Genomic DNA, 72,089 nt, shown 5'->3' on the forward strand with positions numbered 1-72,089 from the left:
GAACAAGCCCATGCTTTAAACAATTTCCAAAGGGCCAACCACAACCCATACTCCCAAACATACAACCCTGGTTGGAGAAATCACCCAAATTTCAGTTGGAAAGTGAGAACAACAATGCACAAACTTCACAACCACCGTTTCAAGCACACCACAATTTCCAAAATTCTCATGGATATGCACCTTCTTATGCTCCACCTTCTAGAAGAAATCTTGAGGAAACATTGCATGCATTCATTGAAAAGCAAGAGACAATCAATACTCAACTTGCTCAAAACATGATAGATTTTAAAGATACTCTTGCAAAATTAACATCTGCTCTCAGTTTCTAAGAGAAAGGTAAGTTTCCATCTCAACCACAACAAAATCCCAAGGGGCAATACAATGCAAATGCAAGTAGTTCCGGAAGCCAACACATGGATCAAGTCAAATCAGTCACTACTCTACGCAGTGGTAAGGTTATTGAAAAACCCTCTCTTGAACCTTATGAGAAAGATGATGAGTCAATCTTTGAGAATAAGGAAGGGGTTGAATCTGAAAATTGCAAAGAAATGATTGATTCACCGCCAACACTTCCATTTCCTCAAGCCTTGACTAAACAAAGGAAAGTCAATCACAACTCTGAAATTTTTGAAATTTTCAAACAGGTAAGGATCAATATACCTTTGCTGGATGCTATTAAACAGGTTCCTTCCTATGCTAAATTTTTGAAAGATCTATGCACTGTGAAGAGGAAACTGAATGTGAAAAAGAAAGCCTTTCTAGCGGAACAAGTAAGTGTCATTCTTCAAAATAATAATGCTTTGAAATATAAAGACCCTGGTTATCCTACAATTTCCTGCTTTATTGGAGAGCATAAAATTGAAAGAGCCTTACTTGATCTTGGAGCTAGTGTGAATTTACTTCCATATTCAGTTTTTCAAAGTCTCAATCTCGGTGAGTTAAAACCAACTTCTATATCTCTTTTACTTGCCGATAGATCTATAAAAGTGCCTAGAGGAATAATTGAAGATGTGTTAGTACAAGTCGATAAATTCATTTATCCTGTGGATTTTATTGTCTTGGACACAGAACCTGTTGAAGCATGTAATTCATTTCCTGTTATTTTAGGACGTCCGTTTCTTGCAACCTCTAACGCATTGATTAATTGTAGGAATGGACTGATGAAGCTATCATTTGGAAACATGACATTGGAGATGAATATTTTCAACATTTGCAAGCAACCTGGAGATGATAATGATTTACAAGAAGTAGATCATATTGACGAATTAGTTTATGATCAACTTGAATCTACTTTAAGTAAAAATGAGTTAGATGAATCTGAAGATTTGCAAATGATTTATTCTAAGGAGGAAATCATGGATGAAACAAGCACCAAAAATGTTGATGCGAATCTTTTGTCAACAGTGACAACAGATTCAACATCTGGCATCACATCAATCGATGATTACTTTCCTAACGAATCCTTACTTTCTCTTAGTCCAATGCCTTGGTATGATAAAAATATCAATTTTCTTGCTTTAGGAGATTTGCCAATTGATTGGAGTACTCAAGACAAAGAAAAGTTTTTGAACGAAGTGAAGAGCTTTTATTGTGATGACCCTAACTTATTCAAATATTGTCCTGATCAAATATTTCAAAGATTCATTCCCAACAATGAGGTAAGTTGTGTCATTAAACTTTGTCATTCTCAAGCATGTGGAAGTTATTTCTCGTCAAAAAAGACAGCTGCAAAAATCTTTCAAAATGGATTTTATTGGCCCACCATGTTCAAGGACACACATGCATTCTGCAAAACATGTGAAAATTGTCCAAAAATTGACACTGGTCAAAAAGTTTTGTTTTATGATTCTCAACTCTATGCATTCCCTAAAGAGCTAAGATTAAGATGGACCAATCCTTATGGGGCCTGTGATATTGAGAATTCAATGAATGACAACGATTTTAATGAAAATGGCCATCGTTTGAAAGCTTACTTTGATAATTTTCCTAGTGAAAATGAATCAGCTGGTTTGAATGATCTTGTAGATAAAGGTTGATTATTTTGTTTTTCTCACATTTTCTTTTTTGTGTTTCTTTTTGAGTGATTTTTGCTAGTTTCTCTCATCCCGGTCAAATGGCGGACAACGGTACTCCATGACTTAAGTCGGTTCTTTCAGTTTCCCACAATAACTGATATTTATGTATATATTTGTGCAATTCTTTGAATCTCTCTTCTAATTCTCATTTGAAAATGGACACTAATCTTGAAAAATTGAAAAAGTATTTTCCCGCTCTGCCTCAGAATGCGATTACAAAAATTTACCATGCTAGATGTGCAAGATTGAGATTGTTAATGAATCATGGAATTCCTGAAGATATTCACTGGTTGATTGAAGCAAAGGTCTGATTATCAGGTGAGTCCTCTAACTCCTTCATTTCACATATGACTGGAACAGGTAAAAGCACTTTTGCAAAGAAACGTCGTGCAAAATGACTAGAAGTCTGTCATCGATGTGCTAGATGGACTTGTAATACACAATGTCGTTCTTTAGGAATGGTATCTATAAACCGTGAAGATAAAATACAATTTATTAAGGATGGCCTGAGTAAGGAGTCTTTAGATAATCTTCTATTGATTCTTGAGACGCATCCTAGTGGAGATGTGCATCGTGCAATTCATGATTTATGGCCACTATTTCATAAAGAACATGATCGACTTACTCTTGGGAATCTGACTAAAAAAGACCCTGTTTGCCAGTTTTTAAGAAAACTGGATGGGAAGCCTATCCCCGACCCATAGAGGGCGTTTAAGCCGTTCTTGGACGTAAAACCGTTCTTGAACGTAAAACCAAGGGAAGATGTGAGCCACAATCACAACTACCTGTACATATACATGCTTTTTCAAAAAGTAAATAAATAAAGAGAGAGAGAGTGTGTGAGACTCCAGCTGGCCTACATATAGGTGTTATGATTGCCTTTCTAATTTCTCATTTATAAAACCCTCTTTTCCTTCCTTTCATTTCTACTCAACCCATACATTCAACAAATACAGAAGTGTGTAGAAATGGCAAGTTCCTCAAGTCATCAAATAAGAAATATTTGTGTTTTCGGTGGATCTAGTCCTGGGAAAGAAAAGGAGTTTTTAGAATCAGCAAATCATCTTGGTCAGGTGTTAGCTGAGAGAAAGATTCATTTAGTGTATGGGGGAGGCAGTCTTGGGTTAATGGGAGGTGTGTCAATAGCTGTATTTTTAGGAGGTAGTCAAGTTTTGGGGGTCGTCCCTGAAGCTTTGGCACAAGGGGACATCATTGGAAAAACAATTGGAGAGGAACTTCAGGTCTCCATAATGTCAGCTTGAATGAATGCAATGTTTAACCATGCTGATGCCTTCATTGCTTTACCAGGTGGTCTAGGCACATTGGAAGAGATCTTTCATATTTCCTCTTGGGCTCAATTGCACATTCACCATAAACCCATAAGTTTGTTAAATGTTAATGGTTATTATGATAAATTGTTGTCTTTTCTTGATCATACTGTGAAACAGGAATTGTTACATATGGGTACATATGCATATAAGAGAATGCCTTTTGGTCTTTGTAATGCTCCTGCAACTTTTCAAAGATGCATGATGAGTATTTTTTCTGACTATGTTGAAAGAATAATCGAGGTTTTTATGGATGATTTCACGGTGTATGGTGATTCTTTTGATAAATGTCTAGAAAATTTATCTTTGATCCTAAAAAGCTGCATTGAAACAAACCTTGTCTTGAACTATGAAAAGTGTTATTTTATGGTAGAACAAGGAATAGTTCTTGGGCATGTTGTGTCTTTATGTGGATTACAAGTTGATAAAGCTAAGATAGATGTTATTTCATCATTGCCTTACCCCTCATGCGTGAGGGAAGTTCATTCTTTTCTAGGTCATGCAGGTTTCTATCGACGCTTTATCAAAGATTTCTCGAAGATTACAGCACCTTTGTGCAGACTATTAGCCAAAGAAGTGGATTTTGTGTTTGATCAAGCCTGTAAAGATGCCCATGATGAGCTTAAGAGACGTGTCACATCTGCCCCTATCATCCAACCACCAAATTGGGATGAACCTTTTGAGATAATGTGTGATGCGAGTGACTATGCGGTAGGAGTTGTGCTTGGGCAAAGAATTGGGAAGAATTTGCATGTTATTGCCTACGCTTCTCGTATGTTGGATGGAGCACAATGCAATTACCATACGATTGAAAAGGAACTTTTTGCAGTAGTGTTTGCTCTTGAAAAATTCAGGTTATATCTACTTGGTACAAAAGTCATTGTTTTTACTGACCATGCAGCTCTCAGGTATCTTTTGAAGAAGAAGGAGTCTAAACCAAGACTGATTAGGTGGATCTTGCTTTTACAAGAATTCGATCTTGAGATCAAAGACAAAAAAGGTGCCGAAAACCATGTGGCTGATCATTTGAGTCAACTGAGGACCGATGATATTCCAACTGAAACAATAAGAGAAACATTTCTTGATGAACAGTTGTATATGTTGCACTCCTCTACAAGACCATGGTATGCTGATTTGGTGAACTATTTAGTCACCAAAGAATTCCCTCCAGGTTTGTCTACATCCCAAAAGGACAAGTTACGAGCTGATGCTAAATATTATTTTTGGGATACTCCTTACTTGTGGAAATTTTGTGTGGATCAAGTAGTAAGGAGATGTGTACCACAGGATGAATTTCATTCCATTCTCACTTTTTGTCATTCTCATTCTTGTGGTGGGCATTTTGGAGCAAAAAGAACAGCCCACAAGGTACTTGAAAGTGGTTTCTATTGGCCTTCTATTGTTAAAGATGCATATCACTTCTACAAATCATGTGAAAAATGCCAAAGAATAGGTAATATCACTCATAAAAATCAAATGCCTTTAATAAATATTCTTGTAAGTGAAATTTTTGATGTTTGGGGTATTGACTTTATGGGTCCATTTCCTTCTTCTTTTGGAAATCTTTATATTCTTCTTGCTGTTGATTATGTGTCCAAATGGATTGAGGCGAAAGCCACACGAACTAACGATGCTAAGGTTGTTTTAGATTTTGTTAGGACTCACATATTTGATAGGTTTGGCATCCCTAAAGCTATCATCAGTGATCGTGGCACTCATTTCTGCAATCGTTCCATGGAAGCATTGCTACGCAAATATCATGTGACTCATCGAACATCCACAGCATATCATCCGCAAACGAATGGCCAAGCTGAAATTTCTAATCGAGAAATCAAGTCCATTTTAGAGAAAACAGTGCAACCTAACCGACGAGATTGGAGTCTACGCCTTGGAGATGCACTTTGGGCTTATAGGACTGCTTATAAATCACCTATAGGAATGTCACCTTATAGAATGATTTATGGGAAAGCATGTCATCTACTGGTGGAGCTTGAACACAAAGCTTTTTGGGCCATTAAACAATGCAACATGGATTATGATGCTGCTGAGATTGCAAGAAAATTGCAACTGCAAGAGTTGGAAGAAATTCGAAATGATGCTTACGAGAATGCAAGAATTTATAAAGAAAAGACTAAGAATCTTCATGACCGAATGCTTACAAGAAAGGAATTTCATGTTGGAGACAAAGTCCTTCTTTATCATTCGCGTTTAAAACTTTTTCCTGGAAAATTGCGCTCTCGTTGGATTGGACCCTTTATTGTTTCTAATATTTTTCCTTATGGTGCAGTTGAAATTACAAGTTTAGAAACCAGTAAAGTACTCAAGGTCAATGGACATCGTTTGAAACCTTTCTATGAAGGTTGGACGGCAGAACTCACCGCTCCTGTAGAGTTAGCTGAACCAATCTATGAAGAATGAGCATGCCACATGTCAAGCCAATGACATAAACCAAAAGCGCTTACTGGGAGGCAACCCAGCACACAAAAAGAAAAATCAGATTTGCTCTCTTTTTCCTTATCTTTTATTTTTTTTGTATTTTAATTTATTTTCTATCATTCTCTTATGTTCCTTTGCTTTTATTTCAACATTGAGGACAATGTTGTGTTTTAAGTGTGGGGGTATTGGGAGAATTTTTATTTTCTTATTTTAGTTTTCTTTGTTGTTCTTAAAAAAAAATAAAAATTTATGTTTGATCTTTTTAACTCCCATTGGTTTTTGAGAATATGAGTATTATGTATAAGAATTAATTGAGATAGATGAAGATATAAATCAAATGAAAGAATATGCATGCAAATTTTAAGGTTTAATTGGTTTAGGGATTGACTTTGAGAATATGCCATGTTGATTTTATAGTGTTATACCACTGCAAGTTTTTGAGCCTTCAACATTGTATTCTTTGAGGTGCATTCTTTCAATGATATGTATCTCTAGAACTTGTTTCATATCTTATTGAGATTATATTACATTACAAATATACATGAAGATGATAAAAGCAATAGGAATTTTAAAGCACTTGAACCAAAAAGCCAACCTAAAGCATATTATCCTTAGTGAGCCCCTTTTGAGCTTATTTATCTTTTCTTTGCTTTATCCATGTTTGCTTTATCCATGTATAAGCCTTAACTTTATATATATTTTCCTTTTCCCCTGGCCAAGGATTAGTAGAGCATGTACTTGTGATACTTCATGGAATTATGGTTGGAAATTATATGAAAAGATAGAAGAAGTGATGCTTGATGAAAAGATGGGCAAAATTACAAAAAAAAAAAGAAAAAAAAAAAAAGAAGAAAAAAAAATGTTCCTTTATGTTCTTAAGATTTTATGTTAAAAGAGCTTACAATCAAAAGGAGTTAAGCATTGGTGATTAAAGATGAAAAATTTATGAGCTTTGATGGAATATCTTGTTTGAAATATCATTTTTCGGAATGCTCTACTTTCTTTGATTTGAACCTTTTCTTTTACTCTCTTTTACCTCACCTTAACCTTAGCCCCATTACAACCGGAAAATAAGACCTTTTGATTCATGCATTGTTTGTAATATGTTAGTAATGAAGATGAGATTGAAAAGCAAGCTTATGGTAGAACATACTCTTTGATTGAATTTGAGAGATTTAAACACATAAACCCTAAACACATGAGTGTTGGAGTGTATATCAATGAGAAGACCTATCACTTTGGCATGGCATAGATTTTATTTAAATCCCGACGATTGATTGAATTTTGAAGTTTGCATGTAAACAAATTCATAAAAATTTATTTATTTTATCCTTTTTTATTATATTCTTATTTATAATTCTTGTACTCTTAGATATTGATGGGAGATTAAGAGATTAATCATGGTTATTTTCAATTCAATTTAATTTTATTTATCCTTTCTCGAGGACGAGAAACAGCTAAGTGTGGGGGTATTTGATGTAACCATATTATTCGATAGTTTCACCCATATTTACCTAATGTTTTGTCCATGTTTTATATGTAAAATGCCTTGATATTCTTTGTTTTATGTTTTGAAGGCACTTTTGGATGAAAAATGCAAAAAGGAGTAAATTGGAGATAATTGGCAGATTTGACATTCAATCAATGTTTTGTGCAGAGCGTGAGTTCTAGAGATCGAAATGAAGTGATTCTAGTGGCAATAAAAAGCTAACATCCATACCTTTCTGGAAATGCAATGCAAGAAAAATAAAAAGAGGAAGATCATGGAAATCACATCCTTCAAAGTCAAATCTCGCATTCTGCCACTGTTGACCTTTGTCTATTCAAAATTCAATATCTGGAGCTATAGAAGTCCACTTTATGCAAACTCAATTTTTTTGGATTCTCGACTCAGAGGACTATAAACGCTCCAAATTTCATCCACAAACGATGTCATATGAGGGAGAAATGATTTTTCAAAGATGACAAATGAATTCTGCCAGCAATCAGGTTTCGTGAAGAAATGAGTCCAAATTATGTTTCGAAGCTTCTAAACCGTCATCCAAGTTTTTATATCAGCAATTTAGCTCCTCTAAGTCAGAGTTTGAAGATTTCATGCAAGGCTATTTCTTTTTTTTAGGAAAAATAGTTATAGAAGTACTTAAATGTCAATTGTCAACTTAAGGGAGGACTACTTTGTAAATTAGGAACTAGGGTTTCTTAGCATATAAAAAGAAAGAGAGAGAGGAGAGAAGGGGGGCAGCAGCCAGAAGTGAAGAAACACAAATTCTCTCCTCTACAAACCCAAAAAATCATGCTCTCTTCATTCTTTAAGAGTAGTTGTTCAATGGTTATGCAAGGCTAAGCTCTTTTCTTGGTTGCAAGGACACAACAAACCTTCGGATTTCAAGAACCGTGAGATTTATTCTTCCTTTTATTTTCAGTTTATATTATGAATAAGTATGGTTGTTTTCCTATGCATATTTTCTATGATTGTTGTTGATAATTGCTAGAGCGGAACTCTAAGTTATTATTGTGAACAATTTATTGCTAAGTTTGATATCAAAACCGGAGTTGTGATGTATGAACTTGTGAAGCAACTAAGCTTGATAATTGTGGCGGAACTACATTATTAAACTTAGGGAAAACACTCAAATATCTAGTTCTTAGGGTTGCCATTGAACTAAATCATTAATGCGAACATTGTGATTATTTGTTGGTTAGGGTTAATTATACGGCGGATCCGTTAATTAACCAACATTAAGAAAAGATAAAAATTCAGAATATAAATTGTAGTTTTGTTTCAAGGATCGGTTCTAATTTCCATTGGTGGATGTGTGCTTGCAACCAAGGTTTATTTTCTTGATAAATTTCGATTTCAATTGATTTTGTTTACTAGTTTAATTTCTTCCATAGTTTAGATCATCACAAATCAAAACCCCCCAATTGCATAACGTATAGCATAAAAATCTAAACTAAATCTTCCTTGTGGGATCGACCCCTTGCTTGCTCTATACTATCTTGTGTGTTGTGTTTTAAGCTAGGGTAATTAATTTGTGCGACCATGACATCGCAACAATCCTTCCATGAGTCGCATAAATTGGTCATTTAAGGAAAGCCGTAAAAAGCTTAGATTGGATTTGAGCCTTCATTTGTGAATTTTTATGTCTTTTGGTTTTATTATTGTGTTTTGTTATTTCTTATTTTTGTTTTAGTGTGTTTCAGGTTTGTCGGTGTTCGTTATTTCAGGTGATATCTTCTATACTCTATCTTTCTACCTTAAAACATTGAGGACAATGTCTCGTTTTGGTTGGGGGGAGAGGGTAGTAGTTGATAAAAAAAAATTATTTTTCATTTCATAAAGCATGTGTATAATTGTTGTTACTAGGATGACAGAGTAAAGGAGCTCTTTTGTTAAAGTGACTCTTGAGACGCATCTTAGTAACCATTCTTAACAAGGTCTATTACAATACTTCTTGAAATATTCAGGTTTACAAACTCTCGCATTGTTATCACTTAATTCTGCTCATATACTTAATTAACATGTATTCTTAAACCTTAATTTACATACACACACTTTAACATATGATTGTGGGTTGCATATTTGATTATTACATTATTTATGTTCTTTTGTTAAAGGTAACAACTAAGGGAAAGGGATTGTATATAATTAAGAAAAAAAAACATGAAAAAAAAAGAAAAAAAAAGAAAAAATGATGATAATAAAAATGTAGATAAGTTTGGTTTCGTAGCCTCCCTAACCTAAGTAATTAAGCCCGAAGGGGTGTTTTAACACCTAATACCCTAAAGTCAACTGACTTGGGAGCTATTGGCCCAACGCTTGTTACATGGGTTGAGGAAAAAAGCTTAAGGAAATCAAACATTGCACTATCTACATATCAGTATCTACGACCCGAGTTACTAAGCTCGTAGGGGTGTCTTAACACCTAATGCCCTAAGACCAACTGGTCTGGGAGTCATTAGCTGAAAGCTCGTTACATGGATTAAAGATGCATGATGTTTTTAAATTATATGTATATATATTTAAAAAAAAAAGAAAAAAAAAGACAAAAATAATAATCCCAGCCCAAGGAAGCTAACCTTAAACATTAGAAAAAAAATTTTGTTTTCTTCCAAGAAAAGCCCCATAATTATGTGTTGATACATTGAGCACAAAAGAAAGGTTTATTAATATCTTGTTAAGAGGTATTGAGCAAGTATATAAATTTAATGAGAGTTTGTTTATCTGGATAGATTAATGGAAGTTAAATGATGAATACCTTGCTTTGTGGAATTTGCAAATTGTTTTTCTATTTTACGCTTTGATTACTAGGGACTAGTAATAAGCTGGTTGGGGGGTGTGATTAGTACTTAAAAGTGCATTTTTATCATGGTTTTATATCATCATTTTGCACTTCAAGTATCAATAACTCCTTAATCAAAGTATGTTTTATAATAATATATCTAATAATATAAGATACCTTTAATTTGTGGTAAATGTTCATTTTAAATGCAGGCCTATCACATAAATGAAAGGATTGATTGATGACTTTAAGAACTTAAATTGCAAGGATAAAGAGATGGCCAAACTTAGAAAAGAGATGTCGTTGCAATCCAAACCGGAACACTATTCGGTAATTGGGTCATATATGGGGCTATATATCTCAGATTTAGTTCTCATTTATATGGATGGAAAGGTAAAACATAGGCCTACAACTTTCATATGGAGCCCAAGATCTAAAAAGGCCATTTTCAAGTCCCAATTATAGCAACAACAAAGAAGCCCGAATCTATCTTCCAGCCCGAGCACTGTTCAGTATTTTAGCCATATCTGGAGTTCTAGAAGTCCAAATGAGCTGCATTGTTTACATAAGAAAGCTGAGACAATTGCCTATAACTTTTATGTTTGCAACTGGCTCCAATTTTAACTTTATCAATGACGTTTTGGGCAGACAAGAGAAGATAAGGATTGCCACCAAGTTAAAAGTTGGCCACCCACTTATCAATTAGTCATCAAATCAATAGTTCCCAATTTTGGCCTATAAAAAGAGGCATTTGCCATGCATTTAGGCATCTTGGTTTCCAGATCATGATCATGCTCTTCCTTTCTCTCTTTGTATTTTTTGTAATGTTTATGCTTTGCTTTCGTTAATATTAAGTTTATACTTTTCATTTCCTTTCCTTTACTTAGTTAGCTTTTATGTTCTTATTTTGTTTATCTATTTTGCTTTCTTTCATTATGTTTAGCTAAGTTAATTATGTCAAGGTGAAAAGGTTACACTAATGGTGTAAGAATAAGTATAATGTAAACTTAATATGAACTTTAATGTTTGATACTAACATGTTTTATATTTGTTATCTTGTTCACTCTTTAATACTTTGCTTGTTAAATGACTAATCTTGATTTATGTTGTATAACACTTGGTACAACAAATGCTTGGCACTTTCATAGCCCATATTGTATGGTATAACCGACATCTGAGCTATGAAAGGAACTTGATTTGTTGTTAACATAAGTTATAATCATGAATGCTTGACGAGATTTACAAGTATTAGCATTAATCGAATAAGATGACTAATGTAATCATGTTAACAATATATAATCTGATTAGAACCTCGTTTGTGTGTGGTTTCCAATTCAATCATAAGAGTTTATACTATACTTGTTTGATATACCATTAGTGGAACCTCTAACCTTGACATTTGTTATTATTATTGTTTAATCCTTACATTAATTTTCCATCTCCAAGTTATCATCATCTTCTTCTTCTTCTCTTTCTTTATTATTATTATTATTATTACTACTACTATTATTATTATTACTACTACTACTACTACTACTACTACTACTATTATTATTATTATTATTATTATTATTATTATTATTATAGTTGTTGTTGTTATTATTGCTATTATTGTTGCTTATAATTGTTGTCTATAATTTGTACAATTAACCTCCCTGTGGTTCGACCCCGGTCTTGCCGGGTTATTTATTACTTCGACACTCCTGCACTTGGGAGAAGACATCAATCTTTTAGTCGTGTCAGGGATGAGGGAGAATCAAATCCAAGACCCACCAAAAAGCGATAGGAATATTAAGATGCGTGAAAAACAAAACAGCAAACTTGCATGAATCCAAAGAAAAACATAATCGCTCATGACCACTGATTTAATAACCCCAATCAACAAAGAGATAATGACTAAAACTACCCATTTAGGTCAAACAAGCTACCAAATTGATGAATTAAGTGTAGGTGTTATAATTTATCCCCCCTTGATTAAACAAATTCATCTTCTAACTATTGAGACAAGAAAAAAAAACAGAGAGAAGAAAACTAATACATTGCGTTATGCTCCCACCATCAAATTTCACCCAAAGTTTACAAGTCACCAGAATATCAAACTTCAAAATCCATGAAAAGAAATACCAAGAATCTAATATACTTGATTAATGCTTTTTTAAACTCCAATGGTTGAAAGCTCTAAAAACTTGGATCGTAAAATCATAAGATTGTACCAATAATATAAGACCCAAATGAAAAATATTGTAGGTATAATGCAACAGATCCTTAATAAATCATACATATGAAAAAAAATTCAAAGTTCACATATATAGTTCACAAAACATAAAAGAAAAGAAAACATAAAATGATATGTTATTGCCAAGCCACCTACCATGTATTGTAACACCACTTTGCTATTTTTGTAGCAAGCAATGTCCTTTTTGTAACTATAGTTTAACCAAAACGCCGCTCCTTAATGAACATATACTACCACATGTATGTACTCCAAAAAGACATGGCTATACAAAAATAACAATAGGCCATGCTAGAATGTTCATGAATTTGTTTTTTCCAAGGACAAGCTAGCTACACCACCATCTTTTTTTTTTTTCCCCTTTAGGACTTATAAGCAAGTAAAAGGGGAAAAAATTGAAAACCAGTATTAAAATTTGAAATTTATGAATAAAATTCTATCAATTCATTTTTGATTGGGTGATTCAATCTCCTTTAAGTATCAACTCTTAAGAACCCCAAATGGGAAGCTTAGAGTTTTCTATCTCCTAGTTATAACTCTTATAAACCCTATTACTATGACTTTAATAGAATTCCCAACAGAATTCCACTTCATTATAACTTTAAATAGCCTCCAAAGCATATTCAGAACAACTCCTAAATTGTCTTGCATCATTTATTTGTTAGCCATTTTAAACTTTAAGTTTATAAAAATTATAAAAGTGTTATGCTCCTATATACCGTTTTTTTTTTTCCATTGATGTTGCACTATGTGAATAATATAAATATTTACTGTCCTGAACTTTATGTATCAGTAGACTAAGAAAGTCAGAATGGAGTTAGTGTACAGCTCAACTTGATATCCTACCCGATGTGTGTTTTCAAGGCCATTTTGGTAAGGCTTTTTCTTTATATGCTCCTTCAATCCTATATTTAACTTGTCATTGTCCATTTTTGAATGAAGTGATTGTGATATGAGTTTTCTAAATTTACCTTGAACTATTTTGATTAATATATTATATTACAATTTGATGTGTTACAGATAAATTAATGAATTATATCTACTCAAATGGCTTGAAATGTCATTCAATAGGACATGCATGAAAAGATATAATCTTGACTCATACACCACTATTTTTAGCCTGCAATGATCATTCCTCTTCAAAAACTATCCTTTTCAAATTATTTCTGACTAATTTTTTTATTGATAGTTATCCAAAGTCTAATTTTCACCAACTCTCTTGACTTGGCTATCTCTTTTTACAATGACTTACTATCAAGCACCAATTTATTCTCTTAATGGCAAATATAGCATAACAATCAATAACAACTTTCTAGAAAATCAGACATTTCTCATCATTTCTCCATCTCCAACAGGTAAGCTTATGTAACCTGAGATATTTATAAATATCACAGGCCATAAAGTAAAAATAGAAACAAGATCACTTAACTCCGTTACTCTCTTGTTTCACATACAAAGTTGTTCTCCCTACCACACATTCTATCTTCACACACATGCTTCATCCCTCGTGCATCTTCTAATTCAAGTATCAAGGGATTCCCTGTTATGTGTTGCGATGTCGCGGTCGCACAAATTAATTACCCTTACACTTAAATCACACAAGATAGTATAGAGCAAGCAAGGGATCGATCCCACGAGGAAGATTTAGTTTAGATTTTTATGCTATACGTTATGCAATTGGGGGGTTTTGATTTGTGATAATCTAAACTATGGAAGAAATTAAACTAGTGAACACAATCAATTAAAACTGAAATTTATCAAGAAAACAAACCTTGGTCACAAGCACACATCCACCTACAGAAATCAGAACCGATCCTTGAAACGAAACTCCAGTTTATATTCTGAATTTTTATCTTTTCTTAACTTTGGTTAATTAACGGATCCGCCGTATAACTAGCCCTAACCAACAAATAATCACAGTGTCCGCACTAATGATTTAATCTAATGGCAGCCTTAAGATCTAGATAAATTCATTAATCTTAACAACCAAGTTGTCTGCTTGTGTTGCTTTGATCGAATGTTTTCCCTAAGTTTAATAACGTAGTTCCGCCACAATTATCAAGCTTAGTTGCTTCACAAGTTTATATACCCTAACTCCGGTTTTGATACCAAACTTAGCAATAGATTGTTCACAATAATAACTTAGAGTCCGCTCTAGCAATTATCAACAACAATCATAGAAAACATGCATAGGAAAACAATCATTCTCATTCATAATACAAACTGAAAATAAATGAAGAATAAATCTCACAGTTCTTGAAATCTGAAAGTTTCTGCGTCCTTGCAACCAAGAAAAGAGCTTAGCCTTGCATATCTATTGAACAACTACTCCTAAAGATAAAGGAAAGCATTATTTCTAGTATGTAGAGAGGAGAGTTTGTGTTTCTTCACTTCTAGTTGCTACCACCTTTCTTTGATTCTATTGCACTCCCTCCTCTTCTTTCTTGGCTCTCTTGATGTCTATATATAGGCTTCAATGGCAGCTCCTCTTGCTTCTTTATCAACAATGGTGGCTGCCAAACTTGCCAAACTTTGACATTAGTAGTCACCACAAACAACCCACCATTGTAGCCTCCTTCTTTGACAATGGCAGCATTCCAACTTGCAGCTGGTTTGTGGTTGGTGATTTGAGGTTGGTGGATTGAGGTTGGTGGCTACTTTTCTTGACCTTCTAGATTGATTTACTAGAGGGGCTAAATTGCTGAAATTATAACTTGGATGATAGTTTAGAAGCTTCGAAACATAATTTGGACTCATTTCTTCACGAAACCTGATTGCTGGCAGAATTCAGTTGTCATCTTTGAAAAATCATATCGCCCACATCTGACATCGTTTTTGGCTGAAAATTGGAGCGTTTCTAGACCTTTGAGTCAGGAATCCAACAAAATTGAGTTTGCATCAATTGGACTTCTATAGCTCCAGATATGGAATTTTGAATGGACAAAGGTCAACAGTGGCAGAATACGAGATTTGACTTTGAAGGATGTGATTTCCATGATCTTCCTCTTTGTATTTTTCTTGCATTACATTTCCAAAAAGGTATGGATGTTAGCTTTTTAGAGCCACTGGAATCACTTCATTTTGATCTCTAGAACTCACACTCTGCACAAAACATCGACTGAACGTCAAATCTGCCAATTATCTCCAATTTACTCCTTTTTGCATTTTTCATCCAAAAGTGCCTTCAAAACATAAAACAAAGAATATCAAGGCATTTTACATATAAAACATGGACAAAACATTAGGTAAAAGTGGGTGAAACTATCGAATAATATGGTTACATCATTATGGTATGGAACTTGTTTTGCATGTCAATAACCAACCTAATATAGCCATGGAAAGCCAAATTTAGTCTAAAGTTTTTACGAATTAATCAATATAAGCTCTAGAATGACTAAAGAAAAAAGAATGCTAGAAAACCAAAATGAATGCAGAACTAATTATAACAATTACCGTAACTAGATAAAAAAAATCAAGCAATTGTTTTCCTTAAAAACTAGACATAATTCCTTTAAAAATAAATTGTCCAAGAAAATGTAGTAAATTAACCCAAGCCCAAGATCAGGCTCAAGTCGAGTAAGTACATACATATGGCTTAAATCCAAAAGTCACTTGGCATATGGTCTATCTCTTCTAAAAACTTTTATGCTCTATAAATTCAATTTTAACTCTTTAAGTTTCTAATATATCAACTAAAAAAAATCATGTAGTGTTTAAATATAAGATTGAAAACTTTTTGATTTATAAAATATATGAATTAAACATTTTTTATTTAATTTTTTATTTATTCATAATTTATTTTAAAGATGTAAATATATTTTTGATCGAGAAACCAACACATCATTACACAAATATCAAGATTTGAGAAAAGATAGGAATTAGAGCTTTTAAAGATAGCAAATTACATGTAGTTTTTTAATGGAGATTCCAGCTTTGATTAGCTAGTATGATTTTAAAAATTAAGCACACGAAGTGTATTATTTTCAATGAGTAGAAAGAAAGTTGCATTCCTTTCCCGAATCAAAATCAATGGTGATGCATAAAGAGTATCAGCTTCCTTGGAATTAATTTTTTTAACATGCCAAACCAAACACATGTTTATGTTGATGAATGGTTAGTATGTATGTGTGGAAAGTTATTAGAACTCTTTAAGTTTTTTTATTCAAGATAAAGGATAGGTAGTATAATTATTACTCATTTATCCAATGTCATCTTCTAAATGATTTTTTTAAATTAATATACTAGATTATTATAAAAAATAGAATAAATAGTGACATTGGATATTATTTAAAATCAAATTTAAATTGAGGCTAGATAAAAATATTATTCAATTGAGGTTATACTATATTTTAAATATTATTATTAGTTAATTAATTAAGTTTATACTTATAACAATATATATATTTGTTTTGATTCATATGGATGAGGTACATTTAATAGTTTTCTTTGCATGCAAACATACATAACAATTGAGCAAAGTGATTAAAAAAAAATAGCATAGCTTAGTACTTTGAATTTGAATGTTAGAAATCAAACAAAGTTTGTTTACATATTTAATATATTTTTGGCATATGGTCATATGATTGGTTGGCCATGATCTTCACTCTCAACTCAATTTTTATATATACTTTGAAAAATTAGAAAACAAAAAATACAATTTTAAGCAATTTTAGTTAACTTGTAAAGGTCACCTCTATGAATGAGACCACTTAATAGATCACCCATAAAAATAAGATTATTAGAACAAGACCATTTAGATAGGTCACCTATTATAATAAGATTATTTTTTTATTTTTTTCACAACTTGGGCAGGTCACCCATAAAATTAAAAAGATCTAGAATAAGTCATTCATTATAAAAGACTTCGTGTCGTAAGCATTGTAAATACAGGGCAACTGTCATAACCTAATTTTAACTATGACCTGTAAATTGGATCTTTCTCCAACCTAAAAACTAAAAAAAAACAAAAAGAAATCTCTCCTCTAAGAACATTCTCGACTACCATTGACCCCGCTATATTCATTACCATAACCTTCACCACTATCAACCCCACATTTCCTCCACAAACTCCCATCACAACACCATTACCAAACCTTCTGAAATATATATATATAAGAAAAGAGTTGCTAAAGAAAAAAAGTGACACTTATTTGCACACCAAATCAGCTACTAACTAATATGCTCATCATTTGTTCCACACAAAGCCTATGAAAGAAGAGAAGAAAATTAAGTTTTTGTCTTTATTTTTATATGATTATAGTTGTAATATACTACTTCGACGGGTGAGGATATGAGGGAGAATCTTATATGAGTATGCTCACCTTGACTAGTAATATGTGTTTTGGGGTCACGTGTGGTTGCCAAGAACAAATCCGTGAGACTAGTTGGCCAAAGCAGATAATATCTTGCTAGCGGGATGGAGTGTTATAATAACTAACTCGTGAAAGACACGCACGTATAATTCTAAGTCAATGAACTAAAAAGCATGTGATATGCATGCATGTTATATGATCTTATTGTATTTTCTACCAATTCTTGTGGTCAATTTCAAATCTGAAATAAATATTTATGTCATTTGTATATTCAAATTTTGTGCATATTGATATTTTAGTGCCTTTTTTATATTATGAAAAATCCAATTTTTTTTATTTAGTATTAGCATTCTCATGAAAAAAATAAAAATAAAATAATTTATTTATCATTATATAATATTTCTCAAGCGTCGATAAAGCCCATTGAATAATAATGGCGACCTTAGAGTCCTTTTTCAAAACTCACTAAAATAAATGAGTCAAAACCTAATTTTATTTTTATCATCTTTATGTATCCGATGCCTATTTTAGAAATAGTTTAGATGACAAATCTCTTTTTAAAAGGGATTATGGTCAAGATTTTTTAGAATAACCAAATTAATGAGTATGTCAACCTTTTTTAAAATAAAAAAAAAGTTTAAATAATTAATTATAATTAAAAAGATAAATTTAAAAGAAAATACATAATAAAAATAAACTTTCCTAAGAAAAGATATTATAAAGATAATATTATTTTTTTAAAGATAATTAACTTCTTATTTAAATCTCTAAAACTAATATATATTTTAGAATATTTAGTTTTATTTAATTACTAATAATGAATCTCAATATTCCAAGATAAAATAACTTGTTCAATACCTGTCGCGACAACCACTCATATGCCATAGCTACAAACACAAGTGAGAGAGATATAGAACTAGCAGTAATTGATTACTTTGTCATGGTTTTGGCTTTGGCTTCGGCTTCGCAGCATGATCTCTTAACCAGGTCAAGATAGTCCCGAACACAAGATCGACATTTTCCTTAGGCTCACCAACCAACATATGCCACATACCAGGAAAGATCTTCAATGTTTTGTCCTTACTTGAAGCTGATTCATACGCAAAACAAGCCGACCTAAAGTCGCACGCAAAATCATCCTCCCCATGCACCATTAGAAATGGAACGCCGAGGTCATAGCAATGCATCCTTATGTACTCACAAACCCTCAAAAACTCTAGTGCAGTCGCTGCCGGAGGCTTCCCTGACTTCGGGCGATTCGGGTTGTTGGCTACCAACCTTCTCTTCCATTCTTCTTTGTATGATCTGCTAGAGACTGACTTTGAGGCCACAACTTTCCATGTGGGCGCAAATAGTGCTGCCAAAGGAAGTAGCTTCTCTAATGGCCACATTGGTTTAAATTTTGCTGAAATACCACACATAGCACCACTTAAAATGAAGCCATCCCATGTATAGCCTTGCTTCAAACATATAAGGATTGAAATTGCTCCTCCTAGTGATTCACCATATAGAAAGGCTGGCAAGTTGGGGCTGTTAGCCTTGACCGAGTCAAAAAACATAATGCAATCACTAACAACATATCGGATATTAGGGATGTGACCACGAAGTCCATCTGAATAGCCATGGCCTTGTAGGTCAAGTGCACAAACCAAGAATCCAGCTTTGGCTATGGCTATAGCAGTTAGTTCATTGAGCCAACTGCTTTCTGAGGAGTAGCCATGGACCATGGCTACAATCCCTTCTAGCTGAGAAGAGGGATCATCAGGACGCCAAGATTGAGTGAAGATTCTCATGTTCTTCTTGTTGAACATGAAGCGTTCTTGGTGAAGAATTTGGTGCTTCTTGTAGAATTCTTCTCTTGTGAGGTCTCCATAGGGACTTTTTTCATTTGCTTGGTGAATTGGGTGTGACAACATTTTCTTGTCTTGGAAGCTTATTAAAGATTGGCAGGAAAAATTATTGGTTGAAGATGGAAATGCAGAGGATGGAAATGCACTACATATAGCCATTTTTAAGAATTATTGATCGCACCCATTTATTGAAAAAAAGACAAAGAACTAGCTAGCAAGCTCGCTGCTGGCCAGCTAGATACGTGACAATACGTATGGGGATTCTTGGTGGGGCATTGGTATTTATTACACGAGAAATTTCTTTATTTTTATATTCAGCTGTCTAATTATCACACCTAACAATTGATATATGCGTTGCTTGGATCATGACATAGCCCGGCAAACACAATTACAATAAGTTATTATATAATACATTTCTTAAGAGTACTCAAATCCGATTAGAAATGGGTATTGTTCTGTATCTTGGTAGTTTTTCTTATTTTAATTTAAAAAATATTGGTTTTAAAAAATATAAATTATAGTTTTTTTTAATGGTTAAGGAAGAGTTTTTAGTAAATCTTACGTAAAACCATATAAGTTTTTTTATTAACTAAATGGGATTAAATCTGTGATCAGACGAAACATAATCTCAAGCACAACTTGTGATTCGAATTTTGAAATATGATATTATTCAGGGTTTTAATTTTTTTTTTTCTACTTCTTTCCATGCGAGGACCCTATCATAGGTTCATAGAGATTCTGCTTGTCAGAGGGATTTGATGTCTTGCGAGCCAAGATATGACCTTACTTGCACCCAACGATAGTATTGGAAGTTAATAATATATAAGGGTGTATATTTAAAATTAATTTTACACTTTTATGTTGATTGAAATACTTTTTATATTATTTTTTTACTTACTATTGAAAGAAAAGGAAACCAAAGCTAAATATGGCCAAGCTCCATCATCCATGAACTCGAGGACCCCTCCATAGCCAGCCAGCCAGCTACTTGCCCTCTTAGCTACCGACCAACTAATTTATTAGCGAACTATTAATTAGCAAAAATATAATAGCATTTTTTTTTGGAAATATGTGATCTATGTCCGCCGAGCTCCTTAGAATTTGCCACGAAGCCTTAGTGATTTGACACTACTTTTCCTTTAGTTTGTCTTCACATTGACAAAACCATATTTTGTTTGTTTGGATTATTTTTAAATAAAATGAAAAGTTAGCAGTGTAAAATCAATGGATGAATTCAAGTTAATTATTTTTATTATTGAATTGGTATTATTTTAAATAAAATTTTTAGAGTTAATTCATTTAAGTTTAGATAAAGATTAGCTAATCAACGAGGTTATTAAAACTCAATTTAATCCATTAAATTTTATTAAATCAATGTATTTTTTATTTAATTTAAAACTTCATCTAAGTCATGTCATTATCACTATAATATAAACGATTAAAATCCCAAATAAGTTTAAAAATAGAAAATAAAAGAATGCAATTTTGCAATTAGTGTGCTTGCAATGATCTGAACATGGGATGAGGGATCAATTGATTCAGTGGTTATCAATCAATTTGCGAGTTATTGCTTCAATAATTAAATTAACGTGCACGGCTCTCGGCTAGATCCATAAGATCGAAGACATTGAAAGCTTGGATTCGCAAATTAGGTGTAGAAAATTAATGAGTAATAAGAAGTGGCTGTACTTGTTTTGATCAATTATTAAATCTTTTCTATGCAAGCACCAATCATCGTCGCTTTCTTTTTAGTGTGATTTTCAAAATGCGTGCTTTCATAAGCTTCAAGCTTTTCTTCTCGAGCTTGAGTCAATAGGCAACTAGGAAACATTAATTAATAGATATTTAATAGATATATTAATCGCTCAGTAATATAGCGACAAATGAGATATATTTTCTCATATTTTTTATTTTAAAATCATAGAAATTCAATTTAAGATCATTTCAAAATTATATTTATTTTTATTTTCTTAATCAAATACGAACCTAAGAACTACAATTTTAAAACTTAATTAAAATCACTGAAGGGCTTCTTGCATGCATAAATTCTATGTCGACAGTTAACTTATGCAACTCGACACCCTTATTCTGAAAATATTTTAGAGCACTCTATTACTTGAAAAAAGAGAGTCAATACATATAATGTAATAGATGAAAACCCAAAAAAAGGTTTAAAAATGGAAAATAGAAGGATGTAATCATGCTTTCATTGATCCTAACATGGGATGATGAATCTATTGATGAGATGTTATGATCAAACTCTTCTTTCAAATTATGAGAAGGAATTTCTCATATTGGGTTCTACCCCCAACTAATTCTAATAGCATACAATTCAACAGCCTGCAAACCTTAAACGCCCATCTTCATGTGCACAAGAACCTATGCCATGGAATGAACACGATCATGACTTTGGAAGGAGCCTAAAGCTTACGTGAATAATGGGTAGGACAGTACTAGCTTTATGTTTTTAATAGCATTTTTTTTATTTAAATTAATATATTTTAGGTTGTTTTTATGATTTTGATATGTTAGTATAAAAAATAATTTTAAAATATTTTTAAGTGAAAAATTCTTATGTAGTATAATACCAAACATACTAAAAAGCTTTAAAAACCTATATTTAATCCCAATAGGTTTAATTATGAGCTTGACTCATGTTTTCTTGAAAATTTTAAAGTTAATTTTTACCTTTTTTAAAATAGAAAGAACATGAGATTTTTTAGTTAATTTTTTATCCTAGCTATCTTCTTCTATTATAGTTCGAGAGTTTAACCTATTGCTGATTTAATTTGGAGGTTTTTTTATTGAAAAGAAAATCTTAACATTCACAAGATGCTTTTGCTTTCTCTTTATAAAAGCATAGGATTCTCCATTAAAATCTTTCATGGCCATTAAGCTTTTCTCAAAAACTTTAGTAAATTCTATGTCGAGAACTCATTGGGTTGAAGAGAGAACGGGGCCAAGGCCCCCATGCCCAGACTCGATTTCATGATTAAAAAAGGAGGAGCTCGTGGGACCTAACAAGAAGAACCAGCTATATTTGAGACTCATTTATGCCTTTATCTTCAGCCAATCCATGTAAATTAGAGCATAGATAAGCTTCCGTAGTACAAATCTTTTTCTTTAACCCAATTATCGAACCAGCTTTATTTGACCCTCGTGGATTCCACGAAAAATTACGCGCAAGTGTCACTCTCCGATTTGAAGGATTTAACACACTGTCTTTTACTTTCGCAATGGAAGTTTTTCATTGGATCGAGGAAAGGGCCTAGATTTTCCACGATTTTTGCTTTGATTAGGTCTATTAAATGACAAAATCTTGACGAAAAAGAAGAGAAAGAAACTGCACTAGTGGCCGCGTCATCAACGTGCTGGCACCATTGTTGACCCTCTCTCTGTGGAGGTCAAGTAGATGGAAAACATAAAGAACCAGCTAAATTGTTCTCATTTCTCTACAAATATTCAATATATGACGAAGTTATAAACACTTTGGATATTTTTGAAAGCTCTTTGTATTCCAACACATTTACATAAAAAATAAAGCTTGAGAAAATCTCTGCAAATAAAGTAGATAAGATATGATTATATTATTGTTGGGAAAATTGAGAATAAATAATTGGATTTCAATCTACCTGGATTAATTCACAATTCACGAGTTCCAATTATTTTTTTATTTTGTGCAATCAAAATCAGGATCAAACAATCAACAAATATAAAGCAATAATCACACAAATCAACACCAAGATTTTTACATGAAAAACCTGATGTGGGAAAAACCACGGGATCATAGTCCACTTAAAAACTTCCACTATCAACAAATAATGGGTTCACAACTGTTCTTCCTTAGATTCAACTAAGGGCTACAACATAAATAACATCAAGAACAACTTATTCTTGGAATACAATAAAATTAAAGAAGTATTTAAGAAAAACTCACAATACTGACAGCCTCGTTTTCTATCAAAACAACCAGCTTCTACACTACCAACCTTCGATCCACGTTCACAATGAAGAGTAACGTGTCTAGAAGCAGCTGTCAAAATCTTAGCTCGATCCAACGGTGAACGAGTTGGAAATCGAAGAATAAAGACAGAGAGTACAGCTACCTCTTCTTCCTTTCCTTTTCTCTTCTTTCTTTTATTTCCTCTCTTTCAAGTTTATTATAAATAGTCAGCATTACGTTTTTAATTTCAAGAGACAGCTATGTTGCTGTCTCTTGACAATTAATATAGTGGTCCCACCATTACATAGTGCAGGACTACTCACAATAAATCTCCCCCTCACACACATGTAAGGAATTCACCATATTGACGATTAACATATAAGATTCAATTTAAGAGGCTTTACCAAGCCTGCTTTCCTTCTATAAAATTCAAACTTCTCTCTCAGTAGAGGTTTGGTCATGATGTCTGACACGTTGTTATCAGTATGGATCTTCTTAACAACAAATGACTTCATCTCCATAGCATCTCGAATCCATTGATATCTAACCTCAATGTGGTTTGATCAAGAGTGAAAAGTAAGATGTTTACTCAGATGGATTGCACTTTGACTATTATAATGCAACACAAAGTTCTCTTGAACTAGGCGAAGTTCATGCAAAAACTTCTTCATCCATAACAACTCTTTGCCCCCTTTAGTAAGAGCAATATATTCAGCTTCTATAGTAGATAATGCAACATATTTTTGCAACTTTGATTGCCATGAAACTACTCCCCCTGCAAACTTCATCAAATATCCTGAAGTGGACTTTCTAGAATTAACATCACCAGCCATATTTGCATCTGTATATCCATCCAATATAGGTTTATTATTACCAAAGCATAAGCTGAAACTAGAAGTACATTTGAGATACATGAGTATCTATTTCACTGCTGACCAATGTTCTTTACCAGGATTGGAGAGGAATCGACTAACCACACCAACTGCATGAGCTATATCCGGCCTTGTGCAAACCATGACATATATCAAGCTACCAACCGCGGATGTATAAGGAACCATTTTCATCTCATCTCTTTCTTCAAAATTTTAAGGACACTGCTCAAAACTTAGTTTAAAGTGGCCTGTAAGTGGAGAACACACAGGTTTAAAGTTGCTCATGTTGAATCTCTCAAGTACCTTTTGAACATATCTATTTGGAGATAGCCAAAGTTTCTCCTTCTTCCTGTTACATGTGATCTTTATGCCAAGAATTTATTTTACCGATCCTAAGTCTTTCATCGTAAAAGACTTGCTCAACTCTTCCTTTAAAATCTAAATCCTTTTAGCATCATGGCCAACAATCAACATGTCATCCACATATAACAAGAAAATAATAAAGTTTCCATCTGGAAACCTTTTCATAAATACAAAATAATCAGAAGTGATCTTGTCATAACCATGATCCACCATGAAAGAATCAAACTTCTTATACCATTGTCTTGAAGCTTGCTTTTACCTATATATGCTCTTTTTCAACTTGCAAACTAACTGATCTTTACCTTTTGCTTCAAACCCTTCAGACTGCTCCATATAAATCTCCTCATCTAAATCACCATGGAGAAAGGTAGTTTTCACATCAAGTTGTTCAACTTCAAGATTCAAACTAGCAGCTAAGTCAAGCACAACTCAGATTGAAAACATCTTGACCAGTGGTGAAAAAATTTCTTCAAAATCAATACCTTTTTTCTTATCAAAACCTTTCATAACCAATCATGCCTTACACCTTAGCTATGAGCAATGTTCATCAATTTTCAACATGAACACCCATTGTTCTTGAGTGCTCTCTTACCTTTAGGAAGCTTCACTAACTCAAAAGTATGGTTTTCATGCAATAATTTCATCTATTCTTGTATTGCTTTCAACCACTCACTTTTCTTCTTATATGACATAGCTTCATTAAAGCATTCTAACTCTCACCCATCAGTAACCAGCACATACTCATGAGGAGAATATTTGGTGGAAGGTTGGCGAGATCTAGTTAACCTTCTCAATTGTGGCTTATCTGGAGCTTCTTGTATAACCTGTTCAGGAATAACATCAATATTATCATTAGTTGATTCAGGATCACCAACTAATGGCTTAACAAGAAAGTCATCATTATCATCATTTTGAAAATCTCCCTCATAATTAGCAGGTATCAAAGGTAACTGTGGAGCAGGTCTTAGATTTGAATTAAAAGGAATAAAAACAGCAAACTCTATTTTCTCTATTTTCTTCTCCTTTGGATCCTACAACCTATAGCCAAACTCATCATCTTCAGAGCCCAAGAAAATACATTACTTTATCTTGCTGTTAAGCTTAGACCTTTCATCTCGAGGAATATGTACGAATGTTTTGCATCCAAACACTCTCAAGTTTGTATAAAAGACATCCTTTCCTTTCCAAACTCTATCTAGAACATCAAAATCAAGAGGCACTAATGGAGAAAGGTTAATTATGGAAACTGCAGTCTTTATTGCCTCCCCCTAAAAGGACTTAGGCAACTTTGCATGAGAGAGCATGCATCTAATTCTTTCAACAATGGTTTTGTTCATTCTCTCAGCCACTCCATTCTACTGTGGAGTCTTAGGAACTGTCTTCTCCAACTTGATACCATGTTCTCTATAGTACTTCTCAAAAGGACCCTTGTATTCACCACCATTGTTAGCTCGAATACATTTCAGCTTTCTACCAGTTTCTCTTTCAACTCTAGCATGAAAATCCTTAAAGATATTAAGCACATGATCTTTGGATTTCAAACAAGTGGCTCAAATTTTCCTGAAGTGATCATCAATGAAACTAACAAAGTACAATGCACCCCTAAGAGACTTATCAATCATAGAGCAAACATTAGTATAAACTAAATCAAGAACATGTGATCTTCCATGTGAAGATGATCTTTGAAACGCAACTATATGTTTTTTACCAACTAAACAATGAGTATATGTGTTCAAGTGCATATCTTTTAATGGAAGGTAGTTCTTCTTGGCAAGGATGCCAAGACCTTTCTCACTTAAATGTCTAAGTTGTTTATACCATAAATCAATAGAGCAATCTTCAATTGCATTTACCTGCTCTTTGATTACCTTGGCTTGTGACATATAGAGACCCATCTTCTTCCCTTTAGCAACAATTAAAGAATTTTTAGAGAGCTTTCATTTACCATCTTTAAAGTAATTGTGATAGCCTTCTTCATCAAGAGTACTTGTAGAGATTAAATGTAAGCGCATATTAGGCATATACTTAACATCTTTAAGTAGCAACTTGCACCTAGTATTGGTTTCTAACCAAATATCTTCAATGCCCACAACATTAGCCATTCCTTGATTTCTCATCCTAACTTGACTAAAGTCCCCAGCAGTGTAGGATTTGTAAAAATCACGTCGGGGTGTAACATGGTAAGAAGCTGTTGAATCTGCAACCTAGGTGGTATCTTGACTTGTAAGATTCACACAACTATCATCACAAACAATGACAACATCACCATCAAATAAAATTGCAATTATACCATTCTCTTCATTCTTATCTTCGTCTTTACCCTTTTTATCTCTTTTATACTTTCTATAGTCTTTTTGAATATGGACGCTTATCACAATAATAACATTTAATTGCCTTTCTTGACTGAGATCTTCCTTTTGGCTTCCACTTGCCTTTTCTATTGTTAGATTTTCTATTTTGCTTGCTGTGAGAGAACCTACTTTGACTTCTCCCTTAACTTTCTGTAACAAGTACATGAGACTCGAAAGTGCTTGTCTCTTTCCTTCTGTTCTCTTCATTGAGGATACTATCTTTTACTATTTTCAAAGTGATATTTTTATTTGGAGTAGAATTGTTAAATGACACCACCAAAGTCTCCCAATTATCCGGCAATGAACTCAATAGGATTAGTGCTCACATCTCATTGGCTAACTCAAGATTCATCAATGATAGCTGATTCAAGAACCCTTGGAATTCATTTATATGCACTAAAGCATCTTCACTATCTATATACTTCAAATTCATAAGGTCTCTAATTACAAAAACCTTATTTTGTGCACTCTTTATGGCAAAGGTTTCTTCTAACATCTTCCAAACTGTATAGCAGTCATGTTCTTGAGAAATATGATTAATGGACTTAGAAGATACCCATTTTCTAACATAAACAATCGCCTTTCTATTAAGTCTATTCCATTTTGCCTCATCCATCTCATTAGGCTTTTTTTCTTTACACTCAAGCAGCAAAACCAAATCATTGCAATATAAGTGATCCTCCATCATTGTTTTCCATAGAAAATAATTAGAGGAAGTGAGCTTTATCATGCCCGAATCTTTCTTTTCCATTTTAACTGCATAAAAAATTCAATCTACACAATCAGTGCTCTGATTCCATTTTGTTGAGAAAACTAGGAACAAATAACCGGACACCAATTTACCCGGATCAATTCATAATTCACAAGTTTTAATTTTTTTTCCCTCTTTGTGCAATCAAAAGCAGGATCAAACAATCAACAAATATAAAGCAATCATCACACAAATCAACACAAAGATTTTTACAAGGAAAACCCAATGCGAGAAAAACCACGAGATTGTAATCCACTTAAAAACTTTCACTATCAACAAATAATAGGTTCACAACTGTTCTTCTTTAGATTCAACTAAGGGCTACAACATTAATAACATCAAGAACAACTTATTTTTGGAATACAACAAGATTAAAGAAGTATTTGAAAAAAACACTCACAATACTGATAGCTTTGTTTTCTATCAAAACAGCTAGCTTCCACACCACCAATCTTCAATCCAACCATTCAAAATGAAGAGTAATGTGTCTAAAAGCTGCCGTTAGAATCTTAGCCCGATCCAACGATGAACAAGCTAGGAATCAAGGAATAAAGACAGAAAGTACAGCTACCTCTTCTTCCTTCCTTTTTCTCTTGTCTCTTCTACTTTCTCTTTTTCAAATTTGTTGTGAATAGTGAGCATTATATTTTTAATTTCAAGAGACAGCTATGTTATTGTCTCTTGACAATTAATATGGTGGTTTCACCATCATATAATACGGGATCACACACAACAATCATCTCATGATGAGACAGTAACAAGACTCAGAAATATTTTCTTGTTGGATCTTTCAACCAAATCCTTAAAGCATAATGAAGAAAAGCTGTGATGAGGGACGTAAGTGTTTCCTTCAAGATTAAGTGATCGGCAACTCTTTTTTCCTGTTGCCCCCAGCAAAATAAGGTTATCTTCCCTTCTTCAATCCTTTCTTTTTTGCTACCTTTTGGTCCCGAGTTACAGTAAAGAGATTAGAAATTGTCTCCAAAAAGGAGAGGAAAGAGAGGTTTGTATCAAAATAAAGCTTGAAAAAATCTCTGCAGAAAAGCTAATAAGATATAAATATATAATCTTGTTTTTTCCTGAAATCTCTTTACGCATTACCTTTCTCTTTTTCAAGTCCTTCATTGCAAACCCTAACATATTTCTTTCATTTGCAAATCCTTCAATGATTTTCGTTATCTTTGTTCGTTCATCTAAATTCTTCTCATTCTATTTCGTTATCTTTGTTCGTTCATCTAAATCCTTCTCATTCTATATATATTTCCAAACTTTATTTTTCTAAAATATAACTATATTTTCTCTCTTCAAAAAACTATTTATTTAAATATTTGAAAATTCTTAAATCTAAAAAATTAATATTTTACAAATATCAATTATTTTAACCTATTAAGCACCTGATACAAAGTTATCAATTACTTTATTTATAAAAAATAGATTAAATTACTAGAATTAAATAATTAACTCATTATTTATGGCATAAATCTTACTATTAAATTACTTAAATTTAGATTTTTATTGGAGATCTATAATTTTCCAATATCATTAAATTTAATTAAAAAAAGGTTTGTATTAACAAATATCAAACTTTATAGTAAAACAATTTAAATACCCTGGCATTATTCATTACAATAAATAAATAGCAACAAATTCAGATTTCACACCAACATCTCTTGTAAAGCCTATACATGGAGTCATTTTCAACCTTTACATAATAAATTCAGAGTCATTAGTAAGTATACATCGCCTAACACGTAACTTTTCTTGATTTTAGTAATTAACCAAGACATTGGCGGTTTAATGACATTTTTATTCCTTAATCAACTATAATTTTACCACATCTAACCTAATGATTCAAGAAAAATACAACTGGATCCTTAGGTTTTTTTTGTTTTGTTTTTTTAGAGGCAAAAAATTGATCCATCCATCAGATTGGGAGAAAATAGTTAAATTAAAGTTGTTTATTTAATATCTATCCAAATTCTAGAAGACACAATATTGAACACATGTGCATTAGCATTGGCCGCAAAACTATTAAAATTCTTTTATATAATTTTAATTTTATCTTTTAATATTTAATATAATTATTTAAAATTAAATTTTATAATTTTTTTAAATTAAATATTTCACATCTAATTATTACCAATTTAAAAAATTAACAATTTTTTTAGAAAAAAGCTTTATAATTTATTTTTTATTAAGTTATTTAAATTTTATAATTTAGAAAGAGAGTTTGAGGAAATATTTTAGATTTACTCGACTCTAATTATTATTATTATAAATTTATCATTCTACCTCAATTTTTCAAAAACTGATTTTTTATAAGTTTTCCTTCTTCCATTTCAACACAAAACTATTAAAAACAGAAAAATACAGCTAATTATTAATAATTCCAATGTCCAGACATAAAATTATAGTAGCATTCTTGACCCCACTGCCTCAATGCCCTCTTTATGTGGTGGTCAAGTAAATAGAAAACATAAAGTTGTATTTCTTTTTCTACAAAATTCAGACAAATATTCAAAGTTATTAAATTTACTTGATTCATTATTTAATTTAATACTCTGCTAATGAGTTAAGTAATTTAACTCAAATTGACATATATTAATTAAATATAATATTATTTTTTAAATTTTTAAAAATTATGATAAGTTTTTAAAATAATATTTTTTTTATATAAAAAAAACTGAATGATAAGTTTTTAAAATAATATTTTTTTATAAAAAAACAAACTAAAATGATTAGGTATGATATAAGTAACTTCTAACTAATTTAATTTAAAAATTTAACCTAAGTAGAATTTTAAATAAGCAAGTCACTAAATTAACTAACGGGAGATGGACATGCTAAGACTTTTAATATTTGAAAGCTATCTAAAGAGTTATGGCCAAAATATTTCTGGTTGGACCTTAAACCAAATCCTTAAAGCATGATGAAGAAAAGTTGTGAAGAGGGAAGTGTTCCCTTCTAGATAGATGAAGCTCCTGTTATTTTTGTATTTAAAAGTATTTTAAAAAAATATTTTTTATTTTTTTTTATTTTAAATTAAGATTTTTTATTTTGTTTCTTCATCTTAATATATTAATATCAAATATAATTTTTTAAAAATAAAAAAAATATAATTTTAATACTTTTTTAAATAAAAACACTTTAAAAAAATTACAATTATACTATCAAATACCCCTAAGTAATTTGTAACTTTTTTTCCTGTTATTCTCCAATAAAATAAAATTATCTTTTCTCGTTTAAGAAAATATTTATTTTTGTATTTTAAAAATATTTTTTTATTTTTTGTTTTAAATTATTTTTTTATATTTTTATATACTAATATCAAAAATAAAAATAATTATTTTTATATATTTTTATATAAATAATATTTTAAAAAACAATCACCGCTACATCCCCATTTTCCTCAAATCATTTGAATGTTCTCTTCCATCCCACCGGTTCTAAAAACAATTAAATAAAAATATTAGTATATGCTTTTAACCAAAAGTACCGCAACGGAGTTTTAATTAAAATAATAACTTTCTCCATTAATTTTTAAAAATAATTACACATATTAAGGGTCTCTTCACTCTTTCAAATGAAATGATTGCCAATCAAATAAGTTAAATAACATAATTTATGTCCTTCCAAAAGAAACTTAGATCAAAGCAAGCTCATGCCAAGTAACATCAAGGCATCTATAAGAAATATCACATAAAGTGGAGAGTTACCCTTTGCTCATTTACATAATAATTTCCTTAAAATAAAGTATATTTTTATCCATCAAGATTCAATCCTTTTCTACTCAAGCTCTGGATAACTATTCTTTTAATATTTCTTTTCTCTTTTAAATCTTGAGAAAACCTAAATATCTTTACGAATCAAGTCTATAAAAATAATTATGTTTGGTTATTGTTTTATAATAAAATCAACAAATATAAAAATAATAAATACAGAGGAATAAAGACTGTTTTAGAGTCTATTTTTATCATTTTAAAACTTGAGATACAGGAAAATATGCCATTTATGTCTTTATCACTCCCATCTTTTTTTATTTTAAAACAATATCCAACATAATTTGATATATAATTAAATCACTGAAAACTATTTATACATGTAACAAAAGAATAGGCAAGAACCGAAAGTTGAAATTGCTTTGCCTTTTCCACTCCCGCTCTCACCAAATCGATCCCTTCTTCCATCACTCTCGCTCTACTTATTTTCTTCAATAAACACACTGACAACAAACTTAAGAGTTAAGAGAGACAGAAGGAGTGAAAGACACGGCCTTTCTGCGGTAACAGCCTCTCTTTTTTCGACAAGGATTTCAATACCCATCTTGGGCTTCTATTTTTCCAGAAACAGGCGTGTTTTTTTTCACATTTTTTCTTGTGATTTGTAGTGTTAATTAAGCTCAAGTGAAGTTCGTTTTCAGCATGGTTTATTTGCTGGTCTTGCATGGTAGTTGAGAAAATGGAAGGAAATAGAATGAAAACTTTGAGCCTTTAGGTTCTTCAAGTACTAGATTTTTTTTCACTTCAATTGTTAATTTAAGCTTAACCAAGGTGGTTTTAGCTTGGAACTTAGTCCGGTTTGTTTTGAGCTTAATTTTAATGAACTGGTTTTTGAAGCTTTTTGGTTCTTTTATCTGTGTACTTGTAGTCGTAAAAAGCTCAGTTTCTGCTGGGTTGTGTTTTGTTTTGTTTTCTGGGTTATGGTTAAATGAAGCACTTTTAGCTTCAAAACTCTTTCTTTTTATATTTTGGTATTGGCATGTTAACTGTATGAATTTGGGATTTTCTGGGTTGTGTATTCTCACACTTTTCTTTTGTTGAACTGCAAAATTTTGCAGGGTTTTTGTGTTTGCAATGGATTCTTTAATGAGTTCGAGTTGTTTATTGACATTAATGGGTAGTTGAGTTTGAGATTTGATGGTGTTTGGTTGAGAGTGAATGGGGAGTGAAGAGGTTTTGGGGAGTTCAGCGGTTATCATGGATCCTACTATCAGCCCATGCAATGGTAGTATGGTTCAGCTTATGGATGATGGCGAGGAGAATGAGAATCTGGGTGTTGATCTTCTTAATGATTTGGATTTGTATTTGGAGGATATTAAGGATAGGTTGACCATTTCAAGACTGGTGAGTGATTCAGTCATTAAGGGTATAGTGTCTGCAGTTGAGCAAGAGGCAGCCCTGAAGATTGCTGAGAAAGAATTGGAGTTGACTAGACTGAAGAAAGGATTACATCTTTACATTGTGGGTTCAGATGATGGATCTGTGTGTTCGGGGATGTGCCAAGAGCAAAAAAATGGAAAAAATGAACTTTATTCAGATACTTTTGTGGAGCATGATAGATTACAAGAATCTTTGAGAAACCTTAATATTGATGTTAAAGGGCAGCTTACAAATCTCAAGAAAGAAATTCATAAGGTTAAAGGGTCCTATTCTATGAGGAGGAGGAATTCATCTTCTGAAATTGTGGGGTTGGGTGGTATTCTTCTGGAAAAGATGCCTGATGAATGGAGTGATGTGGACAAAATGTTTGATGGTCTAGGAACTACTCTGGACTCTTTCTGCAAACATGCAGAAGATATGGTTCATTTTCCCAAGTCATTATTCTATGAGTGGCAGCAGGAGGGGGAGTTTCAAGCAGAAATTGAAGGGCTGGTGATCAAAAATTCTATCAGGGGTCTTCAAGAAGAGCTTGACCAACAGAGATTCTGTGATCAAAATACTCAGTTCTACAGTAACGGAAATGCAATTTGGCTTGAAAAGGTGAAAGAGCTTTCAAGTTTACGTCAGGAATTGGATGCTATTGCCAAGTCACTTTCTGTACCTGAAAGTGGGCATCTGATTTCTCATGGTTCCTTGGAGCACTGGAAGTCTTCAGGTCATCATTTTTCAAATGGAAATCATGATGAGTCAATAATTACCATGCCAGAAAATTTGGAAGCTGTCGAGCTAATAAAGGACATGAGCAAGGAAGAATTGTTTCATTATCTCAAGACCGAGATGATTAAAATGAAGAGAGACCACGAGTCAAAAGTGCAAAACATAACTGAAGAGATATTCGCCTTGAAAGGGGCATACTTGAAAGGAAGGGGATCTACTTTGCCAGGGAGGAAGGATAAGGATTTTGACACACTGAGGAAAAAGATCCTTGAAGTCATTCTGAAATTGGACAACATTCTCATTGAAAATGAGAAAGTGCCTGCAATGAGCGACAGTGCAGAGAGTCTTGACACTATGAAGGATGGACTAGAATCACTCCGTATAGAAAACCATAAACTACAGGACTTGCTTGCACAAAAGCAAAAAGAAATAAAGCTCCTTTCCTCACAAGTTTCTCATGCTGCTGAGAAAACTTTGCAACATTCTCGGACTGAGGTAAACTTGTTCAGAATGATCACAAATCTTAAAAGCTCAATTGAAGATGCACATGTTGAAGCTACAATCAGTGAACATCTGTATAAATTACTTCTCAAGGAATTCATGGGCCAGATCAAATGCTTCAGTAAAGAATCAGACCTGGAGTACAATATTATGGAGGGAAGTTCTGAAATCATTTTCAGAGAAGCAGCTCAAAATGTGAAACCTGCTAGCAAGTTGGACATTGAAGATTCAGATATGGAGTCCATTATTATGCAAGGGGTGTTGGAAATTGGTCTTCAAGAGGCCTTCAAGGAAGCTGAGGTTCAACTTAGTAGCTTCAACCTGAAATATATTGATGAGAATGAAGCTCAATTGTCACTTGAGAGGGAAGCCATGGAAAAATTGGAGCAAGAGATACACTTACTAAAAGCAACAATTAAAGAAAAGGACAAACTAGTGCGGGAATCAGTAGATGAATTGGAAAAAGAGAAGGAGAATTTTGAGTTGGTTTCTCAAGAGCTTCACTGTTTAAAGGTTCAGACATATCAACAGGGTCTTTTAACAGAAAACTTGAGGGAAACTGCTGAAGAGAGAAGCAGGCTACTTGCTGCTTCTCAAGAGAAGCTATCATTGGTTGAAGCAAGAGAGAGGAACCACAGGGAGAAGCTAGCTTCAACTATTTTTCTTGTCAGTGGATTGACAAGAGCAGTCACTGATTTTGAAAGCAGATCCACAAAAGAAATCGAAAGGAAAAGCTTGAGGTACTTACACCTTGCCTTCTTTTTTATATAAAAGTTATGCGATTTCCCATGGTTGGTCCTGTTTTTTAAAATGGTAACCTTAAATGCTTAATTAAGCCTACACTGCACCCATGAATACTCATCTTTGTAATATAAATGATTCTGGTGCTTAGGTTATGCGAGTGAGAAATGGTATGCCCCCATTCTATTATATTACCTGATTTTTCATATCATTAATCTATAAAGCTTGAAAGAGTTGAGGATTATGATGCTGTCAAGGATGATGTTTTTACTGAAAATTGTTGTGGAGCAGAGTAAGTTTATTGATAAGAAACTAGCTATAATAATATGTGGCATTTGTTGTAGGTTGGAAAACCTGAATTCACAATTTGGTTCTCTTATTCAGAAGGTTAGTATACTTAAAAGAAGGGGGTTTCTGTACAAGAAGAACTTGGAAAGTAGATGTTCTGACCTTCGAAAGGCTGAGGCTGAGGTATGCCCTTGAATCCACACTTTTTGAAGACTTTTCATATATTTTAGTGGCCTGCCATCTTCTCATAATAACTAGCACTGTATAGAAGAAGTATTAGGAAGTAAACTGATGGTTGGTTTGTATCTTTTTGCATAGACTATACGTACTGTATGGAGATGAATTCCAAGAACTTAAATGGTGGCATATATCACATAAGTAGAACTAATATGTTAATTCATTATTTGAGGAAGTTGCTACTGCATCTCATTGTATATTTCAGATTTTCTAATCAATAGCACGTCTCACAATAATATGTACTGTCACTATGGCGTTTTTCTTTATTTTTTTTCCTGGAATGGTCTTCTTGGCTGATAGATGTCTGGATACAGTTTTCGTGCTTTATTCTAAAACTATAAAATTTGTAGGATAGGTGTTAATGCACTGCCTTAATGGATAGGGATGGCTTGATTCACATCCTCAGTGGCACTATAGAACCATTAGGGACTTTGAGAAGTAAAAAAAAGAATTGGAACCCTAGAAATCGTTTTCCTTACGGAAGTATTTTGGAATTTGGCGGGGGGTTATTCGATGCTACTTGACCAAGATTATCTACCATTGAGGTTGTTGGAGCTTTTTATTTCAAAAGGAGAAATTTTCAGTGAACTAATTATATTTTTGTAAATTTGGGTAGTCTTCATAGTGACCCCAGGTTCATTTAATCCTACTTCAAGAAAATATATACACATTAACTTGAAAGAATGTGTATTTTCATTTTTCTTAATTAGTTTATTAGATTGTTTCTTGAATTTCAGGTTGATCTTTTAGGTGATAAGGTGGAAAATCTTCAAAGTCTTCTTGAAAAGATATACATAGCGCTGGATCATTATTCTCTGATATTGAAACATTATCCTGGAGTAAGATGCTCTTCCCTTCTTCACCGACACTTCTTTGATGTATTTGGAATTAATTTGTGTTTGCTTGCTTTCATTTTACCTCTTGGGTGTGTGATTGAATTTGATTCTTTCTTGAAGTTGTGAAGTGGAATAATGCTGGCACAGAGTTCATCAATTCATGTTGTTTTTTGACACTGCATACAAGGAAATGCTACGAATTTCCTGATCTTGAATGAATCTCATTCAGGCTTCAACCAATCAAAATTTTCAATTTTAATTATATATAAAAAGAAACTAATAAAACAAGAAGGTAAATAGATCCTAACACAAAATAAATTGACTATTGAACATTTGCACATCAATTGTGGCCAAAATTTGAAATTATGTGTTTTTCATGGTTAAGCATTACTGATATTGTAATGAACTCCATCAATACCCTTGAGAAATTTCTATTTTGATTCATCTATTCTAACCCTTTACTCCATTGCAGATTACTGAGATTCTAAAGCTAATTAGAAGAGAATTGAATGGAGAATCTATGACCGCTTGCACGCTTGACCCTGCAAACTCCTTGCAAAGCAATGCCTTTGGTTCCAATGCAAAGAAATTTGAAGATAAAAGAGTGTGATGCCAAACAGTTGCAGCAAGAGGGGCCAGACACTCGAGGGAACTTGTTTTTTTGCGAGACAGTATGTCCCACGTCCCTGGTTCTGAACCGCCTGTCTCAGTTGAACCACAAGATGGTTCTGTGATACAGTTTTTTGTTCTCACTCCCCTGCCCACATAGATTATAGTATTTTTGTAATCAAAGAACAAGACTCCTTTTGTCTCAATAAGTCCTCTTATAGCTCTTTTATATTTGGCTGTTTTTTTATGTATTGAATTTATTCCATGTTTCATACCATAGGCTTCCATGTTAATGTATAGTTATTTCTACAGTCAGTGAATAATTTGCTAGGCGTTTTTTAACAATTCCTGAGATACGTTAGCTTTTATCCCAAGAAGAAAAGAATTCTCTTGCAAGCAAATAAAAAGTGATTCCTATTCAAAACTATTAAAATTGATGAGCAATTTCCATGCAACGTAATCGACATGTTGGTGGGATAAGATGAATAGCTATGCAACACAAACGTCAATTGTGTGCAACACCGGCCATCGGGCCAGTCTCCCCGTAAAAGTGATCCCCTCGTGTTAAAATTCATAAGAAAACGTTGGTTATCTTAAGCAACTTTTTGAATAAGCACACAGGGTACCTTCACCACACAAACAAAGTCTTTGAACAACAGCCTCGTACAGAATCCAGATTGGTAATGTATTGATAATTACTTATAGAAAACTAAGTATACTGATACAATATTTAATGTAATTCGACAAATCATCTACATTCACAAAAAAAGTTAATATTATTAGAGATAGATAGAGAAAAGGTTACAACATATATATAAAAAAGGATCATTTCATTTAAACTCTACTCTCATTGTTCTCTCATACACTACTACCCTTGGCAGCCCCTTTTTCTCTTGTTTTCTCCTCTCTTTACTCTCACTCACTCTTTCATTTTACTCTTAAATAATGCCTCTATTTATAGACAATTCAATATCAGATAAGAGGCTATAAATCATAACACAAATGGTGGCAGCACATGGGTTGCACTATTTTTATCAATGGTTGGTGCAATTTAACTTGATAATACACACCTATCATTATAGGCTTTTGACAATAACAACCCTACTTCTTAAGGTAGGTTGCATAAGTTGTTGTCTATTAATGGCAATATCCCAACAATCACTACCTTTGACATTTATATGGGCAATTGTCCTTTTGCTTTTTTAGCATAAGCTTGCATCCTGCAGTTCTTCCAAGCTTACCATTCCGAGAGCATCTATGGCCAAGTTTACAGATACTCGCTAAACCTTTCAGTCACCAGAGTTACCCAAGCACATTTTCTTACACCAAAGGATCACTTCAACTAGATGATCTCCTGCATCATATTTAAAAAGTGTTAACGCTTGTCTCTAGGATCTAACATTCTCCTTCGAGCGTATTAACTATACTCGGTTTAGAATGATTTATCAAGCCTCACATCAAGATTTACAACACCCCCTCAAATGGAAATTTCTCTTTCCAAATGCAACAATCATTATCTGAGTATTTTAATATGATCACGAGCTCACCACTCTTCCAAAAGTCTACTCATCCAAGAATTATGTCTGCCCTCTGTTCCACCCTAGGAACCATGCTTCAATTCTCCGTAAGTCTTTCGCTCATAATTCAAAAAGTTTAGATAGCTCTCCACCTTTAACCATGGGGGCAGCCCATCAAAGGTTGATTCATATTTGTCTTCATGCTATGAGTATTACAATACCATTACTGAGCTCATCACCTTAACAAGAGTCAATTTGTTCCCGAAACCTACGCATGCTCTTTGCTTATTCCTAGCAGTCACGTCTTAATGCTCCACAAGTTGAACTAGGGCTTCTATCATGACCCTCACACTTTCTCCTGAGATGTCTCTACTCGTCGTGATGCTGCGGTCTAATTTTGGGCTCATCTCATAGCCTACACACTTTCTTTCCAAGGTGTTTTCGCCTTTCATAGGCGGTCGCATCCTCCTTCAACTAGGACACTTCAAAGTGGCTTCAAAATTTTCTACCACCATGTGGATTATAGAAGAGATCACTGTCATTGATCATATAAAAAGAAAAAGTTGTGGTACGCTCATCGTAATCTTCCATCTCGATTTTTATGTTTGGTTGGAGCTTTTATACCTTTTTGCTTGATAGCTTCACCTACACCAACTCTCCTTTAGTGTCTTCACCTTTTATAGGTAGTTGCCTTCTATCATAGGAGTTTGCACCCCCTCAATTAGGTGCTTTTACAACAGCTTATCTTTCCATCATTGCATGCATTGGAAAGGTCTTCGTATATTACCTTTATTAAGAACACAAAAGACTTTCTATTGTATAACTTTTCACACAGTCTTTGCTTTGAGCTTCATCTGAGAGCTCTTCTTCTCCTTACACCTGTTGTCTCATTACAATACCTTATTGGATCCTACGAGTACTCCTGCACAATCTCCATGCGCTCTCGTGCAATTTCTGCTCTCTAAATTTCACCATATTCCTTGTTTATGTTTGACAGCAGCTCATCCTATCACAACACCTATCCAAGTCAAAATAAGGTGTCAATCTTTATCTCTTTTCTATATTTCTTTTTCATTATCAGGGTCTTCATCCATTCTCCCCTTGAGAAATCACAGTAACCTAATCTAACTTCATTAAAGAAATCACCATTCCATCAGATTATTCATCTAACTTCACAATAACTAAACTGTCATATATACGAAAATAGTATCATATGGATAATCCTTCAACTAAGCAAGTTCCTAAGAAAGATTGGAGGGGTCACAACGGTCCCGCTTAAAACTCAATCTCCTAGCCAAAACTTTTTAGGCCATATTTATCCATCGTAATGTCTTTTCATATATACAACCATTCGTTAGCTTTGTTATGGCCTTCCTTTACAAGTGATCTGGGGTATCTTGGTTTCATACATGATTTCTCAACATCTAGCGAGACTACTAGTGCTTAGAGTTGTCTAGATTGGTCTTCATTAATTTATACTCTCCACCTCTAATTGTCCACATGATTGGACATCCAGAGTGTCTCAATTTTGCCTTCACTCAAGGCAACTAAAAAATCTCCTCACTTAACAGTTCTACACATGTAATTGGGCAAATATGTGCGATTTCCTCTTCTTCATCTCCATAGACCACCATGATAACCTTCAAATGCCTCCTGATGGATCGATCTCTTTTTAATAATTCACCACCTCAACTTTTGGTCCAAATCTCAATGATCGGACCATATCATGGCATCCGAAATGATCAAATTAGCTAGAAACAAGTTTGAAATCATCCAAATCGCATTTCAGACGGCTATGATTTAATCAAAACAATTATATCCTCATCAACAGCTTAGATTCAATCTCAAATCCAGTTGCACGTAGGATCAACTAAACTAGATTCTATCCCTCAACTTGTGGCTTGGCTCTAACTTAGCTTTGCTCGGCTCCATTTGGCTCGGCTCAACCCAGCTCAGCTCGAGCCTGATGACATGGCAAGTGGGCCCCACTGTGCTTATGTGTTAGATGACTGAATGCTGACATGCCATGCCACCTGTACATGCTGGCGTCATGCTTACATAATGATGACATCATCATTATCCAAGTCAGGCACGTGGGTTGAGTCAATTGGTATTCGAGTCAAGTAAGCCCATCCCGGCTAAGAAGACGAGTGCGACGCATGGCGTGTGTTTGTGCATGTGGTAACCATCTCGTCGGCACGTGTGGGCGGGCTCGGCAATTTTCGACATCCAATTTCAACGCCGTTTTCACTAGTGGTTTCATCTCTTCCTCCTCTACACAATGGTATGGTCAAAACACAATATTGACAACTCTTTTTTTTAGCAAAATCAAACACCACTTTAAACTATGTGCTCTAATACCAATTGTTGGAGAATCTGGACTGGTGGTTTAACATAGTTCAACAAATCGCCTACATCTACAGGATAAGTCAATATTATTAAAGATAGATAGAGAAAGGGTTACAATACACATAGAGGAGGATGATTACATTATTCAAACTCTACTCCCATTGCTCTCACACACACTACTACATATTGCAGCAAGGCTACTACCCTTAGTAGCCCCTTTTTCTCCCTTTTTCTCTTCTCTTCACTCTCACTCACTCTCTCTTATTTTGCTCTCAAATAATGCCTCTATGTATATGAAATTCAATGGTAGATAAGAGACCATAAATCATGGCACAAATAATGACAACATATAAGTTGCACTATTTTTGTCAACGGTTGGTGCAACTTGACTTGATAATACACACCTATCATTATAAACTTTTAATAATAATAATCTTACTTCTTAGAGTAGGTTGCACAAACCATTAATGATAATATCCCAACACAGCCTTCATACTTAGAGTCAAGTCCTCGACTGCATCAACTAATATCTTAGTTGCAACTTGATCGCAAGCTTCAGCACAAGATACCAGTTCTAGAACAAGAGCTGCAATGCGAGCCCAAGATGGATCAGCATAAGTCCACCTAAAACGGCAGTGAAAAGATAGGCATCAGTCGAACCAATGCTATTCAGGATGCTTTAGAGGAGCAGGATATCTCTTAAAGCCATTTCAATAAATGCTAAATATCATGTGCTTCGAACCATTTGTTGGTTAAAGAAGTGGAAAGGGAACAGAAAATACACAGGACACAAAAAGAAAACACTCACTGTGAGGTATACTTAGATCTAATATTTCAAAGCTCAAAGCTCAAACCAATAACTGAAAGCAAAAAAGACAATCAGAGTCGAGCATTAAAAGAGATACCCAATAAGTTCATCTGGAGATGAAAGACAGAGTGCCTTTAAAATCTTATTTGTTAGCAGCATCTGTGGACCACGACCATCATGAGCCCTTATTACTGCAGTTAGTGCCTATGCAGCAATTCCATAGCCACTGCAATTAACACATAGTACTATAAAAATTATAAGATAAAGCTTACTGATATTAAAAGCCATTAGAAAGAAAAAGCACCATTGTCATTTTCAGAAAAGTAATTAACATTCAAACTATTGATTATTTATGAAGTAACAAGGAAAGAGAATTCAAATTGTATCTCATACATACTGACTGCATTAGGCAAAGAACCAACAACGCATCAAGTGTGCAGCACATACCTCCCCCAATCACCTAGGACAGGTCCTGCACCTGAAGCTCGAGCTTCTCTGCCATCTTCAGCAAATCCATAAGAAATGCACCCTGTACCAGCAATTAAAACACAGCCAAGAAGCTCTCCCATGGTCCCACTTACAAGAGCAGCAACAGCACCATTCTGAACATACAACTTCACATGGCTAGGGAATTTTTCTCTGTAAAAATAGTCATCTGATTCAGAACAAGTTATCCAGGAATATGCTTTGTTATAAGCAAGGAAAAGGAAAATAAGAAGCAGATAGTAATTGTGGTGGGAATCTATAGCCATGAACAGGAAAGGGGGAACGGTCCATCTTAAAACACGTCAAGAAATGCAACAAGATGGTAAATTTAAGATTTCAATGAACAACAATAAGTTCTCGTACGACATGGAAAAAAGATAGAATTCATGTTCAATTTCCACAGGTCAGGTCACTTCACTCACTTCACAGGAAATAAAAAAAAGTGTTAAACAATACCCCGGTGAAAACAGCCAATTTAGTATCCTTTTTTTTTTTTTATCTACGTGGGTGTCCGGGCCAGTTTACGCGCACCATGACTAATCCACACGACTCACTGAACATCCTGCAAGCCCAATGAACAGATAAGGTATCACGAGAATGATAGGCATGTATGGTGAGGTTCGAATCCAGATACGAAGAAAGAAAAAAAATTCCTTCCATCACTAGACCAGAACCTCACTTGCTTTAGCATCCTTTCTTGATCAGCTGGATGGTTAACACCAGAAACGCCTAAACAAACAGCATGAACGGTGGACCAATTGGAACCTGATTTTGAAAGGGATCCAGCCATAACCTCTTCAAACGTGTCCCTGGCAGCAGTGTCTGTAGGATATGATACATGAACAGTAACTAAAAGACAAAAATAATGACATGATGTTTTTGCCTTGTATAGTATTTTGAATTTTCAACATTGACAATATGAGAGAGAGGAGAGCTGATATAATATTTAGTATTCAACAATGATATAAAGAACAGAAAAGGATATGGCATAAGCCTAATTAACAATATATTATCGTTCATACTATAACAAGTGAAGCAGATGGTTTATCAGAAAATATTGATTATTAAGGTCTGTAAAGGAGCTGACACATAGAAGAGCATAAACATTATTCATTAGAAATCCAAAAAGCTACCAACTTATGAAGTTCAAATAAGCATCCATTCAGAAGGAAAACTCCACTCTACGGCTGCTTGATTACTCTAAAAACTTCTCCATATAATGACACAATCAGATTCAATCAGGGACCAAAACATAAAGCATACCTTTTGGTACCAAAAAATCAGCTCTCATTTGTATAACTCAAAGCAATTAAGAAATTAAGAACTCAAATTTTAATAGCAGATCTCCTAAGATTATCAGGTGGAGGTCTAATTCCATATTTTTATTTTATAAAGTACAGAACTTCGACAAACACTTGAAGTAGTGCCACCATCAATCCCCAAAATGACTCCATTACCAGACCCATCTCCATTTGCACCATGATCATGACCTTCAACTTGTTTTTCATGGACATTTAATTAAATCTCTATTTGTCACGACCCGAATCCCGGATTCATGACTGGCACATAGGCAAGGTTCCCCTCCAAGGTTCCATACCTATGCGAACCCAAACTTACACACAAACTTATCATAACTCAATCAGAGTTCAACACAGCATTAATAACAAAATCAACTTCATAATATAATTGAATTGTCTTAATACAAGAGTTAATATAATTTCATAGTTTTGGAGCACTAATTAGACATAAAGAAAAATGTATGAATTACAATCAAAAGAGCAGGTTCTGAAGATCCAACAAAAGTGACCTGCTATCAAGCTATAAGCCTGAAAATGATAAATAATGAGAGTGTGAGTTCAACAACTCAGTGAGTAGATAACGTTCAATATACACACACGAGATAATACAACAATAAAAAATATATATACAAGTATGGCTTTAGGTTCTTATAAAAAGGTTTCTCAAATAAGCCATAACAAGAATATCATATGGTAAAATTCGTCAGAAAATCAAAATGCAATGAGCATGAGGCTCCGTACTGTGGGATAATCAGTTCACACAGGTTGGTGACTCCCCCGACCAACTAGGGTTCAGATACGATGTGCACAAAGACTAACACTACCTTGTTAGCATGGGTATTCTGACTGACATACCATAAGGTCATAATCATAATCAAACAGACATATTAATATCTCAAGGCTCAACTCATGACATCAATCAAATGAGGAGCTATCAATTCAGAAGTCAATCCAAAATACATACTGGTTCATATCAAGAATTCGGATTCAACAAATGATCATGCTTATCGTAACAAGGATAATAGTCAACATATATATATCAAGAAGTATAATCCAATTCATATTAACAAATCAAATATTTATAATATTTCTCATGCATATGGAAAATTATCCACTCACCTGACTCGAAATCAAAAGTAGACACCGAAGAAAATCTTACTGACGTCCCGCCGGTAGAATATCAGGATTATCTGAATATAAAGAAAACATATTCAAGAATGACTCAAAAGAACATATAACCTATTTAATACACTTAACTAAGGGTCTATTTCGTAACCCCATATGTATTTAGACTAAACTAGTTATTTTCCTAAAAACCCAAAAATTAACGATTTTCTCGAAATCTAATCCATAATAAAACAAATAATAAAATTGGTAATACTTCACTAACTAACCCTAAATTATTCATCAAACCAATCTGAAAAAGCTAATATTACAGTTAGGGACTAATCTGTAATTTATCATATTTTTAAGGGTCAAATTGTAACTTTATCCATTTGGAGGACCAATCATAAGTCCATGACTATACTGAAATTCTGACCATAATTAATCCTCATTTCTGTCCAGATCCCCTCATTATACTCCAGGGACCATTCTGTAATTTTATCAAATTTTTAGGGTCAAATGGTAATTTTTGTCAAATTGAAGGACCAAATTGAAAGTGTTAAAATTTCATAACTATACAGGAATTCTGCCCATAATTTATCTTTTATTCTGTTCAGAATCTCGGAATAGGCTCCAGGGACCAATCTGTAAATTTTCCAAAGTTTGGGGACTAAACTGTAATTTTCCAAAATTGAAGGACCAAATTGAATTTTCGTCATCTTCAACCTCAAACCCAGAATTTTCACAGATTACCTATTGTTATCCCCTATTTCTAACACAAATTCACCATTCAAACAAAACCATAACTCAAAATTATCATTTTTATCTACAATCTCTCAAATTCAACTTAACAATTCATTACCCGCAATAATCAACCCATAACAATCAACTTAATTCATCAATTAACCCAAAACATAAATTTTCAAAACCCTAACATTTATCAAAACTGAAATTAAAGCTTAATTAACACATATTTATACATAATCTTACCTTTAAACTTAATTCCTTCAACTCCTTTCTATTTTTCTTCTAATTCCTCTCTTTTCTCTTCTTCTTCTTTCTCCCTTCTCTCTCCTACCAATTCTCTCTCAAATTTCCAGATCCCTCTTTTGTTGTTTTTTTTTAACTCTTTATTTATATTTATCATGTATTTAGTCAATTACTATTATACCCCTCATTTAATTTATTCCTACATCTAAGCCTTCAAAGGCTTTCTAGTCTTTTCCTATCCTTATATATTCAAAGCATTACACCATTGCTCTCCCCATAATTATTCATCTTTGATACACCAAAATATCTCTCTCAGTTTCTGTCTCTCTCTTTGTAGTAGAGGATTAAAAAATAAAAAACCCAAAAAGCGATGAAGGGATAGAAATTCAAATATGGTTTTGTCCAAAACGATACGAGACTTTGACAGGTAAGAATGTTTGGTACGAGGAGAAACTAAATTGTTAAGCAGAGGGTGTTTTAAGATGTGGTAGTTGATATTTTTAAAAGTGTTTTTTTAATATATTAAAACAAAATTTTATATTTTAGAAAAATATTTTTTATATTAGTATATTAAAACAAATTAAATATATAAAAAATAATTAATTTTAAATTAAAAAATTAAATTTTTATATGATGTTGCTCACTAGTGTGCTCAAAGAATGCGCCAACCACTTATATACACACACCACATTATAAAAACAAAAAATCAAAATAAAAATATGAATAATTTTAAAATGTTTTCATTAATAATAAATGAGTTGTGACGTGTTTTCTTGATTTTTCTAGTTTAAATAAAAATATTTTCAAATCAGTTTTGTATAAAAACAAATCCTGTAATAGATAATAAACTAATGCATTCATAAAAAAATAATAATTGTGCACCCTTTTCTGAAATCGAATCCTAAATCTCCAAATATAATGTGTTTTCTAATATGTGAGATTTGGATAATAAAATATGATTAAAAATATTATAATGAAAAAGGGAAAAAGAAAAACTAAAACCTTTCTCTTTCCCCCTTGTATTTACTAGGGTATTTATCATAACTAAATAAAAAAAATAATACTATTAATCATAATTAGACATGAACTAACTTAATAATAAAATATGAAGATTGGAGAAAAGGTGCTAATCATATTCGAGATTATTTCATATAAATTAAATCTATCGAGTATTATATCATGCTTTAAAATAACAGTTATACATGATCTTTCAATTTTTGGATAGAATATAAAATCATTCATGAACATAAAAAACTTAAATATATATAAATATTTTTAATATAATTATTTTTAAAAAAATTAATAAAGTTAGATGGACTCAAGATATTTGAATAACTTTATTAATTTTATAAATTTAGCATGATTATATCACGTATTAATTTATTATTGGCGAAGTATCAAGATATAATTTATATTATTTTTTAATATAATTCTTTAAATAAAAATTATTTGATTCATACAATTTTATATTATTGATTAATTTTAATTAAAAGAGAAAAATAACCACTAAAACTATCAAAACTATTATGATATTATATTAAAAAACTATTTCAATTTAATAATTTAAATTATTTTATAAAATCTCAAAGATATGATTTATATTATTTTTTAATATATAAAATATAACTATAAATTTTCCATTCCTTAAAACAAAATGATAATTAAATAATTAGCCATTGAACATAATTAAACCAATTCAATTATTTCCTTCTTTTTATACCAAAACACATCAAATTACTGCATAGTTCAATCAAACCCAAAGTGTTTCAACTTAAGCATTTGTTACTTGGTGGCCTTAGTGGATGGATTGTAGACGGGCCTTAACTCCTTTTAGGGCTTGACCCACTTTTGGGCCTTAGTGGACTGTGGGTAGGCCTCTACCTATTTTGGGTCCTGAGTTGAGGCTCCATAATATATGTTGGCCTTGGAAGATTGTAATAAAAAAAAGTATGGGATAATTGATAATTAGGATTATGAAGTGTACATAGCTTTCAAAATGGTGCCAAGCATGAAAATTAAACGTTACTAATAATCTCATTTCATTGGTAATTTAATTGAGATTTATGTGTGATGCTATGTGTAGTAATAATGATCCAGAATAATTATTAAATTTAGCATGATATAATAAATCAACCTAATAACATGTTGATTCAGAATATGGCTTACAATGAGGTTTTATGTTAAATTGGGTTGGAAGTTAACTTTGTTAAACTTAGTTGTCTTTGCATATTATTTATAATTCAAATTGATTTTTTTTCAAAAATTATTGTTTTAATTTTTTAAAAAAATCTTAAAATAAAACATTTTGAATCAATTCAAATATAAAAAAGTCAATTCATTTTAAGATATTTGGTTATAGCACCCTAATACCATATCACATCAATTTTTTAATTCCATAAGATTGATTTTTCTTTATAGAAAAGAGATAGAGATATTCAAGAAGAAAAAGTGACAAAGACCATTGTTTTGGTAAATGATAGAATAAACTATATAGACTTTATCCATATGGGCCAATAAAATTTCTTTTTTTCTTGACTGGTTCGATGTGGTGGAGCCCTATGTTTAGCTTGATGTACAATTCATGGAATGATGGTTCTGACCTGCCACAAAATAACCAATCAAGAATCAATTTCTCTCCATAAATTCTTTGGTTTTTCAAGAAAATATGGAACTGCTAACTCCAAAGATAGAGAAATGACTAGTTAGATTCATGGTTGTTGGTCCGTCAAATTCAAATCATACACTTGTATGGATAATGCACCAACTCAATTGTAATTTGATTTATCGTTCTAACCAACCTCCTTATCTTGTATTAAATATCATGGATTAAGCAGTCCACCCACCACTACTAATTTTCAAGCCAAATAGATTTAAAAACAAGTGTCCCCCTGAAGATCTTCTTCATGACCATGAGAAATATTAGTGATATAATTACCCTTTTGTTTTTCAACTTTCCTGGGTGAATGCATTAGTAATGTCAGGATAAATACATATCTGACCGGAAAGACGAAGATAGAGAATATTGTACATTATATAATTCATAAGAATTTACATTTTCTATGTAAAACTGCTGTTGATGGAGAGTTATGAAGAGAGGACTGAGGAAGACATGCAAGCATGTAAGGTGGCAAACATTAATTGGTTCCCTTGATCATAAAGATAAGAACAGGACAAGGACCCTGGCCTTAACTCTCTCAAGGACTCTACTCTTGGTACGGACAAGAGAGCAGACAGTGCTCAGAAAAACTAAAGGGGCAGTTTTGTTGATATTCACCATCACTGCTCATCATCTTAAAGACATCTGCATGTGACCCACCTCACAAATAATGGAACCCCATCTCTGGAGAGGGCGAAAGAGCAGCCAAAACCCATCATGAAGTAATGAAAACTAATATTGAAAAGATTACAAGAGATGGCGTCTTTGTGTCTCTTGTGTGTGTTTTCATGTTTTTTTTTAATGTAAAATAGAAAATTATTGCCACTTCATAGATAGTTGCCAAATGCCAACAGTTAACAAAAAGATTACAATAAAGTGTAAGTTATGTCAGATTCTTGTCTTTTTTTTAAAGCATACATCAAACAGCAAGCAGGATGGAAAGAAGTGAACCTTTTTCTCTTCCTTTATTTAATAACAACCCATGTTCTAGTTTCTTTGTTTATATAAAAACACATATAGCATTACAGGATCGCTTTTTATTTTTTGTTTCTTGTAATAATTTTCTCTAGCAAAAAGGTTGTTACTTTATATCTCATTGCCATCTCTCTCTCTCTCTCTCAGTTCCATTTTGTACCTAGCTCTTGCATGTTTCTTCTTGGTTCAGATCTGAACAATAACCGGGGTGGTTGTTGATTGGAGAAGGTCGATTCAAAGGAGGGTGTGCTGCTGGTTTTTGATAAGCATTCTTGGTTTATAGCTTTCAAGTCTCTGAAAGTGATAATTTGGATGCTTATGCGGGGTTAAAGAAGGTAACTTGTTGTTTTTGCTAGGAACTTGAATGCATCGTTGAAGTTTGTTGAGATTTCTTGATGATGCTTTAATGTATGAATTTGTTATGAACCTTTGATGATGATGGTGAGGTAATTTGGGTGATTTAAGAGATGGGATTTTCATGCGTTTTGTGAAATACTGTTCATTTAGTTGGTTATTGATATACAATAGAGGGTTGATTTTATATTTGAAGTTAGAATACAAGACTCGAGGTTTTTGAGGAAATTGATGGTAATGGAGAAGGTCCAGGGAAGAGGGTTTTTGGATGTTGTATTTCTGGTCATAGTATTCCTATCCGTTAGCAGTGGAGAAGCTCAGTCAAGGTCTTTTCTTGTAAACTGTGGTGCAAATAGCAGTGTTAATGTGGATGGCAGGAGATGGGTTGGTGATTTGGTCCCAAATGATAATTTCACTGTCAGTTCTCCTGGTGTTGCTGCCACTGATTCTACAGCAAATGGTGATTCACTCTACAGAACTGCCCGAATTTTTGACAATGGTTTGAATTATACTTTTGCTGGAGTGCAGGGAAACTACTTTGTTAGACTCCATTTTTGTCCATTCCCTTTTGAGTATTATAATGTGAACGAGTCCTCGTTTAGTGTCGTGGCTAATGGTCTGAAATTGCTGACTGATTTCAATGTTCCTGGTGAGATTTCAGACAAATATCTGCCCTTGCAGAATTCCAACAGCAATTCAAGTTCTTTGTCCTTGGTCAAAGAGTATATTCTAGCAATCAATGATGTGCTTGTGGTTGAGTTCATTCCATCCAAGGGATCATTCGGGTTCATAAATGCCATAGAGATTGTCCCTGTGATCGGTACACTTTTTGCAGACTTGGTTAGTAGAGTGGGTGGAAGTGATGCCAATGTGAGCGGAAGGGGGATTGAAACCATGTACAGGTTGAATGTCGGGGGACAAGAGATTAAACCTGATCAGGATTCAGATCTTTGGAGGAAATGGGAAGTGGATTCCAGCTACATGATTACAGCGGATGCTGGTGTTGAAATCAAGAATAGTTCTAATGTCACTTATGCTTCGAACAATGATTCCTCGATGGCTCCTCTTCTTGTATATGAAACAGCAAGAATAATGTCCAATACAGAAGTCCTGGAGAAAAAGTTTAACATGTCATGGAAATTCGAAGTAGATCCTGATTTTGATTATTTAATTAGGTTACATTTTTGTGAGCTGGTATATGACAAGGCAAACCAGAGGATTTTCAAGGTCTACATAAACAACAAGACTGCTGCAGATAACTTTGATGTTTATGCTCGATCAGGAGGGAAGAACATAGCGTATCATCAGGATTATTTTGATGCAATATCTGCCAAAATCAACACCCTTTGGATCCAATTGGGTCCTGACACAGCAGTTGGTGCTTCGGGAACCGATGCTCTCTTGAATGGGCTGGAGATTTTCAAGTTGAGCCGAAGTGGGAATCTTGCATACGACGACAGAAATGGTCCAACTGGGAAATCAGTTAGTCATTTAAAATCCTGGATTCTCTGGTTGGGGATTGGAGCAGGTGTAGCTTCTTCTCTCATTATTGCAATTGCATGTACTTGCATCTTTTGCTTCTGCAAAAGTCAGAGAAATGAAATGGGCAATACCAAAGACAACCCTCCTGGGTGGCGGCCACTATTCATGCATGGTGCTGTTTTAAGTAGCATTGCTAATGCTAAGGGAGGGGGCCAAACTCTAAATGGATCCGTGGCAGCATTTACTAGAGTTGGTAGGCGGTTCACATTGTCAGAGATTCGTGCTGCAACAGACAATTTTGATGACAGTTTGGTGATTGGAGTTGGAGGCTTTGGTAAAGTATATAAAGGGGAGATCGAAGATGGCACCCTTGCAGCAATCAAGCGGTCAAACCCACAATCCGAGCAAGGCCTGGCTGAGTTTGAAACGGAGATTGAGATGCTCTCAAAGTTAAGGCACAGGCATCTGGTCTCCTTGATTGGGTTCTGCGATGAACAGAATGAGATGATCTTGGTTTACGAGTACATGGCAAATGGAACTCTTAGAAGTCATCTTTTTGGGAGTGGTTTCCCTCCATTGACATGGAAGCAGCGATTAGAAGCATGCACTGGTGCTGCCAGGGGACTTCATTACCTTCATACAGGAGCAGATCGAGGAATAATTCACAGGGATGTTAAGACAACCAACATTTTGCTTGACGAGAATTTTGTAGCAAAAATGGCAGATTTTGGGTTGTCTAAAGATGGTCCAGCTTTGGACCATACACATGTCAGTACAGCAGTGAAAGGGAGCTTTGGATATCTTGATCCTGAATACTTCCGTCGACAGCATTTGACTGAGAAATCTGATGTTTACTCATTCGGCGTGGTGTTGTTCGAAATTGTATGCTCTCGACCTGTTATAAATCCAAGTTTGCCAAAAGACCAGATCAACCTCGCAGAGTGGGCAATGAAGTGGCAGCGGCAGAGGTCACTCGAGACCATCATTGACCCACGTCTCAGAGGAAATTCTTGCCCGGAGTCATTGAAGAAGTTTGGAGAGATAGCAGAAAAATGCCTTGCTGATGAGGGAAAGAATCGTCCAACCATGGGGGAAGTTTTGTGGCATTTGGAATATGTCTTGCAACTCCATGAAGCTTGGATGCGCACCAATGCTACTGAAACTTCTATTACTAGCAGTCAGGCCTTGGAGGATTTGGAACTGAGAGTTGCAGAAGATGCACAGAGACGACCCTGTGAGACCTCGAAATGAAGGGTGACTGAGAACCTGCTGCCGCAATGGTTTCAGCAAACAGCATGCAGCTGCTGGATTTCTCAATGGAGTGGCCTAGGTAGGTGTCTAGCAAAAGCTAGAGATTATATTCATTACAGCGTTTTATCATAATGGTCCAAAATTCTTTTATTTTGTTCTATCAGATTATGTGCTTGGGGTAACTGTTATTATATCGACATTATCTTTTCCTGCAAGTGGAGTGAACTAGGACGTAATCTTGGTAGTATTTCATATCTTATTCTTTGTAATATAGCTTGCTATAGTCAAGCTGACTTTCAAGTCAATTCTTGGTGTCAATAGAAAATTGCTACTGTCCTGCTTTTAGTCTTTGCTTTTTCTGGTCTTCTTGTTGGAACCAAGTGCTCTGAAAAAGATATGTATATATGTAAAAGTTAGACATGTAATGTAGCGTTTTGGTCCCTACTAGATAGGCGTCTTTTTAACCAAAAACAATAAATAATAATATTTAGACAGTAATAATAGGAGACAGATGATGTTAAATTTATTAAAATATGAGTTAACTTGAATAACTCGAAATTGAGATAACCTATCATGTGGAAATGTGTATTATATGCATCAATTGTTTTTTTTTTCTAAATAATATATAATAAAACATGTTTATAATTAATAATTTAATAACAAATAATATAATAAAATAAAATTTTAAATAATGAATCAATTTAGATTAACACAATTGATTTATAACCAAAGATACAAGATAAAGATAATCAAATAAAAAAAAAACAAATTAAAAAACTCAAGATTCAATAAATCAATGTCAAACAATAAAAATAAAAAAAAATTAAGGATTTTAAAAATAAAAAATAAATTGAATTTATCATTAAAATTGGTGTATCGAGTTATGAAATTGGAATTACCATATAAAAAGCAAACACACAAAAATCACAAAATAAAATTTTAAATCATATAAAAATTAAAAAAAAATAGGGACTAGACCATACACAAAAAACAATTGAAGTAAACTAATTAAGGATTAAATTGAAAAATATAATAAAAGAAGAAAATGACAAAAAAGAGCAATAAAAAATAAGGACCAAAAATGAAATCAAATAAATTTATATTAATTTCCAAAGGATAAAATAAAAAATTAATTGATAAAAATAAAAAAAAATAGCAATAAAAATAAGGATCAGATTAGATTAAAAAATCTAATAAGATTAAATGATGAGGGACAAAATAAGAAAAAAAAAACAAAATAAACTTTATGAAGCATTAGATTAAAAAAATTAAAAAAATAAGGATCAAATTATAAAAAATACAAACTGAATGACGCCACTAAAATTTTAAAAGCTCCACACAAATACCAAGACCCAGGAGAAAAAAAAAAGAGAAAAAAACTTTATAGTCTTGACCACCATAATACTAACTAGACGTGCAACTTTAGAAGCTGCGCCACCACCTATCGCATTAGTAAGATGGCAATTGAAAGTTTTTTATTACTAGAATATGTTCCACATGCCTCCAGAATGGTATACAAGACGTTGATCCAAGAACACACCCCTAATTTTTTTTAATTAATTTATTAATATTTAAAAAATTAAGATTACTAATCAGGATCTAAGGACATATGAATATTACAAAAAGAACTAATTTGCAAAGCCTACAATGTCCTTCCAATCAACTATATTTTTGTTTTTTAGTTAAAGGTTATATATGTAATTTAACTATTCCAAAATTGTGCAAAGACAAAAAAAAAACCTTTTTGCAAGTTCGATATTTTTTGGAAGGGTAGAATCGATAATTAATTATACAAATTAATTAGAAAAAACACAACAAACCCTAAACTAAAGGTCAAATTTTTTTAGCTTTGAATAAATATTTTGACTATATATTTTACAAAGTAAATACCTAAACTTGCCTTACTTACCCATTACTTTTCATGCGTTTTCTCTTCTCTCTCTCATCACCGACACTTTCCCCTTACTTTTCCAATGGTTCCCAAACTTTCTCATTCCTCACCCAAAATTGTTCACAGCACGATTAATTGGCATATCAATTTGGCCATTAATCTACAAACTCGCATTTTCCACCTTCCCCAGACTGTTCCCCTCTCTCGTCTCTTGCCGACAACGACCCTGTTTTAAAATTTTGCAAAAACAACCACGTACAGGACAACACCAATTCTGAGGCATCTTTCTTCCCCAGTCCCTTTTCTTTCCAAACACCCATAAAGATCATCACCCAAACCTTCACCGATCTGTCTCTCCATTATCTCTATCTTTATTTTTTTAAGCTAAAAATTGCATTTCTATGATGCTACATGATCTGTTTACTGTGCGTTCTTGGTTTGTGTGAATTGAGCTAAAAAGAGTAGTTTGATGTTTCTGCTTCCCTTCTACTTATTGTGCCTTTGTTAATTAATTTAATTGAGCAAATTTCATTGCATTTCTGTGCTGTTTCATAATTTGTAATGTGCATTCTTTAATTTTTTTTACTTGAGCTAAAAATTTCATTTTTATGATGCTGCATAGTCTTTGTACTGTGTGTAATTATGTGTTGTTTTTTATTGAAATCTGTTTTTCTAAGTATAGCTCACACTTTTATGATTTGTCATAATGAACATGGATATTATGATGAACTGTGATAATCTTGTGCACAATATAGTAACACAAAATGACTTGTAAATAATTATTGCAATATAAATTATGTTCATCATGCAGTCTGTTTATCTAGAATTTTTTCCCTTTAGTGATGTCACTAGATAGGAATGTGGTTTTAGCTTTTTTCTCATCCTTTTTGTTCATTTGCAATACAATATATGGACTCATACATGTATTAATGATCATGTTATGCTGTTTATTTTCTAGATAAGTAGGATTTAAGTCATTTGTTATGATTTAAGCATTTCAATGTGACCTGTTAGCATGTTGTGTAGGATTAATCCAAATTCACACTATCAATTACTTTCATCTCTACTTCTTAAGGAAATCAGAACTTTGATTTTTCATTTATGTGCTTGCATACTGAGAAAGAAAGGTGTGTTAATTTGAATCTAAAAATAAATTCTTGATTTTTTTTCTCTGTTTTTTGAGAATCCAAACAGCCATGATGACGATAATGATTTTCTTTAAAAGAAGTAAACAGAAACTGAGTGTTATGCACAGTTGAAAAATAATGGGTTTGAATTAGTTTCATGATAAATTGCAACTCTTTCTGGTTTACTTGGAATTGACAGGAACATTCTCATTCAAATTAAATGCATAATCAATGTTTGTTGCTAACCACACACCTTTTGTAAATACAGAAAATTACTTGTTTTTGTATTGGTTGAATCCACGGTTATATATGTCCTACAATGTAATTGATATCATTGATTGATTTTAAAATTTTGTTAAATGTTTTAAAAAATATCATAGAAAGTCCTGAATCTTTGGATAAGGCTGCTTGGACAAAGGAAATGTTTGATATATTTTGTGATATATGTATTAAGGCCATTCATATGGGAATGAGACCTAATACTCATTTCGATAAAATAGGGTGGAAGTTTCTTATTGCATCATTCAAAGAACGAACTGGCCATGCATTCACTAAAACACAATTGAAAAACAGATGGGATGGATGCAAAAAGAATTAGAGGATATAGAATAAGTTGGTTTCTGAACCTGGTGTTGGTTGGAATAGTGAAATAGGAACAATTTTTGCTAGCAATGAGTGGTTTAAACAAAAAATTCAGGTAACTTCCTTGTCATCCTAACAATTTCTTTTATTGTTGTCAAATTTCAGAAAAAAAAAATTTACATGCTCTTTCATTAATTAATTTCATTTAAATGCAGGAAATTAAAGGAGCAAAAAAATCCAGACATGTCGGTATTGAAACAACATTGAAAAATAAATTTAACAGAATGTATTCCAACATTGTCGCAACTAGAGAGTTTGCACGGGCTCCTTCATCAGGAGTACCTGCTGGAAGTGATGTCAATCCTAGTACAAGCAATGCCAACATTGCTCGTGATGGTTTGGAAGAAAGAAGCAGTGATTCAGAGAAAGATGTGAATCCAGATTTCCAAACTAATATGGCTCAAATGGTTGAAGAGATAAATATGTCTTGCAGCAATAACACAATAAGTGGTGGCAAAAGAAAAGAATGAGATTAGGTCCAAGGTGGAAAGAAAAGAACTTTTGGAATTGGTGTACAGCTGCTGTAAAGGTGTAATCAACTACTTGAGAGGATGTCGACTAAGAGTGATTCCACTTATGTGAATATGGATCGCAAAGGTTATAGTATTCATGATGTGATGGCTGAGCTGCATTCAATTCCTGGAGTTTTAATTGAAGATGAGTTTCATGACTTTGCTACGAAATATATGAGTTTAGGAAGGAAAAGAGAAATGTGGGCCAGTATATGTGATAAACAAAAGAAGTTGAGATGGTTGCAACGAATGTATGCATGAACTAAACGTGCTTAGCTAATATGGTATGATTTAAGTTTCTTAACTATTAATCAATTAACTATGTTCAAGTGTGTATGGTATTTATACATGTTTATTTTATTGTTGCAGAATAATGGGATGCTGGTTTTAAAAATAGTAGTTTTCATTTGCCGAAATTTGTCCGAGACATCGTATTATTTCACATTTCATGTGAAGACATATGAGCATATCTATTTGCGGTAATTTTTTTACTGTTGTATTTATTAAACTGCTTTTTGAGAGTTAACAAACTTGAATGAGAAATTGCTAGTTTTTAATGTTGTATTTTATCTACGAATTACAATGTTCAATGGTTAATGTTAAATGGTTGACCCTTTAATGGAATTAGTTGTTCATTTACCTTCACTATTTTGTTCCCTGTCAAAACTAAACTTGATTGTTCATGTTATAATGCTTGTTTTCTTGTAATATTTCAGCTATTATAGGTCGGTCTAGGTACTGTGAGCTTGTGAGGCCTGAAAATTAGTTTGTTTAGAAGATAAAAACCCCATTTGCGGTTACTGTTGGTGTTTTTTTCTTTGTTGTCGTAAGGTCTGATAGGGCTATACATGCTGGTGGTGTTTCTTTCCTTAGCTGTATTTTTTTCATGTGTAGCTACTGTAAGTTTGTAAGGTCTGAAAAGAAATCCCATTCGCAGTTACTATTGGTGTTTTTTTCTTTGCTGCCGTGAGGTTTGATGGGACTATACATGTTGCTAGTGTTTCTTTCCTTAGCTATATATTTTTTTTATTTGTAACTACTTTAAGCTTGTGAGGTCTGAAAAGAAACCCCATTTACAGTTACTGTTGGTGTTTTTTTCTTTATTGTCATAAGGTTTGATGGGACTATACATGTTATTGGCATTTCTTCCTTCATAACAAACTTCTCAAACCTCTCAATTGTATTTTATACAAGCAAGTGGAATACTCTTTTTTTGTTGACATTACAGGTATGGAAAAAACCTATGTCGCACCAACTCTTTGATAGTTTTTTTATTGAAAGATATTTAATTATTTCAAGTTTTTTTTATTGACAACATATAATTTTTTTCTTGTTTACATGTAATTGAAGTTATAGATGATCCACGGTTTAATGACATATTTAATGAAGATTTCGATGGTAATTATGATAATGTAATGAACAACATTGTAGACCACATTAATTATCCTAGTTGTCAAGGTAGTGGTGCCTTAGTTGATGGTGCCGGAGATGACAGTAATGGAAATGACTCCAATGATAATAATGATGATGATGATAACGGTGACGATGACAGTGATGGTGACGATGCATTTATTATAAGAAGGCATTTTGATATGAAAAAATTAATTATATGCACAGTTGGAGCTATAAACATATATTATATTAATTATATGTATAAAAAACCATGTATAGTTTCGTATAACACATGGATGTGTTGATTGACAGAGATTTTAAGAGGTCATTGGAAACAAAGTATTAACATGTTTAGGATGAATGCAACCACTTTGTTGAGTCTATGCACTAAATTAGAAACGCACGCACCATGGCTTAAAATCGTTAAGAAGAATAAGCGTTATTTAAAAGGTGGCAATGTTTTTATTTACAATAGTAGTTAGGCATCAAATAGACAAGTGTAGAAAAGATTCCAGCATTCAGGTGAAACTATTAGTAGATGTTTTAAAGAAGTGTTTAAATCATTACGTTTGTCTGCTGTGGAAGTCATAAAACCAGTAGATCCATAATTTATAAGCACACCAAGAAAAACTATTATGAATCCAAGATTTATGCCACATTTCAAGGTAAGATAAATTTTTATATAGTTAAATAGTTTAATTAAGTTTAATTAAGTTGTTCAAAGGAGTATGAAATATGTTATAAATGTTTATGAGTACTTAATGTTTTTCTGGCCTATAGAATTGTGTCGGTGCAATTGATAGAACACATGTTCGTGCCTACCTGCCATCTGGAAATCAGATTTTATTTATTGGAAGAAAAGGTGTACCAACACAAAATGTCATGGCCGCTTTTAGTTGCGACATGCAATTCATGTTCATGTGGGCAGGATAGGAAGGCAGTGCACACGATATACATATTTTTCTTGAGGTTATTGACAATAGCATTATCAAATTTCCAAAACCTCCGGAAGGTTGTGATTTTGACTAAATTGAAGATTTGGTAATTGAAGGAATATAATTTTTTTTTTAAGTTTTGTTTAAAATTACCATGTTATTATTTGTAGGAAAATACTATTTGGTTGATGCTGGATATCCAAATGAGTATAGGTATTTGGGTCCTTACAAAGGCGAGAGGTATCACTTCCAAGAATTTAGGCGTCGTGGACAACCAAATGGTTGGAAAGAAGTGTTTAATCTTGCACACTCGTCACTATGTAAGTGATCGAATGGTCTTTTGGAGTATGGAAACAGAGGTGGAAAATTTTACAAAACATGCCTACTTATCCATACAAAATACAAGTTGAGATTGTAGTTGCATCAATAGCACAATATAACTATATTAGAAGAAGATCGCAAGATGATGCAGTTTTTTCTGAGTATGATCGCAACCCTAATTTAATTCCAGATGAATTTTTACCTAATATTGTTTAGGCTTTGATCGTTCAAGGCTCACAGAAGCCTTCACGTATGGATTTTATATGCGATGGAATTGTAAATAGTTTGATGGAATAATAAAGGAGTACATTATGAGGATTCCTCATTTTGTTATGTAATCATAATTACAAAACACCTATGTTTTGGAATTATATATATGTGTCTATATATGTCTTTTTAATTAATTCAAATAAAATATCAAACACAAAGCATATTAACCAAACACAAGAAATTATTTTTTTAACCACAATTTAAATCACAATTTTACCAAACACAAAATTGTTTTTTTTTCCACCATAATTTCAACTACAGTTTTTTAACCAAACATAAGAAATTATTTTTTAAAACCATAATTTTAACCACGGTTTTAACAAAACATTAACTTTTTTTAAAATCAACCTCATAAAAAGTACTTTTTATTAAAAAAAATTTAAACCACAACCACAAAAGCTATTATAATATCAAACATGCTTTTAAATAGTTCAAAAAAAAAAGACAACTCTACCCCACTTTCACAACAATTATTAAATGCAATTAAGAACCAAATAATCAAAGACATTATCTGAATTCATAATTCACAATGAAAATCAAGTCTTTTTTGTAAGGCTAGAATAGAGATGACATGTATGTTAAAATTTTATTTCAAAACTATTTTATTATTAAATCTATTCTTATATTTTCATTTTAGTCTTAAATTAAATACATTTTTACTTCTTTTGTATTCATCTTCTCTACATTGAGATATTAGCAACTATAATTCTGTCATTTGCGCCCCCCACCCCCCCTCCCCTATATATATATATATGTATGTATGTATAACCTGGCAAGGCAGCTATTTACTCACCGAAGTTGCACACGAGAATGAGCTATGGGAGCCCAATCCAAGAGGACAGTCCAAAATATATATGGGGCGCTACAAATTGCCAAATGTCAGCTAATTATAAATCTCGACTCAATACAAAATTTGAGTTATAGATTAGATAAGTTAAATTATTAATCTAAAATAATATTATTTCAAGTTTTCTTCTAAGTATTTTTTGAAAAAAAATCTAAACTGCTTGATTTTGTTTTTATTGTTATATAAAAAAAGTCAATTCATGTCTCCCTCAAGCTTTGACGGAGTCGACATGAAACCGAGTCCGAGTTAGGGTCACCGAGTTGACCCGTTATCCAGCTTTGGTTCAATAATACTCATGCTAGCTACTGTATCCTGACAGGGTCTAGTCCCTTCATGCCTCAACAAACCAAGTCCACTCAGCTGACCATGTTATCCATTATTTAACACCTTCTGAGACCATCCATTTGATGCTGTCTTTCGATGATGTATGCACTTCCATTCCAAACCTTGCTTCACTTCCCTTGCGCTTCCAAATTTACAAGGTAAATATCCTCAAAGATTCCTGTTTTTTTGTTTTCTCAATTCATCATGTAATTGTATGTGTAAGATTCACATTCAACTATTACCAGAATGAAGTTTATGTGACTTGTAGTACTATGAAATGCTTATGTTCTCAATTCATCATTTTATTTCATCGTAACCAGTTTTAGGATCTAGGGAACACTGGATTTTGCTTGATGGTTCTGCTGCTTGAGTGCTTGTTAATGGAGGACAATTGACTAGAATGTTATAATACTATGTTTAACACAGAAAAGAAGTGTAATGACAGCTTAAACAGCTAAGTAGTTCACATTGATTGATGATGTTGTGACTCCTGCACAAACCAGCAGTACCAGACCCAAGGATGCGATGCCCATGGACTTGCATTGCAAATTTTCTTCACTGGAAATAAAAAGATTATCAAGGAGGATGGTGCTGAAATTTTGTGGATTCAATACTCTCCTATTATCCATCAATCCAGTTTTGGCTGCCCCGATGCCAGAGATGAAGGAGCCTGAAGTTATTCGGTAAGTTCTTGTTTGTCGTAGCTACCAGCTCATTTGTTTATCATTGTTGATCTTTTGGGGGCTTAGAAGATGTTTTATCAATACTGTTTAGTAGCTCTGATATGATTGTTTTGATTGGAATTTGAAGTGTTCAGGACACTGAAGCTTGCCAATGGGGTTAGGTTTCAAGGTATCTACTTTCTTAATCTTGCATAAGTAGCTGCGTTTTACTTGAACTTACAACTTACTAATTTTTATATATAGAGATTATTGAAGGGGAAGGGCCAGAAGCTCAAGAGGGAGATACAGTTGAAGTTAACTACGTATGCAGGCGTTCAAATGGATATTTTGTTCATAGGTGATTGTTGTCTAAATTTCATGTGGGTTTTAGATGTCTTGCTTGAATATCTGTTGATTTTGTGAATCATTTGTGCTGTCACATATCATGACTAGTTTTGCTGACATACTCTTACTATCCTTTATTAGCTATTAACGAGGCTGATCTTGTTCTCTAACCATGCATTAATGCAGCACCGTGGATCAATTCAGCGGCGAAAGCTCGCCTGTCATACTTCCTTTGGATGAGAACCAGGTATGGTAGAAGTTAAGATAATGGACTTGAAAGTGTTAGGACCTGCGAGAGCATAAGAATTCTACGCAGTTGCCTACATCCACAGAGCAACCAATTTCATTAAATAGAGAGAAAATACAATTACAACAAAGGAGGAGGAGGAACACCCCTCAACTCAACTCCTGACTCTCTGTAATTGCCTCACGTCTCTCTTTATCTCTCTGCTGCTGCTGCTTACTCGTTGCTGCACTTCTGCCTCTATTTATAGCTGAAAGTGGGGAACAAACGCTCCCATTTCCGGACAAGAATTCCGCCAAGAACAAACCAATAGCATATCATTGAATATTTTGTACTTTATATTATACTGATGGCTCCATCAACTATCATACATGCTATAGAAATACACACTTACCGACTTCAAGATTGTTGTCTTGCTTATGAACTGAAATCCTAATTTTTCATCATCGTATGCTGTATTTTAATAAGCTTTTTGTGGCCGAAGTTGTGTTTTCAAATCATAAGTTTCTTCCCTCGACAGATTATTAAGGGCTTGAAGGAAGTCTTGATTGGCATGAAGGTTGGAGGTATGCTCAAGGACCTTATTACTAGTTTGAGAATGAGGATTGGTTGTTGTTGTCCATAGACCCACTATACTGGCTTTTGTATAATTACCCTTCTTTCACCTTTCAGGTAAGAGAAGAGCATTGATACCTCCTTCTGTTGGATACGTAAATGAAAACTTGAAACCAGTCCCTGATGAGGTGATTCTTCTTATCGATGTGTCCCAGATTGCATTTGGTTAGTGTTTCGTGATAGAAGAGACAAGTATAAAAGGGGAAAAAACATGTTTGGTTTGAGGGATAAAAATAAAGACATAAAATGCAATCATCTAGGAGTCAATTTTTATCATTTTAAAATAAAAAATAAAGACAGACTATGGCTTGGCCTAGCAGTGGAAGGGGCTTGTCTCCTTCCACTACACTTGGATTCGAACCCTAGCGTGCACGCCTGTCACCTCCGCGGTGCCTTACATGCTTACTGGGTTTGCAGGATATTCAGTGGGCCGTGGGGATTAGTCGTGATGCGCGCAAACTGACCCGGATACCCCACATAAATCAAAAAATAAAAAATAAAAATAAAAAGTAAAGGGGACATGTTTCCCCTATCTTCAATGTTTTCATCTCTTTTGTAACGAGACAAGTATAAAAAGGATAAAAACACATTTGGTTAGAGGGATAAAACATCTTTGAAGTGAATTTTTATCATTTTCAAATATGAGATAAAAATCTTCCTTGTCTTCGTATCGAGACATTAATACATGCTATTGAAGTGATTCTTTTGTTTTAAGTTATCTAATTGAATTATATCTGCTAGCCCTCCTTGTACATTTTGGTGATGACTATGGTAATGGCTTCTGGTTTCAGTTTGGCCCTCGGCGTAGCCTCCTCTCGCATGCGAATGAGCCTCTCATATTTGAAGTGCAGCTCTTGAAAGTCCTCTAAGTTTGCTTCCTATATTTGTATCCATTCTTTCTAGAACTAATGCTGTTGATGGCACAAAGCCTTGAACATTTCTTTAGATTTGTGTAAAGAAAGTTATTATTCATTTGGAATTGGATTTGTGGAAATGATTAATTTAGTAAAATTGAATTGAAAAAAAAATTAATTTAGTAAAAATTAATTTAATAAAAATAATTGATTCGAATTAAATATCAAATTTATATGAAAAACTAGTCCTCAAATTAAAACGGCACCGTTCCTGTTAAAACTGTCCCTCTTCTTTTTTCTTTTTTTTTTCTTTCTAAGCTTCAAACGGAAATACCATTCCACCTCCGGTGTTTCTTCACCAAGCTGATAAACATTAAGGCATCACCACCGAGATCGTATCTTTTCACAACATTCTCAAACCTTAAAAAAAATCATCAACTGGGTTGTCTTCATTTTCAATCGAAACAATGCAGAGCTGGTTTTCAAGCAGTGGAGAAGATCAACAACAAGAGAACCCCCCATCTTCTTTGTTGGCTGATTGGAACTCATATGCGCAACAAGCGATGCAAATGAATCCACCAATGGATTAGGAAGCTTCGGTAGCTTTGATCTTGAAGCTGCTGTTCGCTCTGCTAACGACACCGTTTCTGGCACCTTTAATGTGTAAGCAGAAAAAAACCTAAAAGATAGAATCTTTATTTTCAATGATTGAAGTTTACGTATTTTTATGTTTATATAGAGAAATTTAATCGTGGGGTATCTTGCTTTTGTTGATCAGAGGGGTTTTTTTTGGCACTTTCAATGCGTAAGCCAACGCAAGAAGAAAGGATCTTTATTGGCGCGAATTGGACTTCATGTATCTATTTTGTGTTTATATGGGAGAATTTAGTTGTGGGGTTTCTTTTTTCTCTCTCTTTATGTTGTTGATTATGTAGTTTTTAGAAAATCTTTAGTTCAAAAAGAATCAATATTTAAGTGCGTGTGATTATTTAGGCGAATGTGATTGTGTGGTTTTGATTTTGATTTGAGGACATTAACTTATAAGTTAATAAAAGAAGTAATAAGGGGGATTAAATTTGGAGATTCTGTAATTTATAGTATTAAAAGTTAACTGGGTTGCAAGGCTTCTATGTTTCTAGCATACTATTTTCTTGCTATGCACGTGAAGGAGCTGATTCTAGTATTCGTTTAGTGCCGTGTGCCTTTGCTGATTTATCCCTTCCCATTTTAGTTCCAAAACCTTTTGCAATGTTATTTCTACTAGCTATTGGAAGGCTTAATGCATTTCAGTCGGAGAAGGAAGTGGAATCTTATTTACTGTAATGTGTACTAAATCAATCATCTTAGATTTCCTGATTGGATGATAGGTTTATAGTGGATGAATGCTACCAGAGAACCAAGAAATGTACATTTTAGGCCTATTTTTTCACAGTTTAGATGTCAACCAAAAAGATTTGTTGGATGGTATGGAAAAGTTTGTTGATCAGAGATGGTTCTTTCTAGTTACAACACATAATTTCCTGGACCAGGGTTTGATTACTCCAGCCATGTAGCAGTGTCGTGTGGAATCAGTGGGAGCTGCCTATGAAATAACAAAAGAAGAGTCTTAGGAATTGAAAGGATCAAGTTTTTGTGGTCTAACAGTTCTTTGGACCTATGGTACTAGCTTCTTATGTTGATGATGTTATTTTATCTTTTGAACTTAGGCTGGGTACAATACTAAAAAGATGCTGAAGCACCAGCTTAACGCAATCAAACAGGCGCAGCTTGGATAAGTATTGCTTAGTGACCAGTTGTAATTAGTAGCTGCCCTATGGCCATAACTACTTCCCATCCGAAGTTGTAGTTAGTTGTTTTGAGCTTGTCAGGTTTGTTGAGTTTAACGTTATCGATTCATAATAAAACTTATCGAGAGTCGGTGAGTCTCTTGGATTGACTCGAGAGGATAGAAGGGGTTTTATAATACTGCTTTTAAGCCAAGAACACACACTCCACAGATGCACGCAAGAAAATAAATCACAAAGCAAACCTTCTTGCTTCAAAAGCCATGGGCCATCATCATTCATGTCTTTCAAAGGGCTCTTTTCCCAAGCCCAAGAAGTGGTATCCATCAAGCCTAACCTTATCTTTGATTCCTTGAGTGGGTTTCGCACAAGTAGCTTTCAAGTGTTATTAAACTGTAAAGTTTCGTCTTTGGGCTTAGCAAAATAGAAAAGCCGCAACACTTGGATTCTTGACTCTTGACCTTCATTATTATATACTACGCTACACAAGTTGTGCTTTAGGTGGAGGAAAGAGTCGGTCCACAAAGGCAGTCCAAGAGCGTCATCCCACCTCACCACCCATTACCACTCTTATAATAAAGATTAAGAGATAAATAAATAGAGGTATCTGTGAACAAAATCCTGAAATTATGGGGAAGATTGGGACATCAAAACTTCGATAAGTGGACAAAGATTTGACCTTTAGAGGCTTATAGATGACAAAGCCATGGTTTTTTAAAAAGGGGATTGGTGAAAGCAAGAGGCCATCACCCTCACCGAGTAAGAAAAACCAAAGCTAAAAACAAATGGACCACAAGTGTAGGGTTGATGCATCACGATCACCTACGTACCATCATCATCTAGACTATATAATACTCACACACACGCACGGTTAAAACAAAAAGGCTAAAGCCAAGACCATGTTCAAACCAGCTATATCTAATAATAACGTGTTCTAGCGTTTGATTGCTTTCTCGGGATAGAAAAAACAAATACGATGGATTAAAGAGACAACGATAAAAATATAAAATAAATAAACAATTTTAATGTGAATTTTTGACATCTCTTCTATGTCTCTCTACTTTAATGTCTTGGCGAGGGAGCTCACCAAAAAATAATTAATAGCAAAAAAAAAATAATCAAAGAAAAAGTAAAAATAAAAAAAAAAGAGTAATAAAGCATGGTCTATGATGCCTTGTTATTATCTTATCTTGTTAGAGGGTGACTTGGAAATTGGAATTAAAGGAGGATTAATTAAGCTCATCTTTGAATGCTTTTTTATTCAAAGTCCACATTATGATATATATATTTAATATGTGCTTTGTGTGTTAAGAACAATGGAACCTAACCCTTTCTTTAAATTATGGATCCAATTGATTTCTAAATTAATAAAAGAGTTGATCCAGCGTGGTGATAATTAATGCTATACTTTATTTTTATTTTATTTTTCAAATTCATATACGTGCATTGTCTTGTTAATTAATAAAGCTAGTTTATCATAGATTATTAAAGATAATTAATGAATAAAGCTGTGAAAAAGGGAGATTATTGCTTTCTTTTCCTTTCTTGGAGCCAGGAGATTCCTTTCTTAATCAAAATACTAGTGTTTTAAAGGTCCACAAATTTATTTATTTATTTTTATTTAATTTAAAAATGGTTATAGAATCACACAGTAGCTTTTGCCGAGCAAAAGAAACTCCTCCATCCATCTTTTTTCTTTTTATAAAAAAAAAATAGACTTTAATTTGAATTATCTTTGAAATATGTCAAGAAATTGTTTGAGATTACAGAATACCTAGCTTGTTTATATCAGGAAAAAAAAAAGAGGAGGAAGAAGCTAGCTTGTTGCTTGATTGATAATTAGACAAAAAAGTTAAACAGAAACTAATAAACATAAACATATTTAATTTAAGAAACATAAATAGAAATATAAAATAAATGTGTTTCTAGACTAGTTTTCAAGTAAGATTCTATACTTGTCTCAAATCCTTGTTATTTCTGTTTTTTTTTTATATATATATATATATATATTTCAAAACAATAACTAAATACTACCAAAATTATTTTGGAAATTCTAATTTTATTTCAATGGAGTTTATAGATTTTTCAGGGATCTAATAATTGCGTTACACAGTAATAAATAACTTTCTTCATCCTTTAATCCTTCATACTCCCCATTTGAGTTTACGATAATTAACAGCAATATTTTTTTTACCAATTAATACTCCCACTGTACTTGTGCTTAGAACTTGAACTGATCATCATGGATTCTGAAATGACAAGCAAATTTGGGAAACAAACAATCAAAGAGTCAAGAATCTGAGAATACCTTCTCATGGACTTGGAATTATTTTGGAATTATTGGATAAAAATGATGAAGTTAGGGCAAATGATCATCATAATCGGACAACAAGATTGTCAAAATGTAGGACATAGATTTGGCAAATCATCAAGAGTCAAATCCAAAGAAAATTCATTCAAGAAACTCAAATGATATAATCCTTGATGGATGATTAGATGGGCAATTTTCTCTTGGACGGCCATGGACCCTAAGGATTTAATAATCGATGGGATTCCGATTAAGCAAATGACAAATCTTGTTTTGGATCCATCATGGTGTATTATTAAGGGATTTGAAGTTAATAAAATATAATCTAGCTAGCTAGGGTTCATCAAGGATCATGAGCACGTGTGGCCAAGTACCAACTAGGAAGTCTCGTGATAGCTTCATGGCATAGATTATTTTCTTTTTAGGGTCCACTTCTTCCCACAATTCCAATATTAATCTATCTATCTATCTCCTTTCTTTTCCTTTTTCATTATCAAACTTGTACTATCTTGCTAGTTTGATTTAAATTGTAGCCAAAAAAATCATTGATTTTTTTTTATATAAATAATATCATTTTAATTTTTTAATCTTTTTATTAACCCGTGTTAATTAATTGATTCAGATGTGGACCTTATATGTTAGGTTGTGTTTAATAATTGTGCTAATTTCTTCCTCTTTGCTAGCTTGCTCGAGTATGAACATGTCCTTCTACTATATACATATAGTGCAGGCAAGAAACGTGGACGCTTCAATGCCTTTACTTTCTTTTTTATCCACAGAGCCTCTTAGTTCTGAGTACACATACATGCATGCATGAGGACAGTGTATTTATACACAATTTATTTGATTTGATTGTTGAAAGATATCTTCACGTCAATTTGTGCATAGGAAAGATTATGTTTATCCCTTTTTTATTTAATTAGAAAATAGAAACTTTTGTTCATATTCGTTTCCAACCTAATTGAATATATATTTAATTGTCTATTTTTTTTTAATAAATAGATCCTACCACAATTTCAAATGTAAAATTAAAAAAAATAATATTCTAAATAATATTCTAAATCATAAAACTTTAATGAAATATACGATTAATTAATATTGATTAAATTTAAAACAGAATTAAAAATAATAATAATTTGATCTGTTTTCTTCCTCGAACCAAAAGATCCATGAATTGAGATGTTAATTTATATAGATACAAATGATCTAGGAGCAATAATTTCTATTTCTAGTAACATAACTTTGATCTTGAACCGAGTCTAGATTAGATGGTGTACCAAACTGGGTTTAATAACTTGAATTACATCTGCTAAAGAGTCACTGCCCCTTTGTTTCTCTCATGTGCAGCTGTCCATGCCAAGACCAAACCTGACAAAAAAGAAAATTAATTAAAACCAGCACCACTTGGGGAAGGGGAAGGGAAGCATAGTGCTTATAAAATAAACCATAAACCAGATGCTTTATTATTCCTTGGAGCTTCCACCATCACCATCACCATCACCATCTTCATCACCATCCCTGTTAGTTAATCCTCCATTTAATGCGATTAGAAAGACCAGAAAGCTTAGATCATGTCACGTGCATGCCCTTCCATCTCAGGTGACGCCAAGACGTTGCTCCATCAGATTCCAATATCTCACGTTTTTTCAAGAAAATATTGCATTACGTACATGAGATCATCTCCATGTGATGTTAAGATTCAAAAATAATTTCAGAGCAATTATTGTTGGTTTGTCAATCAGTTTTTAATCAAGAATGAAAGGTTTGATTAGAAGTTACACTGTCAACATTAACCATATATATATATACATGCCTCCTTGCTAGTGCGCAATTATTTTGAAAGGTTTGAGTAAGTTATTTTTAAAGATTTTAATAAAAATTTTATCCAAAATAATATTATTTCAGTTTTTTCTTTAAAAAAATGTCATTTTTGTGCTCTTATATTGCAATATTATTATTTATATGTAAAGAATTTCAAATGTACATAAGAAATGATAATCCATTAATTAATGTCAAATCACTAAATTAATATATGATATGATTAATTATCAATTAATTAAGCATGTTCATATGCGTTATTAATCTCTAGGGTAAAAAAATGACACCACCCCGATGGAGTACGACAAATTAATTAAAAAACTTACAAAGGGATACTTTATTTCAAGTCAGGGAACCATATTTATTGATTTATTTTTAACATTAATGTATTAAAATAAATAAAAAAACACATGAAAATTAATTTAAATAACAAAAAAGGAGGAGGAGGCAGGTGATATGGAGGGAGGGAGACCTTCGTTTCTCGGCTCCTCCATCTTCTTCCCTTTCTCACCAACATTGCTTCCATTTCTTCCCCTCGTTTTTCTCATCTTTATTTATTTGTCTGCCAGCATCTCTTAGTTGCATCTATGTCTTGCAAAACATTCATGCACCGTGTCTCTATCTATATATTTATGCTATTTTTTAAAATATTTTTTATTTAAAAATTATTTTTTTAACATCAACTATTAAAACAATACAAAAATATAAAAAAATAATTTAAAAAATAAAATTTAAAATATCTCAAAAATATTTTTTAAACATAAAAAATATACACATTCTAAATATAGCTGGTTGCTTGAATGGGAAGCCTAATTTAAGTAAAGAGTGTTAACATGTGAGCACAATAATTTTTTAAAAAATAATATTATTTTAAATTTTTAATATCTTTTTATCGATTTGTAGTGATTCATGACTGGAGATTGCAATAGATAAACATGAATTAGATTTAAAGTAACCTAAATTAGATTTAGAATATATTTAGAAATGTGATAATGATAACAGTTTAAGGTATTTTTTATTTAGAAATATATTAAAATAATTTTTTTATTTTTAAAAAATTATTTTTAATATTAGTACATTAAATCAATCTAAAAATATAAAAAAATTATTTTAAATAAAAAAATTAAAAATTTTAAAAAACACAATTCCTTAATAAATATAGCTACTCATATTGCGAGACAAATTTTTTGGAGAGAAGCAAATGATGGTTTGGCGGGCGAAAATGAAAAGGAGTAAAGTACCTTATCTCTCCTTCGTATGAAGCTCTTGGGGTCCATACATTTTATATATATATATATATATATATATATATATATATATGTTTTTACACGCATTAGTTTATAATTATATGCCTACTTAGTAGATAAATTTTAAAGATCCTGAAACTTGATTAAATTACGGTGTAGTTGTTGTTATTGTGAAGAGCACATCCAATCTGTAATTTTTTTATTTTTTTAAATAGAAGAGCACATCCAATCTGTAATTTTTTTTTATTTTTTTAAATAAAAAAATACCATTTTAATAAAAAAAAAATTAAAAGTAAAAGATATAAAGAGTGATGGTCGGGTTTTGATGGGTTATTAAGTCAACTCATGTTTTTGGTCGAATCAGTTGTGTTTTTTTTTCTAATCTAGACAGATTCAAGCCTTGAATCTGTTCATTACCAGATTTACTCACTGGACAGATCCAAGTTTTAAGACAGGGGAGGGAGCAAATTGGCAGAGCACATGGTTAGTGATCCATCATGCAATAATTAAAAGTGGTAATTAACAAATCTCAAGTAGATAATGTTGTCCCATCCACTCCCTAAAATCCTAATCCTTTATAGCAAAGACCACCCGACAGAACTACAAGATTTGCAGTCTAATTTAAGAAAGAAATTCCCATGAATTTTCACTTATTCCTTGCTTTCATGTGCTCTTCACTGTTTACCATGGATTCCACCTCCTTCCACACCTTCCATTAAACCCTTCTCTCTTAACTAGAATTTTACCAAGTATTAAATACATCTTTAGTACTCCCACCTCACTGTACTTTGTGATTCCGTGATTCATTAACGTTGTTTCAGTTTTTTTATCCATCTAAAATAGCAATGTTTTATTTTAAAAAAATGAAACAATATTATTTATAAACTAACGAGATAAACCTATGATCGGAACTTTGAATCGGTAAGACCCAACCGGGATTTGATGAGGGGGTTGTGTATGTTATTTTAGATTAACTATGTTTCATGGTAATTCCTGTAAATCGGCCTAAAGTAAGTTTCCAAGCTGTTTACTTTGCTGCTTGAAAACATTGACAAGCTACTAGAGGCTAAAGGTTAACAATACACACAATGGCTCAGCAACTGTGACCACATAAAACGATGGACCACCTGCTTCAGTTGTCTTGGATTCATGGGATCGTCGACAAATTAACACATATCCAACGGTTGCTGTGTCAAGTTGGTTTGATCTTGAAGCTATCAAAATCTAAACCCATCAATAAATCATGCCCTGAAGATGTTACTCTTTGATTTCATTCAGTCTCTCAGCCTCAGGACTCGCTTGTAAGCATAATATCAGTCAATCAAAAATATTGGGAGATACCATTTTTCTGTTAACTTGACTCTGCTCTTCTGTGACCAGAAGAGTGGCAACAGCTCGACCTGGAAACCAAATTGAATAACTCTAAATATGAATCTTATAGAAAGGAAAATTTTGGTTAAACAAGTCATCCAGCATGGATTTGGATTTTGATGAGTCGACCTAGGAATTGGTTGATTTATTGGATTAACTGTATTTAATTAGTTAATTTTCATCTAGTTTAATTTGAAACCTGATCGACGTCTAGTCTTGAACCTAGTCTTGAATCGGTGAGTCGCTAAGTTAAGCTACATATCACTGTTGACAAGAACCGAGAATATCACCTTAAAAAAAAAAAAAAACTCCAAAAGTTTTGTACAGAATGTAGCAAACTGAAATTGAACTTTAGAAGGAAAGTACAAAAACATTTTGCTTAGTAAATGACAGCAAGAGCAAAAGAAGGTGATGTCAATAGCAGC

General features: G+C 33.0%; 5 protein-coding genes, 2 long non-coding RNA genes and 1 pseudogene across 12 annotated transcripts in view; 6 read left to right on the forward strand and 2 right to left on the reverse strand.

The window, feature by feature from the left end:
• Positions 1-18,605: 18,605 nt before the first annotated feature.
• Positions 18,606-19,676, reverse strand: LOC105136304 (caffeoylshikimate esterase-like). The gene has a single exon (XM_011041594.1). It carries the CDS (start codon positions 19,674-19,676, stop codon positions 18,606-18,608), a length of 1,071 nt encoding a protein of 356 aa, XP_011039896.1.
• A 4,347-nt stretch (positions 19,677-24,023) lies between these two features.
• LOC105136305 (N-acetyl-D-glucosamine kinase-like) lies at positions 24,024-42,503 on the reverse strand (annotated as a pseudogene).
• LOC105136245 (WPP domain-associated protein-like) lies at positions 31,921-37,220 on the forward strand. 3 transcript variants are annotated; one of them, XM_011041504.1, is made up of 5 exons: positions 31,921-32,147; positions 32,635-34,914; positions 35,260-35,386; positions 36,178-36,279; positions 36,749-37,220. In XM_011041504.1, exons 2-5 carry the CDS (start codon positions 32,735-32,737, stop codon positions 36,884-36,886), a joined length of 2,547 nt encoding a protein of 848 aa, XP_011039806.1. In that variant the 5' UTR covers positions 31,921-32,147; positions 32,635-32,734; the 3' UTR covers positions 36,887-37,220. The 3 variants fall into 3 exon arrangements, with proteins under 3 accessions (XP_011039806.1, XP_011039807.1, XP_011039808.1); XM_011041505.1 differs by having other exon boundaries at positions 31,921-32,079; XM_011041506.1 differs by lacking the exons at positions 36,178-36,279; positions 36,749-37,220 and adding an exon at positions 35,734-35,920 and having other exon boundaries at positions 35,260-35,403.
• A 6,015-nt stretch (positions 42,504-48,518) lies between the features above and the next one.
• Positions 48,519-52,506, forward strand: LOC105136246 (probable receptor-like protein kinase At1g30570). The gene has a single exon (XM_011041507.1). It carries the CDS (start codon positions 49,654-49,656, stop codon positions 52,153-52,155), a length of 2,502 nt encoding a protein of 833 aa, XP_011039809.1. The 5' UTR covers positions 48,519-49,653; the 3' UTR covers positions 52,156-52,506.
• A 4,023-nt stretch (positions 52,507-56,529) lies between these two features.
• LOC105136247 (uncharacterized) lies at positions 56,530-56,833 on the forward strand. Its single transcript, XR_844313.1, has 2 exons — positions 56,530-56,611; positions 56,697-56,833. It is a non-coding gene; the product is annotated as an uncharacterized LOC105136247 (long non-coding RNA).
• Positions 56,834-60,387: 3,554 nt separating this feature from the next.
• Positions 60,388-63,293, forward strand: LOC105136248 (FKBP-like peptidyl-prolyl cis-trans isomerase family protein). 4 transcript variants are annotated; one of them, XR_844314.1, is made up of 8 exons: positions 60,388-60,574; positions 60,920-61,099; positions 61,234-61,268; positions 61,343-61,436; positions 61,610-61,670; positions 62,188-62,249; positions 62,288-62,410; positions 63,074-63,101. XR_844314.1 is itself a non-coding variant. In XM_011041511.1 (8 exons), exons 1-8 carry the CDS (start codon positions 60,513-60,515, stop codon positions 63,149-63,151), a joined length of 618 nt encoding a protein of 205 aa, XP_011039813.1. In that variant the 5' UTR covers positions 60,396-60,512; the 3' UTR covers positions 63,152-63,293. The 4 variants fall into 4 exon arrangements, 3 of the variants coding, with proteins under 3 accessions (XP_011039813.1, XP_011039811.1, XP_011039812.1); XM_011041511.1 differs by having other exon boundaries at positions 60,396-60,574; positions 60,929-61,099; positions 62,188-62,233; positions 62,340-62,410; positions 63,074-63,293; XM_011041509.1 differs by having other exon boundaries at positions 60,397-60,574; positions 62,188-62,233; positions 62,340-62,410; positions 63,074-63,293.
• A 96-nt stretch (positions 63,294-63,389) lies between these two features.
• Positions 63,390-64,035, forward strand: LOC105136249 (uncharacterized). The gene is made up of 2 exons (XR_844315.1): positions 63,390-63,799; positions 63,915-64,035. It is a non-coding gene; the product is annotated as an uncharacterized LOC105136249 (long non-coding RNA).
• An 8,012-nt stretch (positions 64,036-72,047) lies between these two features.
• LOC105136250 (Leucine-rich repeat receptor-like protein kinase family protein) overlaps positions 72,048-72,089 on the forward strand; it is a 4,063-nt gene continuing 4,021 nt past the window's right edge. Inside the window, exon 1 of the mRNA XM_011041513.1 lies at positions 72,048-72,089. This exon is cut by the window's right edge and continues 3,058 nt beyond it. The gene's annotated coding sequence lies outside the window, so the exon portion shown is untranslated.

Source organism: Populus euphratica, unplaced genomic scaffold (genome assembly GCF_000495115.2).
Source record: "Populus euphratica unplaced genomic scaffold, PopEup_1.0 scaffold52.1, whole genome shotgun sequence".
Classification (NCBI taxonomy): domain Eukaryota; kingdom Viridiplantae; phylum Streptophyta; class Magnoliopsida; order Malpighiales; family Salicaceae; genus Populus; species Populus euphratica.

Coding starts and splice junctions, on each gene's coding strand:
- LOC105136304 (XM_011041594.1), bottom strand. CDS start 19,676: ATGGCTATATGTAGTGCATTTCCATCCTCTGCATTTCCATCTTCAACC.
- LOC105136248 (XM_011041509.1), top strand. CDS start 60,513: ATGATGTATGCACTTCCATTCCAAACCTTGCTTCACTTCCCTTGCGCT. Junction 61,100..61,233: donor AAGGAGCCTGAAGTTATTCG/GTAAGTTCTTGT, acceptor TGAAGTGTTCAG/GACACTGAAGCTTGCCAATG. Junction 61,671..62,187: donor TTCCTTTGGATGAGAACCAG/GTATGGTAGAAG, acceptor TTCCCTCGACAG/ATTATTAAGGGCTTGAAGGA.
- LOC105136245 (XM_011041504.1), top strand. CDS start 32,735: ATGGGGAGTGAAGAGGTTTTGGGGAGTTCAGCGGTTATCATGGATCCT. Junction 34,915..35,259: donor ATCGAAAGGAAAAGCTTGAG/GTACTTACACCT, acceptor CATTTGTTGTAG/GTTGGAAAACCTGAATTCAC. Junction 36,280..36,748: donor TATTGAAACATTATCCTGGA/GTAAGATGCTCT, acceptor ACTCCATTGCAG/ATTACTGAGATTCTAAAGCT.
- LOC105136246 (XM_011041507.1), top strand. CDS start 49,654: ATGGTAATGGAGAAGGTCCAGGGAAGAGGGTTTTTGGATGTTGTATTT.